General features: G+C 32.5%; 5 protein-coding genes across 10 annotated transcripts; 1 reads left to right on the forward strand and 4 right to left on the reverse strand.

The window, feature by feature from the left end:
- Positions 1-3,898: 3,898 nt before the first annotated feature.
- On the reverse strand, positions 3,899-9,222 carry LOC140814746 (protein RAE1). The gene is made up of 11 exons (XM_073173830.1): positions 9,025-9,222; positions 8,772-8,858; positions 8,314-8,391; positions 8,039-8,232; positions 7,570-7,711; positions 7,179-7,259; positions 6,790-6,918; positions 4,851-4,928; positions 4,674-4,745; positions 4,292-4,372; positions 3,899-4,186 (listed from the first exon to the last, which is right to left on the reverse strand). Exons 1-11 carry the CDS (start codon positions 9,076-9,078, stop codon positions 4,136-4,138), a joined length of 1,047 nt encoding a protein of 348 aa, XP_073029931.1. The 5' UTR covers positions 9,079-9,222; the 3' UTR covers positions 3,899-4,135.
- Positions 9,223-15,163: 5,941 nt separating this feature from the next.
- On the forward strand, positions 15,164-17,985 carry LOC140814317 (aminotransferase ALD1, chloroplastic-like). The gene is made up of 10 exons (XM_073173260.1): positions 15,164-15,225; positions 15,320-15,348; positions 15,434-15,507; positions 15,712-15,828; positions 16,171-16,233; positions 16,399-16,503; positions 16,733-16,783; positions 16,874-17,194; positions 17,402-17,608; positions 17,692-17,985. Exons 1-10 carry the CDS (start codon positions 15,164-15,166, stop codon positions 17,983-17,985), a joined length of 1,323 nt encoding a protein of 440 aa, XP_073029361.1.
- Positions 17,986-31,123: 13,138 nt separating this feature from the next.
- On the reverse strand, positions 31,124-33,747 carry LOC140815299 (non-specific lipid transfer protein GPI-anchored 31-like). Of its 2 annotated transcripts, XM_073174422.1 has the most exons (3): positions 33,164-33,722; positions 33,003-33,029; positions 31,124-31,492 (listed from the first exon to the last, which is right to left on the reverse strand). In XM_073174422.1, the coding sequence occupies exons 1-3, from the start codon at positions 33,498-33,500 to the stop codon at positions 31,311-31,313; spliced, it is 546 nt and encodes a 181-aa protein (XP_073030523.1). In that variant the 5' UTR covers positions 33,501-33,722; the 3' UTR covers positions 31,124-31,310. The 2 variants fall into 2 exon arrangements, with proteins under 2 accessions (XP_073030523.1, XP_073030524.1); XM_073174423.1 differs by lacking the exon at positions 33,003-33,029 and having other exon boundaries at positions 33,164-33,747.
- Positions 33,748-41,395: 7,648 nt separating this feature from the next.
- On the reverse strand, positions 41,396-48,897 carry LOC140813843 (probable protein phosphatase 2C 62). 5 transcript variants are annotated; one of them, XM_073172602.1, is made up of 11 exons: positions 48,498-48,785; positions 47,467-47,913; positions 46,669-46,923; positions 46,055-46,587; positions 45,222-45,355; positions 44,767-44,833; positions 43,436-43,523; positions 43,106-43,275; positions 42,763-42,906; positions 42,288-42,416; positions 41,396-41,808 (listed from the first exon to the last, which is right to left on the reverse strand). In XM_073172602.1, the coding sequence occupies exons 1-11, from the start codon at positions 48,706-48,708 to the stop codon at positions 41,629-41,631; spliced, it is 2,358 nt and encodes a 785-aa protein (XP_073028703.1). In that variant the 5' UTR covers positions 48,709-48,785; the 3' UTR covers positions 41,396-41,628. The 5 variants fall into 5 exon arrangements, 4 of the variants coding, with proteins under 4 accessions (XP_073028703.1, XP_073028704.1, XP_073028702.1 ...); XM_073172603.1 differs by lacking the exon at positions 48,498-48,785 and adding an exon at positions 48,799-48,897 and having other exon boundaries at positions 46,055-46,923; XM_073172601.1 differs by having other exon boundaries at positions 46,055-46,923.
- A 4,170-nt stretch (positions 48,898-53,067) lies between these two features.
- Positions 53,068-59,176, reverse strand: LOC140814790 (uncharacterized). Its single transcript, XM_073173888.1, has 4 exons — positions 58,900-59,176; positions 58,761-58,821; positions 58,531-58,675; positions 53,068-53,518 (listed from the first exon to the last, which is right to left on the reverse strand). Exons 1-4 carry the CDS (start codon positions 59,135-59,137, stop codon positions 53,267-53,269), a joined length of 696 nt encoding a protein of 231 aa, XP_073029989.1. The 5' UTR covers positions 59,138-59,176; the 3' UTR covers positions 53,068-53,266.
- Between the last annotated feature and the right edge of the window lie 12,913 nt (positions 59,177-72,089).

The following is a 72,089-nucleotide window of genomic DNA, read 5'->3' on the forward strand; positions in this document are numbered from 1 at the left end:
TAGTCTCTGTTGCACGACGTGAAATTATCCCCATTAACATCGTGGTAAGATATAGGTCATTAGATGCTAAAAATTAAATGGGGGCTGGATCCACATAATCCAATTCTAATAACGTGATTGAAAGAACATTAGGTGTAGCATAAGGTCAAAACAACTTAGAGAAGGAAAACATGGCTTTTCTTGCAATTTTACAACATAAAAACTCATGTGAGATAGCTTAACGGATTAATTTCTTTATACAGATCTCCAATCTGACTTAGCTCATGAGAAAATATTAATTTTTATGTCAAAAATATTATTATTCATGATAATTATAGACTAGATCGATCTGTTTCGTATATATAAACTCGTGAGATTGCGTGAATGACTGACTCATTTCGCTAACTCATTTGCCTTGAGTTAAAATATAACTATGTAAGTGAATGTTTCATTTTTCTTATTATTTAAATATACTAGACATTTTAATTACTCCTTAATTAATCGTTTTTAAGGTGTTTTAATCCAGAAAAATTTCAAACTTTCATATAAAATTCCTAAATTCAAAACTTAGACTTTTTATATTATTTTAGCTCTTGTGAACCACGACTCGAACCCCGCGAGCCGTGTTTCGATTTATTTTTCCAAGAAGAAACCCTAAGTTCACGCCTGGAATGCCCCTCAAGCCATCTCCTATTTTTGTCGAGCCATGCTCGAACCATCATGAGCCAACCTTGAGCCAAGCCCCCTGTGGACCTTACTGGACCCTAAGCACCCAAGGACTCGACCCCTAACTCAGCTCGAACTTTATGTATATTTGTATATCTTTGGAACAAACCAAGTCTATAATAATTTTGAAAACATGTGTTTTCGAAAGTATGTAAAACTCTGAAATCAAATATCAGAACTTTTCCATTTTTCTCAATAAAAGAGATTGGTTATTATGGGATCCATATTTCGTACTTTTCTGATTATCTATTTATTACATGGGATCATCATTGAAGATTTAATTAAAAAGATGTCCCAATAATTAAATATATATTTGTTTATATAGATCGTTCTTATATATCCCGATGGGAAGGTAGCCAAAAAAGACAATAAAAGTTATAAATATTTGGAATTAAATGTGCCGTCTCGAATAATAAATTATTAAATTGATTATTATCATCCAGTAGTATTTGTAAATGCTTACAAGAGAGTGATTATGTACTCTTTTTTTTCACAAATTGCAAAATTTTATTAAGAAAAAATACAAAGTCGTTTTTTAAAAAACACTACATGTATATCCCGGAAAAAAAATTGTTTACATAAGTACTTATAAAACGTTTTTATAAAAAAAAAAAATCACAAAATTTTATAAAAAGTGTTTGGATAAATATTTTAAAAATAAAGCAAAAACTTGTGTGAGACGGTCTCACGAGTCGTATTTATAAGATGGATCTTTTATTTGAGTCATCTATGAAAAATATTACTTTTTATTGTGAATATGGGTAGAGTTGACCTGCCTCAAAGATTAAGATCCGTGAGACGGTCTCACATGATACCCACTCTAAAAGTAATATGTTTCTATTTTCATCGTTGTCTCTATTTTTTAAAAATAAAAAAACATACCTCAATTATTCTTTAAAAAATTATACTTGGAGAATAATTTTAAAAAAATATTTTTCAAAAAATCTATACAAATTTTTTTATCAAAACACATATTTTTAATTTTTTTTCACTTATAAAACAATAAAAATGGTTTTAAAGTACTGTCTAAACAGATGTAAAAATTAATTTTAGCAGTTTTCGGCGTAAAAAAATTATTGTCTATCGAGTTAATTTCTCTATTTGATTACTATAAATATTTACCTTCCATATTTAATAATCATACATAATTGGAATAAACTTTCATTAAACTACAAAGTTTAGGTAAATAATCGACGTATAATATAACAAACTTAAAATTTTTAAATTGTTTTAATAATTTCACATTTTCAAAAATTTAATGTTATAAGATTGTAATTAATTTATAATTGTTATCTAATTATGTTGAGCCAAACTAGATTCCGATCAAGCTTCTAATAAAAGGACATTTCGAGAATAATAAATTATGATAATTAAATGATAGTTACGTGATTAAGTAAAGCGCTTAACGTGATAATTATCTTAAATTGGCACTGACCCGACGGCAGCCGTGGCGCTGTTCCTACGCGGTTAGCTCTAAAAATGTTTCCTTATTTTCTCTGACTTTGTGTAGCACTGACTCAAGTGTCAGAGGGTTTTCGATGGGTAACTCCAACGTCTCTAAAGTTCTGTCTGTGACGTAGATGACGATTCACTGTCTTATTCTTCGAGTTCGAACGCATTCCGTATATGAACTAGTTGTTTTTTCACACTCTTGTTATAAAAAAAAATTATGTGCAACTAAAATAATTATTTTTAAAAACAAAAGCAGTTCAATATTTGAATAGATCATTAAAAAATTAATGAAACTGAAATAAAAGCTTAAAACTGAATTTTCAATATCTGGCATCTAGCTTCTGATTAAATAAAAATTCAAGTAAACACCATTTTTTTAATTAACAAAGACAATTTAACTGATTTTCTAGAAAAAAATTTCCCAAGTAAACATATATATGCCATATCACGCTAATAATTCGAGTTGGTACAATTTTTAGGCATAACAATTTGTAATAATTGATGATCATAATCTATAATCATTTGAAATTTATAATATGATTCTAACTTGGGATGAAAGGTTCAATGAATATTGTCACTTATTACCATAATTTTGTCGGAATTTAACATAACTTTGCTTGTACAACAAGATTAGGAGTTTCCAAGTATATACATAATTTTGTATAATGGATTCATTTCGTGACCCTATTCATATAATCTATTATTTGTTGTGATCGAATTCAGTTCGAGAGTTTTTCAAATACGTCAAATATTATTTGATTCATGTGCACGATTATCAAAATTGAGTCAAACTCGAACAAGTTGAATCTAAAAACAATTTTGTCAATCGCAATTTGTTCATGAACATTTATATTAACTCGAATCCAAATTAATTTGAGCCGAATATGATTTTTCAAAAAACTTCAAACCAAATTTCTTCATTCGGAGTACTTTGAAAACGTTGAGTATATCCAAGTATAGTTTTTTAAAAATAGTTGAGAGATGTTTTTAAAATTTTATGAAAATAAAAACATATTAATTTTTTAATTGTAAAAACAATTTTCACAAAAACTTTTGTAAAAACAGATATCTTACTTGAGTCATCAATTAAAAAAAGTTTTGATTTTTATACAGATACTTATTATTGTAAATATGAATAGAGTTGACTCGTTTCACAAAAGACCTACTAAAACATATTTATAGAATAGTAGTACAAATACATATTGGTTCTTAAAATAACTCTTAAAATATTTTATAAAATTTTTGTGTAAAACATTTTATAAATATTTGTCCAAATAGAATGGAACAATGACTTTTACACCAACAGTTTCAATCTGAATAAACTAAAAGCAAAGCTGTTGCATTTCCACTGTAATCTAGATCAGGCCATCATATTTGATAAAATTATTTAAAACTTTAAAAGAGTAAAATGGTTCTTTTATATATTATTATTTGGGAAAATAATGTTCTTTTATTTTGAAATGACAAAAAAAATGAAATATGCATGTTGGCAAAATAGATTATATAACTTAATTTTATTTATGAGAAAAAGAAATGTTAATATAAAGTATCGATTAAAAAATTGTTTTTAAATGTTAAAATACAATATTGTGAATTGGTTTATAATTTTAACATTATGTTAAAATGATAACAATTAAGAAGCTGAGTTTAACTTCACAAAAAAATAATTGCAGATACGAAAAATGAGAAAAAAAATACATTTTAAAATATAATAAAAAATGAGATGGTAATATTCGAAATGGACAAGGAATATATTTCTATAAACAGATACGACTTCGATAGTGTCAAAACGGGGGAAATTCAATCCCAAATATTCGATACAACTCCACTGGCCAGTTTAGCTTGCTTCCTAATAAGAACCATACTGATGGTTTTAGCTAACAATAACTGAACACCATACGCGACTTTGAAACCAAAAACCACTCCAGGCCAGAAACTGATCACTAACGTATGTCCATACGAAAAATCTGCCTATTCTTCACTTTCTACCGCCAGCTCCTGTTCGTGGTTTGCCTTTGACCTCGGCCTCCTGAAGGAGAATTCGAAGTTATAGTGACAAGGATTATCAGTGCAAAATCCATATGTCGATGAAGTTAATCCCGGAGAAAAACTAAATTAACTTTCTGGTGGTTACCTGAGGCATATGTAGATAAATATATGTTTTTGCTGTTGATGGGTTGTGATTTTCAGCACCCTTGCTCCAGTCATAACAAACCTAGTATATGTCCAACAAAAGTAGCACATTAATTGAATTCAATATCCTGATCATTTCATGATTCATACAAACACAAGCATATTTTGCGAACTCATGGCAATGGAAAGCTCAAAATATAGTGCTACTATGATTACGCTAAACATCTTAAAATTGGTGTGCTAAAACTCTTCATTGCAAACAGTATACAATAAGAAATTTTGACGAATATCTGTTTTTTCATTGTTATATGATTAAGAAACTTGTGAAAAAATTTACTGAATATGGCACCCAAGTAATACCGAATATGCATGTATGGACCTACCGAATATGCATATATGGAACCATCGTTGTTGAAAGTGCTGCAAGGAATGGGCTGATTGCATCTCTGCATAGCCTAAACAAATCAAGAAATTATGGAAGTAGTCAGATGTATGTTTATGTTAAAAGAAGATTGCAGTATAGAACATAATGACTATGATTACAGACGCCTCATATACACCTTAAGCCTCTGTTTGCTATCTTTGTCCCAGAAGTTGAACGCCCCATCTGATCCAGCAGTGGCAAATGTGTGATGAATCTGAGATTTGGCGGTTTTATCAGAAAAGTACCGTACACAGATAATAATATAGGAGCTTACAATACAAATGACAGTGAGGAAAAATTAGACCCTAATCCATACACCTGAAAACTCAGGTAAACAAACAATTTTTACATCTACAGTCCCTTGTCATGAGCCGCGAAGACGACGTGGGCCGAGAAGGGGCTGTGGACGACAATGTGGAGAAAGAGCCCAAGAATGGGGAAGACGAGCCCAAGAGGTATCAACGTTTCACACATGGGAAATTTAGGGTTAAAAGTTGAGGGGCAAGAAGATTTTTTCCTTAGTTAGCAAAGATAATTATTTCCTTGTTTTACTATTTCCTTGTTTTTGAGATTTCAGCATATCTTTTAAATTTGGTAGGATTTTTCTTTCAGTTGTGGGGGATTGCATCATTAGTATAAGTAGGGATTTGGGAGCAAGAGATGCTCATCGAAAAAATATTATCAATAAAAGTTTATTCTTCAAGATCGGGTGGTTCTCTTGTTCTCTCGAGCCCCAACTCTTCAACTAATCATAGGTCGTCAAGGGCGTAAATCAAAAAGACAGGAATTCTACTCCGAACGAAAAGATTTCACTGTCCAACGACCCATAACACGATCCCAAACGCAGGGCCAAATAGTTTATTTCACTTTTTTTTCTTACACATGTCTTTTTTTTAATTATTATTATTATATTTCACACTACTTTAACCAAAAATCAACCAAACTAATTTCGTTTCATGTATATAACATGTGTTATATTATTATTATTATTATTATTATTATTATTATTCTCAAATTTTAAAACTTAATATTTTATATTTAAAAATTACGTGAAATTTTTATTTGATAGTAAAATTTTTACGTTTGAGGTTTGAGATTTTTATTTTTATTATTTTTATTTTTGTGCTAGAATCATATAAATTGTAAAAAATCAATATTTTAAAATTTAATTATTATAAAAAATTCTATGTTCTACCCATTTATAAACGCTAATAAAATTATTGTAGCTATTTTTAAATGCTAGACATATATATTATTTAGTGACAGGGAGTAAATCTCCCGGAGTAGGATATAATTGGCCCAAACCCAGGCACGTAACATCCCTCCTAAAGCTAAAGTTTTCAAATGCTTGAGAAAAATAGATCACGTGATTTAATCTCACTGATGAATATAATATGAAGAACATTAGTTACGAATCAAGAAGTGTGAACAAATTAAGAAAAAAAAATTGACAAACAATTCAATTCCACAATACTTCCAAATTTAGCACATAAATTTTCTTGTCAAAAGTGCATCCAAAGAAAGTATTAGCCATAGATTTTTCTTTGTACATTGTCCTCTCATGCAGTGATTGGTGAAATGTTGAAAAGGAGCACACATATGTGAAAGGTCTTTCCCATTGTATAGAAGAATCAATTTACTTGGGTTACTTTCATGAATGGCTCTTTATTAAATTCATCACATAATAAATCCTTGCGCAAAAGGACGAGGATCAAATAGTTTAACTATCACTAAAATAGTTCGGAAATTTTGTGACCTGTATATGGATCGTTGAGATCAGTTTAAGTTGACAGATATGTGCATGTACTGAATTTCAGGTGACATAATACAGGTCATTGGGAGTTGGTAGACAGAGATAAAGCACAATATGATATCCTTCTCCAGATGGGTGATAAGCCAAGTAGCCCTTGTACAAGATATAGATATTTAGTGAAAAATTCTACACTACCAACCATTTAAGAACATCATTTATCCATTTATTTTAACAACAAAGTCGAAAAGGAAGGGAACAATCTATAAGGAAGTAAACATTGACAGACACATAAAGCACAGGGCACTTAAATAAAATATCTTACGGGGTGAAAATCCAGTGAGTTGACCGAGAAAACATCATTGCCATCTCTATGGCATTTGAAAGTAAAATTTTTACTTGACTGTGATTCATCCAGATGGTGTACACCAACTCTTCCTTCAATTGAGCCAACCTACAAAATAAATGCAAAATGTGACGAGAGCATAATAGCCATTACGGGAATAATCATTATCTCCATTTACAGGCAACAATCTCATATTAGTATCCAATGATTTCACGCAACTTTTCACCAATAATCATTAGTGTTATTAAGGCCATGGGTTGTAGAACACCCAAACCTAAAATTAAATACAATATATTCAACCGAAAAAAACGCCATATTCAAGAAAATGGTTGAGATCGCAAAAGGATATCTAGGACAAGGAAACTTACCAAGAAACCTTGCTGATCAGGGAAAGCAGCAACACACCTAGTCTGGTACTTCAGAGGTGATACAACTCTCTTGAACTCGGACTGTCATATTTCAGCAGCAATTAATGAAATTTACAAAACATGACACACCACCACAATACCGCGTTGACTATGATTTAAAAACAAAGACAGGTACAGACAAAAAAACACAAAAACAAAAGAACGCGTCATGACTTTCTTGACCGCACAATAGTATGATCATAGCAGCAGCTGATCCAAAAAAGTAAAGGCTTTATCGATGTGAACCAAAAAAGTAATTACATATCTTCATCGCTTATTTATGTACAGAGTTGTTGTCTCAGGAGACTGGTTGGAAAGACATCACATATCTCTTGAAGAAGAAGGAGAATACCTGCGGGTTCTGCAAATTGAAAACTATGAGATTTCTATCAGCAGTGCCAACCACCATAAGAGGATGTCTGACAGTAAGAGCATAACAGCGCTCCGGAAGTTGTTGGACCCAAGTTGGACTTTGCTGTCTCAGATCCCAGTACCTGAAAATGTATAGCACCATTACCAAGATTAAACCTCAGCTTTGAGATTGCATATCAGACCTGGCTAGAGTAGAAATAGGAAATAGTTTACACTGATATTAGGAATAAAGCGACAAATCACAAAACAAATCAAGATCTGATACCAGATAATTAAAATAAAATTTTGAATTGCCACATCAACTAAACAAGGAGAATTCTGCAATTTAAAAGGATAGATTACATATTAACATGAAAAAGAAATGATGCTCGCAATGAGAATCAAACACAGAGCACAAACAATAGAGCAACACAAGAATGCCAAATTATTTACAAACATAAGGAAACCACCTTAGAGTCTTGTCAAAACTTCCTGTGACTAAGAGATTCATCTCTGGGATCCAAGCCAGCTCCTTAACTGGAGCATCGTGCATGGCCACAGTGACAGGCTGCCCACCAGACAGTAATGGCCACATCTTCACTTGCTTGTCACAGCCCCCAGAAAACACAGTTGTCCCATCATCTTTCCATGCTGAACATAACACCTTTAGAAAATCACATGGTAAATTATGATGTATTAAAAAAAAGTCACCTAATCAGAGAATTTCATAAGTTGTAAAACTTACCGGATTATCATGTGACATTGCTGCCTTAGGAACGGAGTTGAGAGTGGTCCCCGTTTTCATTACCTCCCAGCATCGTACCTAAGAGAATTTGACATAGGATGTAACATGTTATCTCTGGCAGCAACCAAATTAATTAAAAACATTCGTTCCCAAACAGTCCACTTCAACACCAGTCACAAAGACTCTAAATCAAACATAGAAATATCATCCCGCGAAATAGATATCTACACGAGTAGGAATCAAATATCAATCCACCCACAAACAGAACTAAAATGACATATAACTGATCCGAGTCTGCACTAACGTAACCTTCAACCAAGTTTAAACAAACTTTCAAAAGTTTCTCTATTCCCAAAATCCTCTACCAACATTGTGTCAAATAAGGTTAAAAACAATGGTAACTAGCTACTAAAAACTTGAAAACAAGAACACCATACTACAGAAAACTATGATGATACCTGATTATCCCACGAAGTAGCAACAAGGAAATTAGCCTTAGGACTGAAACAGAGGCTTGACACCGAATCATTTGGAGATTGTACAACCTTCATGAAATCCCAAAAAATAGAATAAACAAATCAACCGATGCATAACATATATACTTGAAATTCAAATGCGGAAACAAGAATCGATGCTAGAAAGTCCCTTAACTATCAGTAATTCGATTTATTTACGAAAAAAATAGATAATACACTGCACAAAACCAGTTACCTCGGTTGAACGGTTGGGGTTTACGTTAGCTGATGCAGCGCCAAATGTAGCCATGAGCAAGTCTTCTTCAACCCTAATTTTAATCTTTAAATCTGCTAATTTGCAAGTATAATCCGAACTGGGAGATTACTATGAAACTGCGAAACAAATATTCAGAGATTTTATAGAGAAAAATATGAAAGTACAAAGCTTTGAGACAACGCTACTATGTAGGTAGAAGAAACCGAGTCGGAAAACGGTATCCTTATTGGGCTTATTTTCCTTGGATCATGGCCCGATAACTTCAGTTGTTAAAATAATAATCATTTGGGCTTTTCTGTAATTGGGCTAAATCTGCCCAATTGCCATTTCAGACAAGTTATTGTACAACTCGAAAAAATTATTTCTAAAACAATTTGATATTTAAAAAGCTAAGATAATTTTAAGTTTTATTTATTTATTTATTTCCATTACTATTTAAAAACCTAATAAATAATTAAGTATTTTTTTTAAAAAACTAAATGATTAAACTAACTGATATCTTTTATTTTGTTCTACAAAAATATATGGGTTTTTTTATTAAATTTTTAATATCGGACCCTTTTATTTTAATGATGCAGTTAAAAAATATTGATATTTTAAAATATCTAATAATTTTATATATTATATAAAGAATGTCTGTTTGGAAATATAAAAATCATATCCAAAGAGAATAATAACAAATAGGAAAAAAAGATGTAGATTACAAAAATAAAAATTATGTTTCTTGTAAGACGATCTCACAAATTATATATGTGAAATGAGTCGATCTTATTCATTTATGAAGAGATTTATAATATTTTTGACAAAAAAAATATTTTTCATAAATCGGATCGGGTAGGATAAGAAACCAGCTTCATAAAATTATATCGTGAGACTGTCTCACTTGAGTTTTCGTGAAAACAAAATGGGAGAGATGCAAGAAACAAACGATGGTGTGATTGATGAGCGGAACTTTGGAAATTAATTAATGGCATGCAAACCTCTGGGGAAATTCTTTAGAAAATGGCCTAATTGGACAAAAGGTTATATTTGAATTTTCTCATCAATTTCCCATCGTTTGAGGATGCAATTTCTCATACTTCTATTATCATGCATGATCTGGACAAATATATAACAACCACTAATATTTTTGAAAAATAATATTTTTATGTTTTTCCCAGCTTATAAAAATATTTTGCATATTTCAAGAAATCACATGAGAATATATATGCCTATCAAGAAACTAATTTTCGGAAAAAATTAAGAGTGGGTCTTCTCACGTGAGACCGTCTCACGGATCCTAATCTGTGAGACGAGTCAACCCTACCGATATTCACAATAAAAAGTAATACTCTTAGCATAAAAAGTAATATTTTTTCATGGATGACCCAAATAAAAGATCCATATCACAAAATACGACCCCGTGAGACCGTGTCACACAAGTTTTTGCCAAAAATTAAACCTTTAATACATTGAATTTTGTTTGAACATTTCAGGTTTGCAAACTTGATTTTGATGTTAACAAAAATTATTATTTTGTTTCTAACAAATTTATGTAGTGCGCTGAAAGCTGAAACTGATCAGATTCCAAACTGATCAGTTCCCGAAGTCAAAACTGAAGCTGTCGAGACGCCAATTGATTGTCAAAACTGAACCAGTCCAATTGATATATCAAAGAACAGTTCAGCTGAAAGGTAATTAAGCAGTAGACCTTCAGAAGCCTGGCCAGCTGATGAAGAGCTCAACTGATGAATAACCCCGCTGACAAAAGAGCTGATACAGTGAAATCAGTCCAAACTGATTTAACCAGACCAGTTCCGAAGCATCAGTTGTAACTGATCTGTTCGTATGTCACAACAATACTCTTTAATAGAATCCAGCTAAGCGCGAATATATAAGCTACAAGCTATAAACTACTTCACAGACGAATGTACAATAATGGACATTGCAGCAAAAGTGAAAAGAGAAAAGCTTCCAGAACTGTTGTCAGAGTGACAAGACATGTCCAAAGGAAGCACATGCAACATACATTATTATTGAGTTTTCATGTACGGTCAGCCGAGTGCCTACATATATACACCAGATCAAAGACCATTGAAAACAAGAAGAAGCGGAACTACAACTAAATACCGGTGTGTGAAGAAAACAGGGGGCACATTCACTTTATTTCAGCTTACTAGAAGCAATTAGTCCAGTTGTGTGAAAACACGTTCGTGTTGTACTGATTAGATTGGTTCTCACACATTCACACACAATCACTCACATATACAGGGAGTTGAGCTTATTATTAGCTGAATGAGTCTTCACACAAAGACATTAAAGATTATGTTTGTAGTCTTAACATAAAGACGTTAAACATCATGCAGATTGTAAAGTACTGCCTGCAATTTTGAGTGATAGGAGTTCTAGTCGGGTGCTGTAACAACAAATTCTAAAAAGTTTTTGAATTGTTAGTATTTTAAAAATATATATTCTTCTTTAGAGGATCCGAATATTAAATTTAATAAACTAAACATTATTAATGTACATATAAAACAAGCTTTTGACTGTTCTTTTTATTTATAATTGAACTAAAAGAAGAATTATTTTATACACATTATATTACATTTTATAAAGGAAAATTAATAACAACAAGCTATTAGCCTAAAATAAATTATCTTAAGACTCATTATATCAGAAAATATTTAAATTAAAATATTAGCAATATATTAATTTTAATATTTTGTGTATGTAATATACATAGTGAAATTGATTTTGAAACAACAACTATTTATCTCATAATTATGAATGATTTTTTTAATCATAGAATTATGAATAATTAATGATGTAATTTTGTGTAAGGTCAGTTGCATCACAAAAAAATGCATAATCACAACATTGGAACAATGTTTAAATCCGAAAAAATCGATATAAACATATAATCCCAAATATAAAATAATATTAACAAAAATAAAGATAATTTTTAAAAAAATCAAAATTCGAGCAACCATCCCGAGGGGTATTGACAGAATTCGTTCGAATGATGAAATGATAAAAGATGCATAATATATATATATAATATAATGATTTATAACTCTAATATTTTACGTAATAACTCGAGAGTCATGACAACTTACAACTACCGCCATTGAACGCAATTTAAGAAGTTTTTGTTTTGTGGATCTTAATTAGTTTTACATGTGATTTGACTCATTATATGTATATGTACAACGTGATACTGCTTTCTTAAAGCATGAAGATCGTAAGTCTCTTTTTTATATTATATTTTAGCAAGGTGGTCAAAACAAGCAGGTTTTATTCTAAATTTTCTTTGTGGGTCGTGTAAATTAGGAGCAGAGTTTTTTTTTTTTTTTTACCAAGTGTGATTATAGGGATGTCAATGGGTCCGGGTTTTACCCAGACCCGTAATAGATCCGTCCCGTTTGAGGTGGGTTTGGGTATACTAAATGGGTCATGGAGCGGGTCTCGCATCCAATTTTTCAGACTCGTCCGCTCCATATATGTTGATATAAATACTCTAGGATTTTAGTTTTATTCTCAAGGCTCAACCATAGACATCTTTGATTCTCTCATAGACTCTCACTTTCATTTCTTCAGCCACCATTAGAGGCTTGTTTGTTTCATAATTTAGTCATGTGATAAGAAGATTATTGTTTTGATTTGAAAAAAAATCAGATCTCACGGGTCTCGCTGGTCTACCCGGCCCCATTTTATATTCGGGGTGGGGCGGGTCCGAAGAATATTTAAGGACGGGTAATGAGTCAAAGTTTTCTTCATGGGACGAGTCTTGAGTTTAGTCATACCCGCCTCATACCCATCCCATTGACATCTCTAAGTGTGAACCCTTTTACTTGTGAAGATTTGGCCGGTCTTTGTTTGTTTTCTCTTTCAATATTTATAATAGGGAAAAACTAGAAGTCAATGCCTGATGTATTCATGGGCAGGTTCAGGGGCGGATCCAGAAATCAAAGTTGAGGTGGACTTGAACTTAATATAATATATATATATATATGTATATATATATATAAAATATGATATATTAATATGAAAATAATTAGCAAAATGACATTGGTATTTTTTTTTTAAAAAAATTATTGTTCCTAGAGAGACACGAGATTACATGTTTTGGACAAAGTTTTGTACAAAAGCCGTAGAGATACAAATGTATGACGTGAGAGAATTAAAAATGAAGTGGCCAATAACTTTAGCTTTTCTGTACCTGGTACAAAGAATTTGATATTATGAACACCTTCAATCTCGTGATATCTTTTCAAAAAAAAAAAAATTGAATTGACTCGAATCTCTATAAATCCTTGTAAAAAAAAATTGGACTGAGCTACAGCCTATGACGGGCCAAGCATAGATCCGTCCTTGGGCAGGTTCAAATATGTAATAATATTCCATTGTGGTATGTACAGTATGTTCTGGCGATTTGATGTAATTTTTTAGTAGTGGGATTTGTATTTTAATAAAAATTACAGAAAGATTTCGATTTCTTTAATTTAAAAAAAATCATCCATTCGTGTCATTTTCAGGGATTGCATTATTTGTTTGGGACTTTTCACCTGCCTTAAGTCAATATTGACAAAGAAAGCCATTGGCTTTTTTGCTTATTTTTCTGAGGGACAGAATATTTTAATTGAAGAAAAGATAATGTGTGTTCTTGTTTAGCTGCTTGTTTTAGCTCTGACCTTGACGATAATTAGGCATTCAGTGATATCTGTTGGGGAAAATAAATTTTTGTTTGTTCAATTTTCATATGTTATGTCAAAAATTGAACCAAAATAATCGAAAAATTAGCATATATACATATTTATGCATGCTTAATTACCAAAGTTTAGACCTTTCTTTTATTATTCTTAGTATTTTGATCCGGAAAACTTTGTGTGGAAAAACATGTCATCTTTAATATGTTTGTCTATATACAGAACCTGGACTAATCAAGAATCCACTTGTCTTCGTCTTTTCTCTATCTGTAAAGGAATGGAAGACAAAGACAGACACACAATTCCTTGACATTTAAAAAAATGGAGGGTTCACTTTCGTGTGTATTCTATTGTTGTATTTGCATCAAATGTAGATGATACCACTTGCATCTCTTCTCCTGGAAACGTATCACGAATTACGACATTGTTGTGCAGTAGATTCTCAAGTGTTTCACTCTCCTGTGATATTTCTTTACGAATAAAAGGATATGGTTTGGTATAATATTGTCTGATAATTGTAATTATACGTTCCCGTGTGAAAGGTTTTAAAAAAATTCTTAAAGGGTATCTCTTCAAATGATACAGTTGTTTGATAAGTGTTATTTTTAATGGGTTGTCGGAGACTGAATTGTATGAGAATAAGAAAATAGGAATAACGTAAGTAGTATATATCAATGTGACGACACCATACTACATCAGATGTCACCAAATTGCGTGTGGTCTTAGGAATTTGTTTGAGGCTTTGAAAGGTTCTTTTGTCTTGGTCTTGTTAAGATACGGAGCTCTTGGGGTTGAGTTAAGTTCAAGTCCATATCTTAACATGGTATCAGAGCCCAGGTTCCACCGATTGTTCCACATCGGTTGGTTAAATAACCTTGGAGTTGTATATATGGCTTGGACAATCCTCCCCCCTTGAGCTAGCTTTTGGGGTTGAGTTAGGTCCAAGTCCATATCTTAATTCTTAACATGTCTACATTTTGCAAATTGCACCGATACCCTTGAAAATATCGTTTGGTATGAAAGACATTTATTTCATCCAACGTTTTATTCAATTTCTACGAAGAGTTTTTTTACAAATCATTATGTTATCGATGTATATTCATTTATGATTCCTATATCATACGTTCTTCACCATCTCAAACGGCATATGACTGTTATCAAGAGAAGAGACCGTGGATTGTGATGGATTGTGAGAACGACCTGATTTTACAAGTTTACACATCTATTGGGTCAACATATCATAGTTGTTGGGCTTCGAACGTGTCCACAAAGACATCATGCATGTATGTATGCAAGTTGACAGTGACACAAAAATTCATTAAGCTGATTTGTAAGAGTATAAATATCGCCTTCTCGTGCATTAATATTTGACTATAACATATTTAGACACTAAATTTAGAGCGTCAAAATAGTTAAAAGTTACGAGGAAAAACATGTACAAGGCTTCGTCTATCAGTTCAATGCCTTGTAAAACATTTTTCCAGCCTAAATGTTGGTAATGTGTTAGACTGAGCACCAATTTTTGCATGGTTTTATTCACCACTTTTCTCTGTAATAATGCTCTCGTGTTAACTGGTTTTTTCACGCAGTATCGAAACAGATCAAGATAATGAGAAACGTACGTACATCAACAAATTTTTGTGGGATAAGTTCGAAGATTTCATTGGCTTTAAGCCTTTAAAAGTTTTGACTTGTTCATGCAGTTAACTTTTATCATACTAAAGTTGTTCGTAATCCAAAGTTGGAAAGGCTTCAATACAACTATTTGTTTCCTGAGGTTGGTGGCTCTTTATTATCCATCTACAATATAAATTCACTTGCTCGTAACGAGAAGTTCGCCTTAGCAATAAAACCATGCTGTAATTGAACATGATTATATTGATTTACTGAGGAAATTCATTCTTCAGTACCTTTCTGTCACCCGCCCTTTTTTCGTCATCAACCATCAAATTATCACATGAAAATCTCTCATTTATTACAGATTTCTGCACGCAAACTTCAGCACACAAAGAAGTATCCAAATGCAAGAGTTATCAGCCTTGGTATCGGTGACACCACGGAGCCATTACCAGATGTTGTAGCTTCAAGCATGGCTAATGTAAGTTTAAGAAAATTCGGATATTGAAGTTTTCTTTTACATGTCCTAAAATATATTTTCATTAGCTAACAAGAACAGACCAGAATAATTAACATATCAGTCATGATTCGAAATGTTCGAGTTGAATAGATTATGTGGTCCATCTTGAACTAGGACTTGTATGAATGAACACAAAAAAAAAAAAATGGAATTCCAGAGTCATAAATCAGACAAAGACTTTGAAATCCCATGCGCCTGACAAGTTCATAGAATCACAAATTTATGAGTCATTCTTTTTGGTTTTCATGTTCTACTGTATAGCATATAAAATTTGCTTCTGATATTCTATATTGCAGTATGCAGTATGCACACAACCTTTCGACACCTGCAGGTTATAGAGGGTATGGAGCTGAACAAGGTAGCAAGGTAAAAAGTGTTCTGAACATCACCTTTGCATGTGACATTATGGCATTGGTTTTGTAAATTTTACATTAAATCCTGACATTTTTCGACTGAAGTAAATGTTTAAAACGCCCTTTATATTTATATAGTCGTGTAGGGTTTGTGTCCTTTCAAATTTCGGTGTCTCAGGAACTTAGAAAAGCCATAGCAGAAACATTTTACAAGAAATTGGGCATAAAGGACAAAGAAGTCTTTGTATCAGACGGCGCACAATGTGATATATCTCGCCTGCAGGTACATATCATATATACATCACAAGGGATTAGAGGTGTATCATTTCCATTGTTTATTGAAAGCATAGTAAACAGACAAGGTGTGTGCTTTATTCGATGGCCGAGCCTTGACTCGTGTTTCGGCCTATAAGGCTACGTGTGCCTTGAGGCTAGAGATCACACCATTATGGACTTCTAATAACTGTGCTTGAAACAGGTAGCTAGTTATTTATGGTTGTGTTTTCTTGTAGCTGCTCTTTGGATCCAACATGTCCATAGCGGTTCAAGATCCGATTTTTCCGGTGATTCTAGCTCTTTTTCACAACATCTTGATTTTGCATAAAGATAATGCTACAATTGGTTCCTTAAAGTTTCTTCCCTGATGAAAACAGGCTTACATAGACTCAAGTGTCATAATTGGACAGACAGGTGATGTGGATACTGAATCAGGGAGATACCAGAATATCAAGTACATGAAATGTAGCCCTCAGAATGGTTTCTTCCCCACCCTATCAGAAACTGAACGAACGGATGTCATATTCTTCTGCTCTCCCAACAACCCAACCGGCCATGCGGCTACTCGGGAGCAACTAGAACAACTGGTGCGATTCGCGCAGGATAATGGATCAATTATCGTATATGACTCAGCTTATGCTGTTTATGTCACCGATGGAAGACCTCGATCCATATACGAAATCTCTGGTGCCGAAAAGGTAAACACATCCCCCCAATCAAAATATTGCTAATTCATGTCAGATCGAAACTTTTTGTCTTCTTCAAAGGAAATTGAAAAGAGATGCACTACACATACATTACTTATTTGGTTCTGCAGTCCTAAAATAGCACTGTAAAATCATAATCTTAAATGATATCAAATTAAATCTGGTCCTAAAGTATGTTATTCGATATATAAAAATCAGGTTGCTATCGAAATCTCATCGTTTTCCAAGATAGCCGGATTCACTGGTGTTCGTCTCGGTTGGACAGTGGTGCCTGAGGAGCTCTTGTACTTGAATGGCTTTCCTGTCATAAATGATTTTAACCGTATCGTATGCACTTGCTTCAATGGTGCCTCCAGGATAGCTCAGGCTGGTGGCCTTGCTAGTTTGTCCTCCGAAGGCTTCAAGGTAAGTTTTCGACACGAAACATGACAGTTTCCACATGCTTACTGATCCATGATTTGCAACATTGTCCCCCAAACTTCCTGCAGGGTGTGCTGTCTCTTGTTGATCACTACAAACAGAATGCAGAGATACTGTTGGAAACATTTGAATCCCTCGGATTAAAGGCTTACGGGGGAGTAAACGCCCCGTATCTTTGGGTTCACTTTCCGGGGTCGAATTCTTGGGATGTTTTCAATGAAATTCTCGAGAAAACACACATAATAACGGTTCCAGGGACAGGATTTGGCCCAGCAGGCAAAGAGTTTATCAGAGTCACTGCATTTGGTCACAAGGAAGACATCATAGAAGCTTCAAAAAGGCTTACAAGTCTTCTGTCCTAGGCAGAAGAGATCCATGATACTTCTCCCTTACCAAAGATCAATGCGAATAAATCATAATTAAAAAAAATGATCAATATGTTGTGAAAAAGTAAAAATTTATGGTAAAAAGTAAAAATCTCAAACTCTCAAAATTTACCAAACTACACACTTTATAATATTTTTCTCTCTATTCAATTGTGATTTTCTTCACAAATGAGAGATCTATTTATAGAGTTTCATTACACATAATCCAAAAATAAAATACATCATTACCTACATCATCACACACAAATTTCTAACTTTACAACTCTTATTTTCAACATTCAAATATTCAACTATTACTTTTTCAATATTCAAATATATTATTTCAACACTCCCCCTTGTGATGATGATCATGATACGATGATGTCTTCATTACTGTTTTGTACTGCCTCGTTAAAAACCTTACTTGGAAAAACCCATTGGGATAAAAATCATAGTAAGGGAAAAAGAGTGCAGTCACGTAAACTCCCCCTGATGTTGACATGAACAATTCTTCACAAATTTCGTAGATTGCGCATCCCAATATTATATTTGTGCTTTCTGAATATTGACGTAGGAAGTGCCTTTGTGAAGAGATCTGATGAGTTTTCACTTGATTGAATGTGACGAACATCAATACATTTATTCTTCTCAAGCTCCTTGGTGAATGCGAAGAACTTAGGAGGAATATGTTTAGTTCTATCGCTTTTTATGTATCCTTCTTTCATTTGAGCAACACATGCAGCATTATCTTCATATAGTATCACAGGCTTCTCATCGAATGATAATCCGCATGAAATTTGGATATGTTGGGTCATTGATTTTAACCACACACATTCACGACTTGCTTCATGTAGTGCAATAATCTCGGCATGATTTGATGAAGTTGTTACGAGCGTTTGTTTCTGTGAACGCCAAGATATTGCAGTGCCTCCACGAGTAAATACATATCCAGTTTGGGAACGTGCCTTGTGTGGATCAGATAAGTATCCAGCATCGGCATAACCAATTATGCTTGAATTAGCATCTTTTGAATACAAAAGTCCCAAGTCTGTCGTTCCTCGTAGATAACGGAATATATGTTTAATTCCGTTCCAGTGTCTCTTTGTTGGATATGAGCTAAATCTTGCCAACAGATTCACGGCAAAAGATATATCAGGCCTTGTACAATTTGTAAGGTACATAAGGGCACCGATGACACTTAGATATGGTACTTCTGGACCAATAATATCTTCATCATCTTCACATGGACGGAATGGATCATTTTCTATGTTTAATGATCTAACAACCATTGGAGTACTTAAAGGATTTGCTTTATCCATATTAAAACGTTTAAGGATCTTTTCTGTATAATTTGTCTGGTGAACAAACATTCCACATTCTTTTTGTTCAATTTGTAAACCCAGACAATACTTGGTTTTTCCAAGATCCTTCATTTCAAATTCTTCCTTCAAGTATAACACAACTTCTTGAATTTCCTTATTCGTTCGATGTTTAAATCATCAACATATACAACAATAATTACGCATCCGGATGTTGTTTTCTTAATGAAAACACAAGGGCATATTGAATTATTTACATATCCCTTTTTTATCAAGTGATCACTTAGTCGATTATACCACATTCGACCTGATTGCTTTAACCCATATAATGATCTTTGTAATTTCACAGAATAACATTCTCTGGGTTTTGAACTTTGTGCTTCAGGCATCTTAATTCCTTCAGGGATTTTCATATATATATTACTATCAAGTGATCCATATAAGTAAGCTGTAACAACATCCATAAGACGCATTTCTAAATTTTCAGATACCGCCAAATTAATCAAATACCGAAACGTAATTGCATCCATCACAGGAGAATACATTTCTTCATAATCAATTCCAGGCCTTTGAGAAAAACCTTGTGCAACAAGTCGAGCTTTATATCTTACTATTTCATTTTTCTCATTTCGCTTTCGAATAAAAACCCATTTGTATCCAACAGGTTTTACACCTTCAGGTGTAAGGACTATAGGTCCAAAAACATTACGTTTATTTAGCGAATCTAATTCAACCTGGACGGCATCTTTTCATTTTATCCAATCCTGCCGATTTTTACATTCACCAAAAGATTTTGGTTCATGATCTTCGTTATCATTTATGATGTCGATTGCCACATTATAAGAAAATATATCATCAATTTCATCTATATCTTTTCGGTTCCATATTTTTCCAGTATTAATGTAATTGATAGAGATTTCATGATTCTCGTCAGTTTGTGGTTCTGACAGAACATTTTTATCATCATGTGTTTCTTCAGGAACACCATTCTCTATTTTATGATCATCATGTGTTTCTTCAGAAACATCATTCTTTATTTTGTGATCATCGTGTTTCTCTATGGATTTTCTTTTTCGAGGATTTTTATCCTTGGAACCGACTGGCCTTCCACGCTTCAGGCGTTTAATGACATCATGAGTATCTTCCATTTGTTTCTTTGGAATTTCAATTCGAGCAGGGGCATTTGCAGCATGTATATATGATTTAGTTACACCTTTTGTGTCTGCAAATGCATCTGGTATTTGATTTGCTATTCTTTGCAAGTGTACAATTTGTTGTACATCTTTTTCACATTGTTTTGTTCTTGGATCCAGATGTAACAATGATGATACATACCATGTAATTTCCTTTTCGGTATGTTTCTGTTCTCCCCCTAACATTGGGAAGATTTCCTCATTAAAATGACAATCAGCAAAACGTGCTGTGAACACGTCGCCTGTCTGAGGTTCAAGATATCGAATGATTGATGGACTATCATAACCGATATAAATTCCAACCTTTCTTTGAGGTCCCATTTTCTTTCGTTGTGGTGGTGCAATATGCACATACACCATACATCCAAAAATTCTCAGATGAGAAATGTCTGGTTCTTTACCAAATGCAAGCTGCAATGGGGAGTATTTATGATATGCACTTGGTCTGATGCGAATTAATGAAGCAGCATGTAAAATTGCATGTCCCCATATAGAAATAGGGAGCTTTGTTTTCATAATCATTGGTCTAGCAATCATTTGCAGACGTTTAATCAATGATTCAGCCAATCCATTCTGTGTATGTACATGAGCAACATGATGCTCAACAATGATTCCCATAGACATACAATAATCATTGAAAGTCTGGGAAGTAAATTCACCAGCATTATCAAGTCTAATTTTCTTGATTGTATAATCGGGAAACTGATTCCTCAATTTTATTATTTGAGCAAGTAATCTTGCAAATGCAACATTTCGAGTTGACAATAAGCATACATGTGACCATCTACTGGAGGCATCAATCAATACCATAAAGTATCTGAATGGTCCACATGGTGGATGGATTGGTCCACAAATATCACCCTGAATACGTTCAAGAAACATTGGTGATTCAGTTTGGATTTTGACTGGTGATGGTCTTATAATAAGTTTTCCAAGAGAACATGCTTTACATTGAAACTTATTATTCTGAAAAATCTTCTGGTCTTTCAGTGAATGACCATGTGTATTTTCTATAATTCTTCGCATCATTGTTGAACCAGGATGTCCCAATCGATCATGCCAATTGGTTAATATCGAAGAATTATCAACTACCATGTTTGATTCAATGGGACTTATATGTGTATAATGCAATCCAGTAGGGAGCATTAGTAGTTTTTCAATCACATATTTCTTTCCTGATTTATATGTGATAAGACACATATATTTCTCATTCCCTTCATTCATTGTTTGAGTATCATACCCATGGGAATATATATCATTAAAACTCAACAAATTTCTTTTCGATTGTGGTGAATATAAAGCATCATTGATCAAAAATTTTGTACCATTAGGTAACAAAAATTGTGCTTTACCACATCCTTTAATCAAGTCTACAGGACCTGATATTGTATTCACCGTTGTTTTTGTTGGTTTTAGTTCCAAGAAATATCTTTTATCTCGGAGGATAGTGTGCGTTGTACCACTATCGGGTATGCAAACTTCAGCTTTGCTCATAGCATTTTCCATATTTGAACTTCAAAAAAATATGCAATGAAATAAAATTACTGAAAATACATATGTAAATATAACACATATCATAATTGTACAATAAAACATTATTACATGAATACATGAAAAATAAATTATTGTACATTTATATTCTACCATTAAATTGTTCATTTTCAGAGAAATCATTGAGAAAATCTGTAGCATCAAAATTGTTCATTTCTATCCCACCAACATATTGATCATTTCCAGAGAAATCATTCATAAAATCACCAGCATCAAAATGAGTTGAATCACTCAAATGGTCACTGCGTTCAGTGAAGTTGGTCTCCTTTTCTTTCCCCTTTAATGATTCTTTATAAAGTTTACAAAGGTGCTCAGGGGCTCGACAAACTTTGGACCAATGTCCTGGAGTACTACATCTGTAACAAGAACTTTCATATCTTTTTGAGTGATTCTCATTAATACTCGTATTCTCATGATGCCTTTTCTGTGGATGATTTGAGACGCTCTTTTGAGATGAGTTATAAAAATAACTATCTCTATTATTTTCAAAACCACGGCCTCGACCAAGACCACGGCCAATTCCACGTCCACGTCCACGTCCACGACCTCGACCTCGACCTCGACCTCGACCAAAATCTTGTCTATGAATTTGATTTTGGTTCCGAGGTTTAAATTCATTTTTACTTACATCATTTACTTCGGGAAATGCTGTTGATCCAGTGGGTCGGGACTGATGATTTCTCATTAATAGCTCATTGTTCTTTTCCGCCACAAGAAGACATGCGATGAGCTCAGAATATCTCGCAAATCCACGTACTCTATATTGTTGCTGTAGAGTAATATTTGATGCATGAAATGTGGAAAGTGTTTTTTCAAGCATCTCAGATTCTGTGACCTCATGTCCACGAAATTTTAATTGCGAGATTATTCTATACATCGCCGAATTGTAATCACTGACTTTTTTAAAATCTTGGAATCTCAGTGTATTCCATTCATCCCGGGCGGTCGGAAGTATAACTTCCCTTATATGTTCAAATCTTTTTTTTAATCCCTTCCACAAAGCCATGGGATTTTTTTCAGTCAGATATTCACATTTCAATCCATCGTCGAGATGTCGACGCAAAAATATCACGGCTCTTGCCTTTTCTTGTGACGTGCATATGCCATTTTCTTTAATGGTCTCGCTTAGACCCAATGACTCAATATGCATTTCTACATCTAAAGTCCATGGCATATAATTCTTTCCCGTGATGTCGAGCGCAATAAATTCGAGCTTTGTTAAATTTGACATGGTGGTACTAAAAAAAATTACGATGCATTTTATTAGTTAATAAATATTGCAATACAAAGTAACGGATAAACAACAAGTACAAGTATTTGTAAAAATAAAGAAAACGCACGAGGAGGATATTCTCCGATAAATACAAGACTCGTGAGTATGATAACCAAAATAATTAAAAATATCCTTGAGAAAGCCATCTTCTTTTTTCTTCGAAAAATTTGATGATGAATAATTTTTAGAGAAGAAGAGAAAGTTGGAGTGATTGAATGTGTTTGTGAGATGATATTTATAGGGCAAAAACTAGCCGTTTGTTACCGTTTATGACCGTTGGTGTACAAAAAATAAATGTATGTATTTGTATAATTTTATGGTAATAATATGATGTATATAATATTAGACATGTTTAAATAATTATGTATATCATATCATAATATTATAATGAGTGTCATAATTTATTTGTTTAAAAACCTTATAGGCTTTTATACTTGTCGTATCCCTTACCGGGAGTGTGGGATGTCGTCTTAACATCCTCCCAGGATTTATAACAAGTTTATGAAAAATTATTTTTATTATTTCTAATAATAACATTATATTGTATATTAAATAAATACACAATAAATAAATAACAGTAAAATAAATATAATTACTTTTGTTACCTTTTTCTTCTGTTTGGAGCTTGGAAAAGTATGTAGGACTTTTAGAGCTTCGTGCTGATAACGTGTTGTGAAAAAGTAAAAATTTATGGTAAAAAGTAAAAATCTCAAACTCTCAAAATTTACCAAACTACACACTTTATAATATTTTTCTCTCTACTCAATTGTGATTTTATTCACAAATGAGAGATCTATTTATAGAGTTTCATTACACATAATCCAAAAATAAAATACATCATTACCTACATCATCACACACAAATTTCTAACTTTACAACTCTTATTTTCAACATTCAAATATTCAACTATTACTTTTTCAATATTCAAATATATTATTTCAACACAATATTATTTGCACCCCATTTCTATTATTCATACTCTACTCTATATATATCTACTATCTGCTATCTACTATCTATCTACTATCTACTATCTACTATAAATATATGAGTTTGAATTGTGAATTTACTTGGTTACCCTTTCCCAACTATTACTTAATTAATGTCTTATTTATTTATTTATTTAGGTGACTTTTCAATTTTCTTAATTACCTAATTTGTTTAATTAATACATTAACTTAATTTTTTAAACTTCAAGTTACATGAACATATAAACTTTTGGTTAGCGGTTCAGACTTAATTTTTTAAACTTTAAGTTAAATAAATTTTTGGTTAGCGATTCGGACTTAATTTTTTAAAATTCAAATTAAAAAAACATATATGTTTTATAGCTAAAAATAGTTCAAACTTTATTTTTTAAACTTCAATTTAAATGAACATATAAATATATGGTTATCATTTTTTTAACCGACAATATATTTTTTATTTTTTTAATATATTTTCTATTTTTTTAAAACCTCAAGTTATATGTTTTATAACTAAAAATAGTTCAAACTATATTTTTAAAAATACAATTTTGAGATATATTTTTTATGTTTTATACCCAAAAATGGTTCAGACTTAATTTTTTAAACTTCAAGCTATTTGAACATATAAATTTTTGGTTAGCGGTTCAGACTTAATTTTTTAAACTTCAAATTAACTAAACATATATGTTTTATAACCAAAAATAGTTCAGACTTTATTTTTTAAACTTCAAGTTAGATGAACATATAAATTTGTCGTTAGTATTTTTTAAACCTACAATATATTTCTATTTTTTTAACAAAAAATGACTCATATTAATATGTTTAACTTAAAGTTAATTAAAATATATAAATATGTCATTTTATACCATTCATATTTATCTATAATACGCATCCATATATTTTTGGTTATCTAATTTTTTATTTACATATGGTTTCAATCTATAAATTTAGTTTAAATAAATTTGTAGATGTTTTGTATTTGAATAATTGATATATTTTACTATGCATTATTTCACATTAAAAAGTGGACTATTATTAATATTTTTTAAATCTACAATATATTTTCTACGTTTTATAACAAAAAATGATAAGAACTTAATTTTTTAAACTTCAAGTTACATGAACATATATAAATTTTTTGTTAGCGGTTCACACTTAATTTTTCAAACTTCAAATTAAATAAACATATATGTTTTATAACCAAAAATAATTTAAAATGTATTTATTAAACTTCAAGCTAAATAAACATATAAATTTGTGGTTAGTATTTTTTAAACTATAATATATTTTCTATTTTTTAACAAAAAATGATTCATACTTAATTAACTTTTTTAGCTTAAAGTTAAATGAATATATAAATATGTCATTATCTCAATTATATTTATCTATAACACTCATCCATACATTTTTGATGATCTAATATTTGATTTGCATATGGTTTCAATATATAAATTTAGCTTAAATAAATATTTGTAGATGTTTGTGCTTTCTTGTATTTGAAATAATTGTGAGGTCATCACGATGTGGATAATTTTAGTTCTTTATTTTTTGTAATAATAATAATAATGATTGTAATTTCACCGATTTATTAAAATGAACATACTCATATAATATTGCTCTAACATTTGTTGATTTGATTTATTTATATATGATTAATGTATGTTCTTAATATTTTTAAATCTAAGTTAAATGAACATATAAATTTTTAGTTAGAGGTTCAGACTTAATTTTTAAACTTCAAGTTAAATAAAGTTAATTTATTTAATTTATATATTGATACATAATTTGCATAATTATTTTCCCCATTATTAGTTAATAATTGATATATTTTTAATATAATTTAGTTTATTTATTTATTTAATTGATACATAACTATGCATTATTTCAAATAAAAAGTTGAATACTATTAATATTTCTTACATATTTTTTTATTATGCATTCTTTCACATGAAAAAGTGGACTACTATTAATATTTTTTAAACATACATTATATTTTCTATGTTTCATAAAAAAAAAATAGTTCGAACTTAATTTTTTAAACTTCAAGCCAAATAAACATATACGTTTTATAAGCAAAAATGGTTCGAACTGTATTTTTTAAACTTCAAGTTAAATGAACATATATATTTTTGGTTAGTGGTTCAGAGAATAAAATATAAATCAAACAAAGAGAAGAATTTTGTTTTCTATTATATATTTTATTTATTCAGCAATGAGCCTTTTATAGGCAAATACAAATATGGAAAGAACCATAAAAATAGCAACAGTATTTGACCTCTAAACCATGAAATTACAAATATGCTAAGATAATTATTTTCTGTAATACTTTGTTAACAATAAACAATGACTAACAGACTTTATTTGACAAGACATATAACTAAGTACTTCGACAAACCTTTGACAATTCAATAATCTCTCTCTTAAACCGATAAGGTCAACATCGGCTTAATAAGAACATCATCCCTCCAATTTGTTTTTTAGTATGCTAATACCAAGTAGCTCACTTAGTTTATGAAATGCAGGCAGTTTCAAGGACTTGGTAAACATGTCAGCTACTTGGTTTTCACTTCTGCAATAGATGAGTTTAATTGTTTCATTCTTTGTGTGGTCATGCACCTTCTTCGAAAGGTACTGGATCACAATATGAAAATAGAGCAAAATGAACAAATTATTCTTCAATTTGGTTATTACCAGTTACTTCATAATTTGTCATCCATGTTGCTTTTCTTCTAAATCGTTGAGATCTTTGTTCATTTTCTGTTTCATTGACTGAAATATGTTGATTGATTATTGATTGTTGCTTGTACTCTACAGATTATGCATTCTCCAAAGGATGCTGCATTTCTTCTCCATTTTCTCCATCAAAATCAGCTTGAATTGGTTATCTAACAGTATTTTCATCAACGAAAAACTACTGAACGTCATGAATATTTTTGGCATTGTTGCAGTTATTAAATAACAAAAAGACACTTGGTTATTGTATGTTGTTGAATTAGTTGAGTATAATTTGACATAGTATATTGATAAAATAATGAATTCTTTCAAAAGCATTGCTTAAGAATTGATATGTGCATTAACCGATATTCGAACAGTCGTTTATTAATTATTTTAATTTAAATTGTGTTTGTTTCATCATTTTATTTTAATTTCAATTTAGTTAATTAATTTATTCAAGTTTTTGTTCAAGTTAATTAAAGAATTATTTTTAATGTATATTTGTAATATATCAAGTTTTGTCACGATATCTGTATTTGTTATTAAAACTTTACATGTACACATAAATAACAAACAAAATTATATAACGAAAAGTAAATTATTTAAAATAAACATGTGAAAACATGTAAATTTCATATATGTAATTAATATGAATTTATAAATATACTTTTCATTTTTATTTATTATATCAACTAATTTTATCTTAAATAAAATCGTTTTCACGTGCAACGCACGTGCACTTTTCTAGTATATATATATATATATATATATATATATATATATATATATATATATATATATATATATGACTCATACAAGACTATATTTTTAAATTTTTTAAAAAAATTTACTTATTAAATAGAGTTTTTTTAATGAATACTCACTATTTGAAGTGGTAAAAACATTAGCATTTCCTACAGGTACGAAAGCCAATTTTATAATTAAATAAATAATGATGATTTTAAAATAATATTATGATTTAATATTTCAAAACCATCATGATATAAAATAGCAAATTAATTTTCTACGAATATTAAATCAAGAAAAATTAGATTGAGAAGAAAGTATAAGGACCGAAAAAGAACGACTTTCTAAAATTCCTTAATTTTTGTGGAAAGTGACTAAATAAAGTTTTATGATCCCAACATAAAAATCAAACATTATCAAATTTCTTGATTAGACTCGGAATTATAACAATATAAAGTTGAATCAAGTCAGATTAATTGTGATGTTCTCTTTTATTGGAATATGGTGTTTTTCTTATGTCCTAAACTTATGTCCTTTGTGTTTGGGTTAATGATATCATAAATGTTTTGCATGCACTACAAATCCAATGAACATTATTCACCCAATATGTGAGTGATTATTATTATTTTTTTTTTGAAAAATAAACATTCATTATATTAAGTAGGTAAATCCCGATTTACAATACAAGAAAGCCAAGATGGAATATTTCCATCTAGCCAAATTTCATCAGAAAAGTTATTGAAAGCTCTATGAGCAAGAAAATGTGCCACATTATTGGCCGAACGATGCATGTGTTTGATCGACACAAAATGATTATCTCGGAACATAGAATTAGCTTCAATAGCCAAGACACCCAAAGGGCCAGAGTCCAGGTCAGGATTGAGAACTACTCGAATCGCCTCCTTTGAGTCAGAATAGATACAAACAGAAAAAACTCCCACCTGGAGACAAAGATCCATACCACAACGAATAGCAAAAATTTCAGCTGCAAGGACACTACCCGGATTACATATGATAAGAGCATGGGCACCTATTGTCACTCCTCGTGAGTCTCTAATTATCGCTCCAACACTGAATTTGTTACGCCTGGTATCAAATCCCGCATCCACATCTAGTCGAAATAAGTTAGGGAGAGGCGGCTTCCATAAATGGTCTGCTGAGATTTGTGGAACAATCACTGATACATCACACTTTAATCTAGAGTTGCGAACCGAATCTAGAAATGCATAAACCCAATCCACTCTAAATTTCATGCTCTTACCCTCGGCATCGTGCTTACGAATACAAGTTTCACGCCAGATCGCCCAGCAAAGTGTCACAAACAATTCGAATTCCTCCTGGTTAAATCTCTTTGACACATATAAAGCACAATCAAGAAAGGAAGCATCACGATGTTTTTTCAGACAGTACCAAAATGAAGTATTTTTCCAAACATCCTTAATAGCCAAACAAAAAAGAAGACAATGGCTAGTAGTTGCATAATGAAAATTGCACAGCGAGCATGATGCATGAGTTGGAATATGATGAGAGAGTAAATTAACCTCAGTCGGAATAATGTCTCTGGAAGCTTTCCACATAAATATACGAACTTTCGGTGGTAATCTGAGTTTCCAAATCTTCTTCCACCAATTGCCAAGAGGCTGCCGAGTATTAAAAGGTGGAGTTTCCCAGCTTCCAGTCTCCAAATGATACCCATCTTTAACTGAATATTTTCCATTCTTGCTCCCAGACCAAAATCTTATATCATCACAGCCCTGTCTGTTAAGCGGAATATTGAGGATATCATCAATCTCATGTATAGGAAAGCATTGCCTCACCATAAACTCGTTCCATGTCCCCGTTCCAGAAATAAAGTGCGACACTCGAAGTTGATTGTCTCTAGAATGATGTAAACTGCTATGAAAGGATGTAATCGTTGGGATCCAAGGGTCTGCAAATGCCCGAATACTCTGACCATTCCCTACTCGCCAACACAATCCCCTCTGAATAATATCTCTACTCCACAACATCGATCGCCAAACATATGATGGATTTGAGCCCATTCCTGCCTGCATAATATCTGAATTTTTAAAATACCTACCTTTGAGAACTCGGGCCACCAAAGAATTGGGTGACTGAATAACTCTCCAAATTTGTTTTGCTAACAAGGACTTGTTGAAAGCTACCAAACTTCGAAAGCCCATACCTCCCACACTCTTGGGTTTACATAAATTTTTCCAATTCATCCAATGCATGCCCTTATTACCACTAGCATCTTTCCACCAAAATCGTGCACAAATTTGTTCCACTGCCTTACAAATAGAAACTGGTATTTTGAAGCATGACATCGCATAGGAAGGAATAGCTTGCAAAATTGATTTTATAAGCACCTCTCTTCCTCCCGTAGAAAAAAATCGATTGCTCCAGGATTTAATTTTTTGCTCAACCCGTTCTCTCAAATAGGTAAGTTATAATTTTTTTTAGTACAATAGTAACCATTGGATTCATCATGAGAGTAATATCTTCGAAGTAAATTGAATTATATTATGGTTTTTATGATTATTAAACTCCTATAAAAGTTTCATTGGAGTGTTTCTGATGTGGTATTTCAAGTGTTTTGATCCAACGTTTTTTTTCCTTCTGTTTTGGATTTGAACCTTTATGTTGTATTTAAATTGATGAATTTAAAATCTACTGATTTCACAATTGTTGATTCGTTTAGATAGATAAAATTCAAGTAAATAAGTCTATATAAAATTATGTCATTTCAACAAATTTAACAAAAATAATTAGATAACTATTTATAGAACTGAAAATAAATATAAGAGTGAAATATGACTAAGAAAAATATACTAATCAATTTGAATAACCATTTTTTTTTATTAATGATTAACGATATCATGAAAAATATTGATAATTAAAACAATCAATTTCAAATAATATAAATAAATAACTATTTTTTTACATACATGCAAGTATATATTATAATTAATTTTAATGATATCTATGAAAATAATAAAATTGTAAAATAAAATATTCATTTTAATGAATTGACGCTATATTGATATGAATTACAAACATTTTATAAACATAGACAAATTTCTCTTTATTTATAGTTCAATAAACATATCTAATTTATAGTTTTGTAGAAAAAACGAATCTTTAATTTTTGTTATCATATTTCATTAATTGGCCAAATAAAGACAAGATTTTATGATTACAAACAAAATGTGCTACACTTGCTAGTTTATTATATAAAAAACATCCAAAGGCAATTGTTGTCAGAAACAAAAAAAGGCTGGTGCCATTTTCATGAAACAAGAGATGGAAACATGGTTTAAAATAAGAGATAAAACGAGGCCAAATGAGGCCATTACGGACAAAAGAACCGAAGGAAAACTAAAACATCCACACAAGTCTATAATATAATCATGCAAACAAGTAGTAGCTCAAGCTGGTGTAAATTGTCTCCAAAGTCCAGTCATAGAACATGGAGCAACTCCAGCTGATTAATAGTAACTATGGAAACGATCTACTCCGACACGCCTCTCGTCTCTAAAACAGGACCATGGTATGCTCAAAATACAGCGAAAGAGGCAGTAAAAACCACGGCCCCAAACACAAAGATCTCAGTAGAGGGTAAATATGAAGACGAGCCCGAGTTTTGAGGAGCTGGTGCAGGAGAAATTGCATTAACTCCTATGCTCGTGGCAGGTGCCCCGGCAACCGAACTAGGAGATATGGCCAAAGGGGAAAGAGCTGTAGCAGAACAATGCAGTATATCATGTTAAAAGGATGAGACGGAATATCTTGACCGGTAAAGAACTAAGTAAGGATGGTGGTATAACACCTTCAAATCGTATACATTAGAAACAATCAAATATTAGTAGAAACCAGTCATCGTTCACGCGCATTATCTACATCCATATTATGGATCGCATCCAGCTTGCTGATAAAGAAAACTATATAAGATCATTACCATCTTGAAGTGTATTTAACTTAACGACCGACCGACGTGGTAAAATATCTGCAAAACATAACATGGACAAGCATAGTTGTTGGCCGCGGGACAAACTTCTAATGACATGTCTTTGCACCAAAACAGTCGACAATTCCCACAATCAAATTTTATGACCAACCAAAGTTCTTCCCAACCAAATCCACACCAGCCTAAATAAGTCCTCAGAACCAAGCATTGGTAATGAATGAGTTGCCATCAACTGTCCCTACTTTTATGATTTCAATCCAAAATCATCATAAAGAGCACAAAAAAAGAACAAAAACAAAAACAAAAAGAACACATGACAGGACTTGGATCCTCTGTTGTGGCTGAAAACGCGTTGTGCACTTTTTACATGAGATCATCTCGTTTCCTCTAACAATTTTTCAATTTTATCTGACTGAAGTCCGTCAGATGATCAACTGATCATCTCGTATTTTCAGCCACAGCAGAAGATCCAAATCCCATATGGCAAGCAGCACTGGTAATAAAACAAAAAGAACACATGGCAAGCAGCAGCGATAATAAATGCCACAATCCACATCCATACAATCAAATGAATACTGAGACATAGAATTCTAAGAAGCATATAAAAACTATATGAAATGACAAAAATCATCCAAAAGAAACTGGAATACCGAAGATTAATAACCCCAGACGACTAGCCACATAAACATTACTCATCATTGCTCAAAAAAATTTCTTTATGTGGGATCATGGGTTAGGCCCCACGTGTTTGGACCATCATGATGATGGTTGTATTCTAGTGTGGGTAATAATTTAAGACATTTGAAAATGGTGATAAAATCGGTCATTCAATGCAATATATCATATCCAAAATTGAATGCAATAAATCAACGGATAGGTTCAATTGGAGGGCAAACATCAATTTAAAGTTCAGATTTGGTCCGAGGCAGACTTTGGGGTGAGCCCACATAATTTTTTCAAGACAGATAATCAGAATCGTATTGCAGATATGAAAATATTAATTTTTAAATGAAGTGAGATTCTTATGATATAATAATCTTCAGTCTGCAACTTTCGATTAAAAACTACCGAACCACATTTATATTATAAAAAGATTTCATTAGAATTAGACGGGAAAAATTAAAATTTAAAAAGATCTGAAAGTAAACAGTGAAATCTCAAGCATACAAAACATGAAGATGGTATATATATATATATATATATATATATATATATATATATATATATATATATATATATATATATATATATATTTGACAAAAGGATCAGATCTGATTTTACCTGGAGCTGCACCAGAGCCAATGCTTACTGGAGAAAGGGAAAAACAAACAAAATCAAACCTTTATTAATTTCGAGAAAAAACAATTTATGTAGCAAAGCCCCACCGCAAAAACAAGCCAAAAAAACCCCCAAATCCAGTCAAAATCGACGATGAAACTTACAGCCACAGTTGCTGATAGAAGGAGCAGAAACACTGCACGCAGCGGGCAGAGTCGCGGCCTTGCTGACATTCAGCTTCACCCCCAACTGCGCACTGTTCCTAAACGTCTCACAGAGACACTCCGCCTTAGTCTTGAGCACATTTTTCAGCCCGGAACAGCATTGGCCCTCAGGCTTCGTCAGCTTGCTGCCCTCCGTCACGAAAGACAGACAGTCCACCATGGTCAGAACCAAAGTCGAACAGTCCACCGCCGGGGCCGGTGCCAACTGCGAACTAGCGGCGGTGAAGAAAGCCAGAAGCATGCAGAAAAAGAAAGGCACCCTCAAACAAACTGCCATTTTCTTGATTCTTGAAAATGGGTAGGAAATCGAGGGGAGGGGGTTGTATATACAGCAAGGTGGTGGCAGTTATGGAAAATCCAAGATGTTGCGGGGGTGTGATGGGAATGACAGGCGGGACAGGTGGAGAGGAAAGCGGTGGGTGTGATGTCTGTGTGTCAAAAATGGTGCTTTGAAATTTGGGAGTCAGAGGAACCGAAAATGGCAGTGGTGTGTAGGGGTAATAAATTATTGGATTTATTGCTCTTTATGGCTACGTGCTATATTTAGGAGTAAGAGAGATCAATTCCACCATTAATGCAAAATGCCTAACTTTCAAAAACGAACCATTCACTGACCAACGAATCGTTGGAGCTCTATCCAACATTCCGTTAATAAGTTTTGTGGTTGCTTCACTCAAATTGAAAACTTGTATCAAGGTTATAGTAAAAAATTATAAAGACTGTTACAATAGTTTCCAACATCGTTGAGGTTTGCGAATGAGTGAGTTTTCAATTTTTTCATCATCCGACGAAGCTTCAAATGAAAAGAGACTTACAATTGTTTTTAACTCATCGTCAAACGAAAGTTACGTTGAAACTCAAAATTACGAATAAAACATGACATTACCGGTAAAAAAACTTATATTTGTGTATGCTCAATGATATAGATAGGTGTTGATGATATTGGCCACTGATCGGTAATGATGTCACGCAGGCTACTTTGTTTATTCTCAATGAGCAGAAAGATATTTTTGACTGGAATGCCGCACTTATTACGCTTATCCCAAAAATTCAAGATCCGATGTCATTAAAGGTTTTTCGACCTATCAGCATGTGCAATACATGTTATAAAATCATGTCTCGAGCAATCACAAATAGATTTAGGCCTATCTTGGATAAGGTTATTGATTATTTCCAAAGTGTGTTCATTCCCGGTAGACTTATTCTTGATAATGTTATTGTGGGCTTTGAATGCATACATTGGATTCGCTCCAACCGAAAGGGTAAGACAATCTTTGCATCTCTCAAACTGAATATGAGTAAAGCTTATGATAGGGTTGAATGGCTTTTCTTGCAGAATATGATGATTAAATGGGGTTTGCAGAACAATGGGTCAAGCTAATCATGAGATGTGTGACTAGGGGTGGGCATAGTTTGGTTAAAATCAAAATAACCGACCAGACCGAAAAATTTTGTTTAAATGGTTCGATTTTCTCGGTTTTTCGACCGGTTATAGTTTCAAAATTAAAGAAATTCGGTTTTTTAGTTCGGTTTACAGTTTTGATCCCTAGAAAACCGAAATAACCGAACCGACAATATTATATTTATCTATAGAGCTTTTGTATAATGAGCTAATAAATGGGCTTTAGTCATTTGAGAACTCCAAAATTGGTATATTCTTTTATTGAGAGATCTATTGTTTGAAATTGTATTTCAAATTTTTATTGAAGCTTAGATTGTTAAGTCATAAGTGTATTGTAATCATATATATCCTACTCATCTACTCTCATTGTTTCTTTTATATGTGTTTCATCCATCAAGCATGAAGTGATGTATAATTTTATTTCTTAACAAAATATTATAAAACCGTATGTAACTGCCATATAAACCAAACTGTACTACAAAAAAATCAGACCGAACCGTAATAATGGTTTGGTTTTGGACCAGATATATTCAAAACCGAAAACCAAAAAACCAAACCGTTATATAGAAAAATCGGGCCGAAGCAACCGACCCCACCCCTATGTGTGACTTCTGTGAATTACTCTTTTCATATCAATCATTCTATATTTGGTACGCTCAAACCATCCAGAGGGTTGAGACAAAGGGATTCACTCTCTCCATATTTATTTGTGTTATGTGCTCAAGGATTGTCACACCTTTTCGCTAAGGCTGTGGAACGAAATTTGATCCGGGGAGTTAAAATTGCAAATACTTGTCCTGTAATCTCTCATTTATTTTTTGCAGATGATAGTCTGATATTCTTCAAGGCGGCTCGTGAGGACAGTATACAAGTTTGAAACTGTCTTGATCTTTATGAGAAAGCTTCCGGTCAAGTGGTAAATTTCGACAAATCTGCTATTACTTTATTCCAAGCACCTGTCCACACACAATAACTGATATTATGGATCTTATGGATGTACCGATGGTGCACGACATGAAATTTATTTGGGACTACCGACATTCTCAGTGCGCAGTAAACATTTACAATTTGGTTATTTGCGAGAACGGGTTGAGCAAAAAATTAATCCTGGAACAATCGATTTTTCTCTACGGGGGAAGGGAGGTGCTTATAAAATCAATTTGCAAGCTTTTCCATCCTATGCAATGTCATGCTTCAAAATACCGGTTTCAATTTGCAAGGCTGTGGAACAACTTTGTGCAAGATTTTGGTGGAAAGATGCTAGTGGTAACAAGGGTATGCATTAGATGAATTGGAAAAAATTATGTAAACCCAAGAGTGTAGGAGGTATGGGCTTTCAAAGCTTGGTAGCTTTCAAAAAATCTCTGTTAGCAAAACAATATGGAGAATCATTCATTCACCCAACTCTTTGTTGGCCCAATTTCTCAAAGGCAGGTTTTTTAAAAGTTCAGATATTATGCAAGCAGGAGTGGACTCAAATCCATCATATGTTTGGAGATCTATGTTGTGGAGTAGCGAAAGTATTCAAAGAAGGTTGTGTTGGCGAGTAGGGAATGGACAGAGTATTCGGGCTTTTGTAGACCCTTGGATCCCGACGGTTCCATCTTTTCATAGCAGTATACATCCTTCTACAGAAAATCACATCCGAGTGTCACACTTTATTTCAGGAGCGGGGACATGGAACGAGTCTTTGTTTAGGCATTGCTTCCCTGTACATGAGATTGATACAATCCTCAATATTCCGCTGCACCGACAGGTCTGTGATGATATACGATTTTGGTCTGGGAGCAAAAATGGTAAATATTCGGTTAAAGATGGTTACCACTTGGAGAGTGAAAGCACGGACACCCCGCCTTTTATCTCTCGGCAGCCTCTTGGCACTTGGTGGCGAAAGATTTGGAAACTCAGATTACCACCGAAAGTTCGTATTTTTATGTGGAAAGCTTCAATAGACATTATTCCGACTGAGGTTAATTCGCTTTCTCATCATATTCCAACTCTTGGGACTTGCTCGCTTTGCAATTTTCATTATGCATCTACTAGTCATTGTCTTCTTTTCTGTTTGGCTATTAAGGTGTTTGGAAAAATACTCCTTTTTCGTATTGTCTGAAAAAACATCGTGATGATTCATTTCTTGATTGTGCTTTATATGTGTCAAAGAGATTTAACCAAGATGAATTCGAATTGTTTGGGATCTTTTGTTGGGCAATTTGGGGGGGGGGGGGGGGGGTGGGGGAACTTGTTTGCGTAAGCATGAAGCCGAGGGTAAGAGCATGCAATTTAGAGTGGATTGGGTTTATGCATTTCTAGATTCGGTTCGTTATTCTAGACTAAAGTGTGCTGTCTCATTATGTACTTCACAAATCTCAGCAGATCATTTATAGGAAACCGCCTAGCCCTAACTTATTTCAGCTAGATGTTGATGCGGGGTTCAATACCAAGCGTAATAAATTTAGTGTGGGAGCGATAATTAGAGATTCACGGGGAGTAACTAGAGGTGCACATGCTCTTATCATCTGTGATCCTGGTAGTGTCCTTGCAGCTGAAATCCTGGCTATTCGTTGTGGTATAGATCTTTGTCTACATGTGGGTGTTTCTTCTGTTTATTTATTCTGACTCCAAGGAGGCGGTTCGTGTAGTTCTCAACCTAGATTTAGACAGTGGTCTTTATGGTGCATTGGCTCTTGAAGTTAATTCTATGTTTCCAGTGAATCATTTTGTGTCGATCAAGCATATACATCGTTCGGCCAATACCATGACACACTTTCTTGCTCAAGAGCATTCAATAGCTCTTCTAATTTACTTTGGCAAGATGAAAATATTTCATCTTGGCTTTCTTGTATTGTAACTCGTGATTTACCGACTTGATGTTATGAATGTTTACTTTTTTTTAAAAAAAAGATATTGTAATATGGTTTTATAATAAAAATATATAAGGATTGGAGAAAAATAAGTGTGAGAGGAATATAGTCGTTTTAAAAATAAAACTATTATAAATATAATTAAAAAATATGTAGGAAAAAGAAAAAAATAACAAAATATAAATATATGACAAGCTTTAGGGAAGCCGATGATATATGTATTGGAAAATGAATATCCAAATATAAAAAGTAGTTTTTTTTTACCCTAAATTATACATTTTGAATGAGGGAGTTCACACCAAGATATATGCCCATGCTTTATATAAACGAAACACGAACATACTACATATACATGTTTGTTTATCAGTTTGTTTGTTTTTTTCAGTAAATTAACAAAATTATTGGAACAAAAAAAAATTTAATTTAATTTCTTATTTTCTTTAGTACTTAATATATTGTGTTATTTTATGACTTAATTAATAAATATATAATAAGAAAAAAGATAAAAAAAATATATTATATAAGAAAACTGAAATAAATATTTGTGACAACTGAAAAAACATATGAAACATGTATAATTATACAAAAAAAAAATTATTATCCTTCAAAATTGTATTGCACAACACTGTTTTTCTTCATTTTTTTCTTCAGAAAACTGCGATTAAAAATAATAATCATAAATCTCACCGTATACATGGTGCGTGATTTATTTTGTCAAGAACCGCATAGAACCATCTCCCTTAAACATCAGGTCATAGTACATGGCCTAGGACTATAATAATTTGTAAACAGCATGCTCAATTAAAGAATTCGTCATTCATTCTGTCTCAATTCTTGTTCCAAAAATCTCAAATTTTTCTTAAATATTCTTCAAATCAGTCTTGTATTTGTTAGAGTATTTATTTATTTTACTACAAATATTTTATTAGGAGTTTGGAAGTAAAAAAAATTAGAGCATAGTGCAAATGTCATTTTTTGTGAGTGTCTTGATGTTTTCAATCATTAACTTAGTTTTGAATCTTGATTATTAATGTTTTATCTAATTTTATTTTTGCATGATTTGTGCTATATTTTATTTTTGAAAGATACTATATTATTATTGTTTTGAATCAATTTGAATATATATATTCTAATATTTTGCATTCTACTTGATCATTCAAAAAAAAAAAAAAAATCACAAATCGACCGCAACTGTCCGAAAACCATGATAGTAATTCTACGTGTAAAACCTTAATTTTTTTTAGATGCTAACCAACCACATATGGAGATACGGTGAGATTTATTTTTAAAAAAAAAAACCCCCACAAAGCCGCACTGTTATTACACCGGTATATAATTGAGAGTAATATTGAAAATTACCAAAAACAAATATGTTAGATGAAATATCTAAATGTATGATATATGTCGATTTGATCCATACATGTAATAAAAATGATAATTTTACACAGAAAATAATATTTTCATAGGTTGGGTCGGACGAGAAACTCGTATCACAAAATTAACTTGTGAGACATAACAGTTTTTATGATATTAAATAATCGATAAATTAATTATCTTTAATATTATAGATTAAATTCACGATTTGTAAATAATATATATAATCAACTGAGATCGCATATATATTTTACTAATCCAATGAAATATTACAGTAACATGTTATAAAAAAATCCTGAACAAATCACTTTAAACAATTATTCGATGTTTTTTGGTATGTTAAAAAATTAAATACAAATACATAAATATATATAAGATAACAAATCTATTTAAACATTTATATCATAATAAAAAGATTTTGATTTAATATAAACTACGGATCGTGACACATGCGAAGCATATGATGGCAAAAATGAAAAAGAAGTAATTTTTTTAAAAAAAAATTAAAATTATCAATATTTTAAACTAAAACGATGATAGAGAGAGTAAATAATATTTTTGAAATGATTAAAAAACTTTATTAAATCACAAATCAGTTACTTTAGTGGATATAACTTTAATTAATAAAAAATAAATATAAATCAAATAAATAATGTTTGAATTATAATAATAAATTTTCTGAATGACGTTTCAAATTAAATATTTTATAACATACGCAAATTAAATTAATGACAACCTAATTATTTGTGCAAGTTGGAGTAATTTTCGCCAGATTAAACGTGCACTAATGACTTTTAAATATTTAAATTAAATAAAGCCATTCTGGTTTTCTTCTAATTAAAGTATTTTCATTTTTAATTCAGTCCATTTATACAATATAGTTTTTGCTACTCGATAATATAATTTATTTATAAAGAATAAAATAGTATATTTTCATTTGGATTAGAAACAAGGAAAGTAGATTTGCTATCTACACAATATGCTAGAAAACTATGGTAATGCCACACCACAATGTTGTATAATATTTTGAGAGTGAGTATCATGTGAGACCGTCTTACAAATATTAATCTGTGAGACGGGTCAACCCTACCCATATTCACAATAAAAAGTAGTACTTTTGGCATAAAAAGTAATACTTTTTCACGGATGACCCAAATAAGAGATCCGTCTCATAAATACGACCCGTGAGATCGTCTTACACCAGTTTTTACCTAATATTTTTCGTTCAAAGATTTTTCCACACAAACTCGTTTTTTTTACGACATTTCTCCATCTCATTTCTGGGTAAAGGAATTAAAAAAACAACACATTTGTTTCTTTGTTTTTGAATGATTATAACACCATTTAAAAGTGCAGGAACTAAAAAAAAGAAACTTTTCAGAGGCTTCTTGTAAAAAGTTTATTTAGGAGTTACCTATGGGGACTGTGAAGGAGACGACGTGTGAAAGAAAATCGAGGGAGTAGAAGAATCAGATGTGAAGTATGAACATGGAAGAAGAAGAAAATTTCATGCTGAAGGCAAAGAGTAAGGTGTTAATTCGGGTGGGTTGGGTCGGGTTGAGTAATAATACTATTCAAAAATTGCTCAACCCCTGAACCTGAGCTAACCCGAACCTCAACCCAAATCAATCTGATCAACCCGATTTTGAATTTTTTTAAAAAATAAAATTCAAAAAAATTAATATTTTAATTTAAACACGTAATAACAAAATCTCCCTCATATATATGATTTAAATTTGAAAATCTAATTGTAGAAAAATAAAATAAATTTACTAAATCAAATAAACAATTGTTTAAAAAAATAAAAAAAAATTCAAATAAATATTAAATTATGAAAATTTATTATATAAATATACAATAAATATTTTGTCAGACTTACAATATATAAAAATGTAGGCAATATTTATTAATTATATTTTAAAAAAAAATTAAATTTTCAGGTCAACTCGAGTCAACCCGGGTTGATCCGAACCCAAATCAACCCAACCCAACCCGATCATTTTTTTTCGGGTCCGAACCCGAAAACCCCAAACACAAACTTGATTTTTTTCGGGTTGAACCGTGTCGAGTTGGTGTGTCGTGTCTGATTTTGACATCCCTAGCCAAGAGTTAGGAGGGAAAGGAAAGGGATTGTGTTTTACTGTGAGGTTAATGAGGGATAATTTTGTCATATAAAAATAATTGGAAAGTAGTGGAAAGGAATGGAATAGTGATTCCCACGTAGTAGGAATGGAATGGCAGCAGTCACATGGAATTGGGAATCAGCATTTCCATGACCGTTCCCATGTCTGTATCAAACACAAAAATGAAATGGCCTATTCTATTATTTTCACCCCATTCCTGCATATCAGTCATGTCCTTAAAGGTACACAAATGAGAGTTGAAAAGAGTGACATTTAGGATGGTTGGTACTTGCTAACCTTCATTTTGGCACAAACATGGTGATGCAGTGAGAAAGTTTGAGCTTAATTTTAGCATTGTCCAAATAAATTGGGCTAAAAACTTTTAGTTACTTGAATCGATTTGATTATCATATCATCAATTCACCATATATATTTATATACATGCAAAACAAAAGAAAATTACATTTTCTAAACATAACTTACAAAAATAAACCAGTTGTTGGATTATGCAGCAGCCGATAATATACACATCAAAATGTATAATTCAAATAAGAATCACCAAGTGGTTGACAGAACTGGGAACATTGAAAATGCTCACCACATTCACAAGGGGCAGAGAATGGAGGAGGACAAGGAGAACTGAAATCAGAAAGTTTTTGAACTGGATTGCCTTTGAACCACGGATACGATCACAGTTACATCATCAAGCTTGCCACCAGTGTACCCTGCATATCCAGCTGCCTGTGCATTATCCGCAAACGGACTTCTGGCCGTTACAGACTTACCCACCTCTTGTGCCTTGGCTGCCAATGCTTCCGCAATTTCCTAAAAACAAGAACTGGTCCGGATGAAGGCGACATCAAGATTGGAAAATCTCAACATAACAAATAAACTCACATACACTAAGGGCTAATGGGACGTGTGTTTCTGTTTTCAGGAAATGTTTTCATTTAATTTATTTTGACACGATATGAAATCTAGAGTAGAAAACATGTTCTTCAGAAAATATAACCCAAACATAAACGTATTCATTCCCTAATTCAATCTCTGAAAATATATTTCCAAAAACGTCTGTAAAACCAGAGACATATCCAAACGTTACTAAAGCTTTTTCCCATGTGTTTTGTGCACGAAGGAGAATTTTTGCATAATGGGAAAAATATTTCAAGTATATTTGAGAATTTTTGCAATGACAAGTTTGGGTGCTCCTCTATCTACAAAATACCATAATTCAATATTCTGGGTCTATTCTGTGTCAACAGTCAGTAAAGAAGCTCCAGAAAATCAACAAAAATTAATAGAACCTTCGGTTTGCAATCTGCAGCAAGGTACTTTGAAACTTCTGATGTGATCTCTTGATCATACAAATTGTCAAGAAGTCCATCAGATGCCAAGATAATCACATCCTCCTCCTCTAAATCAATCCTGTAGAACTGAATCGATACAAAGATTGTAACCAAAGGCTAATGAATGATTTATGAAAATTATATGAGTTATTTCTGAATTTAGCTGTCCTACTCCACTCAATTGAGTTCATTACGAGTGATTTTAAGGTTGTCTATTTAGCGCTAATTGTTCTTGTTTCTGAGAGAAATGACAGGGCTGCATTCATCACATATCCATATTGTTTTTAAATAATCAAAGATTCCTGCCCCATGAATCAAGGCAGGAAGCTACGAGCAGCTCCGAAAAGTGATGCTTATTTTAAAATTAGCTTTCAACTACATCAACACCATGAGAAAGTCAGCATTTTTTTGGAATTATTTTGTAAAGCCATACCTCCGCAAGATTAGAGGGATCATCACCTCTTTCAATCTGTAGCGGGAAATGAAATACATGAAGCATAGGTGAAGATCTTTTGTAAACGGATCCATGCCGAAGGATAATAAATCCAGAGTCTCCAATATTAGCCACTTGAAGAACCTGTTGACATTTGATGCTCATTCAACAACTTACAAACTTTCATATAAAAGAAGAATCAAATTGACAAAGGAAACTTGAGTCTGAGGGAATCATTCACCTCGACATGTTTAAAATTCCCTATCATACTTCAATCCATTCACCAAAACCAGTATTGATGGTTAAAAGCTACCAGATATCACAAGCTCTGAATTGCCTATACCTGACCAACTAATTGAGCAAGCAAAACAGTTGAGGATCCAGGAGATTGAGTTTCACCAACACTGAGTTTAAGAAGTTCGGTAGGGTTGCATATTGAATCACTGTTGCAATCCAACGCAAGCTTTTCACAATTTTTCATGAGTTCTTGAGCATAAACTCCAGGATTTGTCCCTAAATAGAGATGTAAAAAATGGTCATTTAAGATTTTTAGATAGTACTGGCCATGAGATTGATAAACATAGATAGCAATTTTCAATGCTATCTTTTATTTTTCTATTTTACATGTAAGAGTGGTCATAGGAATAGCAGGAAATGATGTAACGGAACAAACCTTCAAATGACCACTGACCAACTCCATCAGCTACACCTAGCCATGTTTGACCAGTGACAAAATATGCATCCTCTCCACCTGTCAACACCTGGAATTTATTATTTTGGCAAATTACTCACCTAGATATGGTGATGCTAAATCTATAACAAAATTTAGCACATTTTCAAAAAGAATGGAACAAGTTATTGACAGACTGTTTAAGGTTAATACTTGGGCTTTTTACCTGTTTACACTAAATATTTTAATAATTTAATAAAATAAAGTAAAAAAAGTGAGTTCTTAATCTGAGAGGCGTGACTTACATAATTTTTTTTTAAATGCAAGTCATGCCCAATGAGATGACGTGATTTGCATAATTTTTTTTTTTTAAAAAAAAGCAAGTCACGCCAATTGAATAGGCGTGACTTGCTTAATTTTTTTTTAAAAATAAAAGCTGGACGCTTTGATGGAGGAACCATCTCATGTGAAAGACTGATGATCATGCATCTTTCTTTAAATTATTATGTGTTTTTTATTATTATTGTTTAAGGAGATCTTCAAATTATTAATAGATAGAAAAATTACTTGATTATATTTTATTTAATATGTTAAGCTAACTCAAGTTAACTTTTTTATTTAGATTGTCAATATTTGTGTTTTGATTTTTTCATGTCGGTAAAATTTCAATATAAAAATTTAAATCTAGGTATGTATATAAACTTTTATTATTAAAATAACTTGGTATTTTCAAAACTCGTAGATTGTGAAAATATTATTTTTAGTGTATTTATTATTTTTTACTTATAGTAATGCTTTATATGATAATTGTTTTGATAATTGATATTGTTGTTTTTTCAGAAATTATTGTGATAGATAATAATAACAATATATTATTCTTGTTATTTTTTAACCTCTTCTTTGTAAAAGAAAAGAAAGATGCATGCATATGTCAATAATTAATATGACTGTAGTGGGTCGTCAGTCTTTCACATGGGATGGTTCCTCCATCAAAAGATTCCAGCTTTTATTTTAAAAAAAAATTAAGCAAGTCAATTGGCGTAATTTGCTTTTTTTAAAAAAAAATTAAGCAAGTCACGACATGCCCAATGAATTGGCGTGACTTGCTTTAAAAAAAAATTATGAAAGACACGCCATCTCATTGGGCGTGACTTGCATTTTAAAAAAATTATGTAAGCCACGCCTCTTGATACATTAGATTAAGAAACTCATTTTTTTTACTTTATTTTATTAAAATATTTACTGTGAACAGTTAAAAAGCCCACTACATGAATGTGGCTCCACTTGTAATGGAACACCTAAAGATCACTTTAAGAAGAACAATCATGAGATACCTTTGAAGGATGTGGCAATAAAGCAGCACCAGATGATAGAACAAAGTCTGTCATTTGGATTTCCTGGCTGTTAAGAACAGATGTATCGTATCAGGCTCTGATTCACATTTGACTAAGAATCACAATTATCAAAACAAAATATAACCCTCTTGTGATATTAACATACATAAAATTTAAAGAATTCAATATCCTTGTACTTCTTATTGAATCATGATATGGGAATTAAGGTATCAGAAGCATAAAACAGCAAATGTAGTATATTTCAGTCAAATTTGCAGGAACTTCAGTGATTAGGAAACAGCGAATGACTATATATAATTCCATAATCCACATTATACTAATGTAATGACTGATTTTAATGCAGATTGATTGTATGTCATCAAGGCACTAGATTCAAGAGATTGATTGCATAGAGTGCAGATTAACGCAGCAAATAGTTAGAGTGAGTGAGAAACCTTTTGATAGAAACTTCTGTGGGTTCCATCTCCATCACTTGATTTCCTGATGATTCCACTATGTTACCATTCACATTATCATCGTCTTCAGTGCTTTCTGATACCAGAATTGACTTTTGTGGTATGTCGGCCAGCTGTAAATGATATATGAATTAAAAACATAGCTTAACCATATGAAGTGAGCCTATGTCATTCGGTTCTCTCAAAACTGAAGCTCCTGGGAAAACTTCATGGTGAAAACAGAGGGTCAAAGGAACATTATCGTTACTAATGTATTCTGATATTCTGACTACGGCAATTAGTGACAGATTTGATCAATAAATCTCTGACACAAAGGTATTCCAATCATCACATTATTATACAGACAACATGAACAAAATTTTAGATACCTCGATTCATCTTCTCACACTTAAACCCATCTAAAAGCATAAAATGTGGCAGTTTAAGCAACATATCTGAATTGGTCTTTGCTTTTGCCAAGTGTAGCGCCAAAGAAGGTGTAGGTTTGAGGTTTTCAAATACGAAATAGGTCTGACGAGTGACATTCTATTGCGTCACGGTGAATGTTGCTAATCCTCACTTGCAACTCATGAAATTCCTCATTTGATAACTGATAAAATTTCCTCATTTGAAAACTTATAAACTTTAGCACACAGCAGAATGAGATTTAAATTACTTATGAAAGTTAGAATTTCTGGTTCCTGGTTTGTATGGTGAAATTTATGTTTTATTTTAATATTAGAGTCACATGTTTATATCCATGCTTGAACCATATGAGACACCAGTAAATTGGTGTTGGTGCCTTGTGATCAGTCTTAAATGATATAACTAACCAATTTTAGGCTCTCAGCTTTGTCAGTATCCCTGTATTCTTCCCCATCGCCACTGACTGATTCCTCATCATTTGTCTGTCCAGTTTCCAACTTAGGAGACATGGGCATTAATTGGATTATGCCACTTTCACTTTCATCTTCTGCAATTTCGTTATGTAACTCATTTCTTTCTAAAGAAGTCTGAGCCTCCGCATCTACAGACAACCGTAAAACTGCTTCCATCCCAGGAGCCACAGTCAGAATGTTATTAATGTCATCTCCAATTTTAGAATCTGCGAACAACTCTGTTGAAACAACAGTGTCTATACTATCCTGAAAAGCATCCTTTTCAGATTCCGTTAATGTATCGGGACTTAGAGAAATCGTCTGCAACATGGTTACATCAACAATGTTATTTTCTGGAGTTTCCACTGCGGCAATACTATTCTCTATTTTTGAACTATTTGCAAGCATAGGCACACTCATCAGACTTGAGCTATCTTTCTTTACATTGAAGCATTCCTCATCTTTTCCATCATTCTCGACATCATTACCTGGAGTAGAAGAATTTTTCAGTTCTACCTTTGAAACTATAGTGGGCAATTCAAATTCAGTTGCGTCTATGGACTTCTCACCCAAGTCATTCTTTTTCTCAGAAATACTTAAATTTTTGCCATCAAAATCCATAGAAGTTGATTCATTAGTCACCTCAGCCAAGCTAGAGTCTCTCACACCTCCATCATAATCACCATTCAAGTCTGTCACCATGTTGTCTTCCTCTGTACCTTCCTCTTCAATGTCCTTTTCAACCTTTGATTCCTCCAGTTGCGCATTTGAGGCAGACTCGCTAAGGTCCCCAAATCGAAATATAAGACTACCATCAGAATGCTCTGCCAACACAATCATCCAAGAAAAGCTTAAAGATTACAAATAACTCCAATTTCCAAATTCACACACAACGACGACTTGAAAAACATGAGGTATAAATATTCAACCATTTCCTAGGTCAATTAACCAACTTTATTATGAGTCATCCACAAAATTAATTGTATAAACTACCAGTCAATTCATCCTTCTTTGAGTATAATACATTCTTATGGAGATATCCAAAAATAAATTGTGTCAACTACAAGAGGATACAACTAAAACTGGGAGTGTATCCAGGTGACCAGGACCATTCTCCTCCTCCTCCAGATGAAAAAAATTTCAAAAATTACTAGTAATTTTTATTGTTTATAACCCCAAAATTAAATTCAGACTCTATCACTAACTCCAACCCCAAGAGGCCAAGTGTAACAGCCGACAACGATCCATCTCTAGATGCACAAGATTCTCCAAGTTTAAATGTTTCTTGGCAAAAATAAGAACAAGAAAATGGGTACCGAGAACAAAAGGAAATCAGTAAGAAGGTTAATGAAGGGCATTGAGCATACCATGAGTCGAAATTACATCAAAATCTGGAGACGCGCTCTTCATACTTGAATTCTCTTGCTCGTCATTCAAATATTCCTGTGTGTCTCCAGTGTCCTCCATATCAATACTTTGAGTAGAAGAATCCTTCAGGTCTACATTTGAAGCTGTAGTGGGAAACTCAAATTCAGTTGCGCCTTTCATCAACTTCTCATCCAAGTCATTCTCTTTCTCACCAATACTAATATTTTTGCTATCAACAACTACGGAATTTGATTCATCAGTCGCCTCTGCCAAGCTAGAGTCCTTTACACATCCACCCTTATCACCATTCAAGACATTCACCACAAGGTCATCATTTATACCTCCCTTTTCAATCTCCTTTTCAACATTTGGCTCCTCCATATGAACACTTGAGGCAGCCTCACCAGGTTCCCCAAACTGAAATACTAGACTACCGTCAGAATGCTCTGCCAACAAAATCATCCGAAAAATCCATGAGATTACAAACAATACCAATTTCCAAATATTCACAAACTACCACCACAAAAATGGGAGTTTTACATTTTCAAACTTGTTCTTTATTCAAAGAAGGCCTAAGAAGGTTACAAATAATTCCAGTTCCAAATACAACCATCCCCCACCAAAAAGGAGCTTTTCATTTTCAAACCTTTTTGTTTTGTCAAGTAACTGACAGCGCAACGGAATTGTTCAGAAATAAATTGTACAAGCAACCACCAGAGTATACAATTCTAACCAAGGGTGTATACAGTTGGACAAGTCTGTTCGCCTTCTCCAAATGAAAAGATTCAAACTTTACTGGAAAATATTTCTTCAGATGCAAATAGCCTTAACCCCTCAGTTAAACTCTGGTTCACTTCTAACATCTAACTCCAATCTCAAAAAGTAAATCGGAAAGGGTTCAATCACTAGCATCACTAGCATGTACAAGAAGCTACAATTTCAAACATATCTTGAGAAAAATAAAACCAAGAGAATGAAATCGATGAAAGGAAATAAGTATGTGAACTATTATGAGAGGCATTGAGCATACCATGAGTTGAAACTACATCAATAGAAGAAGGTGTTGGGGCAGAGGGACGAGATATCAGCTTGAGATGAAATGTCCTGTTTATTCTATGGATTCTTGAACTGGGCGAGTAAACATGTGTAGAAGATAAATGCTTTGAAGATAACAATACATGCAATTTGTAGCTGGTGTGGAGAGGTCGAAAATCTAAGAAACTGCGGAAAAGATCCGCCATTACTACCGACGATTAAAGGGTTGTCGCTGATGATGTGATAATCTAATATTACAACAACAAAAAAAATTGTGGTATCTAAAAATTGTTTACCCGTTTTCCATTTGTGAGGATAGAAACAGGAGAGCATGCTGACTGGTGAGACTTTGTTGTGTTTGGATGTGTGTGACAATTGAGATGAAAAATCAACTTCATTTAAATATAGAGAATTATGCCTTCTCGTAGAGTTACAGTCGAGTATCATATCGATAAAAAAAAAATTAAAATGTTCAAGTTCGAGCACGAATCAAGTATTAATTTTGAAACTCGAAATCGACTCGATAACGTATCGAGTTACTCGAGCTCGAACTAGAAAAACTTGATTTCGATTTTATTTTAATTTTAAGGGAAAACATCTTAGATGGCTGCACACGAGATTTCTAAAACGTCATTTCTAAAAAATGAGAAATATATCATGAATATTGAAATATGTGTAGTGCAATAAATGATAACTTCAATTATTGCTTGCATTGATTATATTAATCAATTTAGTTCAAATTTGAATTTAATTTATTTTTATATTAATTCAAATATAATTTATGTATTATATGTTTTTTTGTTTTTTATTTAAATTGAAACGAATCTCTATTGAAAACGTAAACTGCATTAAAATTTCTGCATTGATTATATCAATCAATTTAATTTATGCAGAGTTTTTGAAAAAAAAAATTCAGTCAAAAATGTCATTTCAAAAAAAAAAGATATATCATGAATATTAACATATGTGTACTACAATAAATTAACACTAATTTTTAATAAAATAAATGATCATTGAATATTGACATGTATGTACTACATTAAATTACTGTCAACAAACATGTATATTACCCTCATAATCAGAAATGTTTAACACACAATGGATGCAATTCGAGATTTCCATAATTTAAAAGAGTTAATATATGATATAATTCTGTCAAAAGCGTCCAATGTATACTTTTTGTCCTTTAGATGTCTTATTTGAATTTTAAATTATAAATAATACAATATTGCATATTATATTAGAAACCAATTTTATTCTATTTATCTTGCTAAATTTATCTACTCCAAAATTGAATTATGAAATGACTCATTTTTTCAGCACTATACATGAGTTGAATCCTTCCAAGATGTACTGTTCGTTTAAATTTAAATTTGTTCGTTGTTATAAACTATCTACATATGGAAACAACAAGAACAATGAGACATTAAGTTTGAAATTTTTCTTTCATGATCGAGAAGTAAAAAATATTATTCTATTATTTATACAAAATTTTAATTATTACATATTACTAATGTGATAATTTTTCTTCTATATTAAAAAGTTTGCGGATACATGATAGTATACAATGTCCCGTGATGGAAATGATTATACCAATTCTAAAGAAAGTACGCATCCTATTATAAAATACTTTATAAAATTTATTGACATTGTTTTGGAATACACATAGTAAATGTTAATAAAATAACTTTTCTAATTTATACATAATTTACTTATGATTACATGTTTCATTTTTCTTTTGAAATAATAGGCTGTTGTGTATATTATGAAGTGATTTTGTAGATAAAATCACAATTCATTTGGATAAAGATATTGATTAAAAATTATTGTTATCATTCAAATATGTCAAACATGTGTCATGCCCCAAAATTTTTGTGAGTGTGGATTTAGGCGAAATTACTGATTTTTTTAAAAAGTATTCACATTAATTTTATTGAATGTGCTTTAAAAATATGTTTTTTATCACGTGTTAAAAAATAATAATATACAGCTTTTCAAAAATTAAAGAATTAAATATGTATTAAGAGTGGTTGTCGATATCAATATACGTACTAAACATGATAAGCATCATCTCATTGCATTATATTAACACAATCTAAAATTTTGATATATGATAGTGATTATTAGCCAAAAAAATTAATCGACAAGCGTTGTATTTACAAAATATTTTTAAAATTAGCGAAAATATAGTTTTTGTTTATATTTTTATAATTATATTATTTTTTTCAAATTAAATATTTATTAATTTTCACTAATTTTTAATAATATCATCCCATACATCGCACATGTTAAATACTAGTATGTATATTCTTGTAAGGTTCTTTACAACTCATTTCACTAACTTCTCCTTCATTGCCTTTGATTGAAGCCGATGCCCCTAGGGCTGGACATCCGGGTATATACCATATATCCAACCCGATCGGGTATATTCTCCATTGGGTCATGTTATAGGATTTTTTCCTGCTCGATGTCTGATTGGGTACCCGCATAAATTTATTTTTCTAAAAAAAAATATTACTACACAATAACTATAAATTAATTAAATGAACTAGAGATGACACCAGAGTAGGTCTGAGACGGGTTTGGCCAATCTCAAGACCCGTCCAACCAAGGAAAAATTGGACCAAGAACCGGCCGGCATCAAAACTCGGTGGGTCCGGGTTGGACCCGGAAAATATGAATATTTTTTTAGCATGATACACATATTTTTCAGGCTCAAAATAAACTAGATGCTAGGAAATATTGTAAAACTAGCCATTATGCACACACATTACGTATATATCATCGTAAGATTTGAACAAGATTTTATGATAATTTTAGCAAGATATATGCTTTATTAGACTTTTATTAAAAGATAAAAACTTGTGTGAGACGGTCTCACGAGTCGAATTTGTGAGACAGATCTCTTATTTGGGTCATCCATGAAAAAATGTTATTTTTTATGCTTAGAGTATTACTTTCTAGTGTGAATATGGGTAGGGTTGACCCTTCTCACAGATTAGTATCCGTGAGACGGTCTCACATTAGACCCACTCTTATTATTATTATTATTATAAATCTTATAATTAATAATTTTAATAATGATCATCATGTATAAAGAGTGCATAGCAACAGTACGATGTTCCCAAATCCCACTATTTTCGGCTTCAATAGCTTCTCGTTCAATGGTTCTCTCCATCTCAAGCTTCAATCATTTTCCCATCATCTGCTCAAACTATGACAGTTTTTCTATGGATGGGGAAGAAAGAAACGTGTAATAGACTGACAGTAGGGGTAAGCATCATTTTCCTTCGTTAATCGTATGTAATAGGAAAGGTAATTTAGTCCAAACATTAAATGGAGCATGACAATTTTTCTAAGGTGTTTAGCCATTTATTAAATAGTAAGGACAATGGATTCCACCAAGTAGTTTTTAGAAAAGAGGCTACTAATAAGTAATAAATAATTTAATAAATTTTGCCTTATATATATGTATATAAATTAATAATAAGCAGATTATAGGATGTCATATATTTGTCTTGATGATTTAGTTAATTCATTAAATGGAAAAAACGGTTGAAAAACTATGAAAATAATTAAATAATATTTATCTAAGGTTAAAACATATTTAAAATATTAAGAGTGGGTCTCATTTGAGACCGTCTCACGGATCAAAATCTGTGAGACGGGTCAACCCTACCCATATTCACAATAAAAAATAATACTTTTTCATGGGTGACCCAAATAAGAGATCCGTCTCATAGATACGACCCGTGAGACCGTCTCACACAAGTTTTTGCCAAATATTAAATATATTATTAGTAATGTATTACTATCTATTAAGAATCTCTATAATAGAGGCAAAAAAATTGGTCTGTTTTTTATTTTCTAATTTTGCCCTTATTTTATATCACAATTACATTTTTGTTTTTATTTTTTTTAATTTCAAAAAACATTTTTTTTATTTTTTTTTAAATTACAACTATTCAAATAGCACTTTAGTCCCTCAATAATTTGTCAAATATCACTTTAGTCTATAGATAATTATAAAAAAAACTGTACACACACCGCGTGTGCAAAGTAGCTAGTACATGTTAGGACCAACAGAATACGGATATCTCCACACTTAACCCTTATGGTTTTACTTTTGGAACCACCCAAAAGACCTCATACCGATGGAGATATCATTCTATCTTTATAAACCCATTATCTTTCTCTAGATCTTCCAAAGTGGGACTTTGGTTGCATCCCAACAATATATATAAAGGGACGAGACCGATAAAATCCGGGACCATTTATAGACTCATTGACTAGGTCTAGACCAACCTCGCTACCAGTTACTTTTATTTATTTTTTTTTAAAAAAAGAAACTTTTTAAATATTTTGGTTGAAAAGTATATAAATATATATAAGTTCATATTTAAATATATTACCAGTTATCCCCTATCATCCCGATATCATGACTACCCGAACCCAAAAAGTAACTACAATTGATCTGATATTTGAATGAAAAGTTAGTACTGCAACTTGAGAAAATAGTACGAGCCGTATCAAAGCTCTGGCAAGAATCGTAGAGGATCGATAAACAAAGACATTGCTGTCATGAATCTGCTAAACGAAGCTACAACCACGATTTTGTTTCGGGTTATTTGTCTGCTGCACCTAATCTATATTTCATGCATTTGACTCTTATTTATATTAATAAGTGTAAAAATTATAATACTCTGTGACTGACAGATGAACGTCAAATACATAAAGTAACCAAAATTAATTTATTTGCTTCAGTCACTCGCTCCCCATAGCCATCAAGAATTCGCCTTCACAAACAACTTCACCTCCCACATATGCTTTTCCTTCCATCTTTGCTATTCCAAAACGTTTTTGCAACTTCACAACGTTCATTCTCATCACCATTGTGTCTCCTGCGATTACCGGCTTCCTGAATCTTACTTTATCAACTCCAGCAAAGAAAAATGTGTCCCGTGATCCTTCAAATTCGGGTTGTAGCAACGCCAATCCACCAACCTGAGCCATTGCCTGAACTCGACAGTAACAAAAAAACCAAGTTACTATGGTAATGGTAGGAGCTGAACCTCATCTTTGAATTTTGTAAAATGGAATTAAAATTAAGGTTTGAATGAAAACTTGTTTTACAGTGTCTTTTGATTCTCTACATTCTGGAGTTAATTTGAACTTTTGAATCTCTACATTTTTTAATGACTTTTAGTGTGCCTTTTTTGAGCCTATAAATAAGTGTGTCCATGTTCTCAATCCATACGCACACACTACTCCACTTAAACATTGTCTTGCATTTCATATTGCTAGATTTTCAATATTTGATTTATGTTGAATTTTGGTGATCAAGTAAATGTATGATTTGAGTTTGCCGAAGTTGTGAATTGAGCTCAATTCACTACGATTCAAACATTGTATCCTAAAAATTAGATGTCTGTATTGATCCTCAAGCACCTCGTGGAGATCGGACAAATTTATTTTTTCTAAGGTTAAAATATACTTTGTTATAGCCTTCAGTTTGTTTGTTACGTTATTTTTTTTTTCATACAAATCAGTTTTGTTGGTTATACTTCTGGTTTTGTTTTATTATACGTTGCAACATATTTGTCTGATAGTTTTTTGTTTGTCTATATATTAATTCAACAATTTTTATAGTTAAAAGTTCATATGAATTATGGAAAGAATGAACTCCTTCTTACGAGTACTTGCGAGTGGGGTGTATTGCCTTGGTAGCAGTGCCCACACCGAAGAAGGTAAAGATAAGACCAAAAACTATTTGACTAAATTTTTATTAGATATGTACAAAACAATCACGCTTATCATTTTCTTATACATGAATCTCAAATATATCATATTCACAAAAATACGATAATGGAATCAAGAAATGTTTCGTTCTTTGATAAAATGGAAAAAGAACAGTAAATTCATAATGAGGTCGAACCCAGACATAGCAAGAGAGCTAGGGTAGAAAAATAATTTGGTCCGGATTTTATTACATTCATCAAGGAAAGTGAACCTCAAAGCTTCAAAAAATTAGTTGATTCATCTGAGAAACCTCAATGGAAAAAGACTATCAGTTCTGAAATAGAATTCATTTTACAGAACCATAAATAAGAATTAGTGAATCTTCCTCTGAGAATAAAACCACCAGGTTGCAAATGGATTTTCAAACGAAAAATGAAATCAAATGGAACTATAGATAAATATAAAACCAGATTGGTAATCAAAACTTATCGTCAACATGAATGACTTGATCACTTTGACACTTATTCTCCTGTAATGAGAATAATCTTTATTTGTGTGATACTTGGGATTGTCGTCTTGCAAAATCTTGAAGTATACCAAATGGATTTAAAGATAAATTTTTTAAATAGAAATTTAACAGAGGAAATTTACATGGAACAACATGATTATTTTCTGTGTCTTGGCAAGGAAACAAGATTTGTAAACTGGTAAAGTCTTTATATAACTTAAACAAAAGCATCAAAGCAATGACACGAAATTTTTATTAAGTCATGATAGGAAGTGAAAATGTATATACGTAAAGGACACTGGAAATGGTTGTCATTTTTTGTCTTTACGGAGATGATATGCTTATCATCGCAAGTAATGATAAGATAATTAAATCCACTATGAAAGTTTTGAATTCAAGATTCAACATGAAAGATATGAGCCTAGTCGATGTAATACTTGAAATTAAATCTCCAAGAGCTTAACATTGGAAAACAATTATCAGATTAAACTTGTGACCATGTACTGCACTATATCAGATATCTCGTTGTTATTAAAGGATAGTGATCCAAAATGGATATGTGACATGAAAGACTCAAAGTCTACAAGATGATTTGTATTCTCTTTTGGAGGTTTAACAATTGCGTAGAAATCTTCTAAGCAGACAGTAATAGCAGGATCCACGATAAAATATGAGTTTATAGCTCTTGAAAAATGTGTTGAAGATGATGAATGACGACGTCAATTCTTAGAAGATGTTCCAGGATGGGCTAAAACTATGCCAGCTATATGTATACATTGTGATGGTCAATCAACGATTGAATTGACATAAAGCAATATGTACAATGATAAGTCTAGACACATTACCATTAGATAACTACTCTCAACTAGAGTTATCTATGTTGACTATATAAAGTCAAATGATAATATAACGAATACGCTAACCAAATGGTTGAACAAAAAGTTGGTTATGATATCATCAAGGGGAATGTGATTTAGGCCTACTCAATAAATTGGGCGACGAAAAACCCAACTTATACATGTAAAACCTACAATTTTTTTTTTAAAACTTGATATATCATTTTTGCACTTAAGTTGTGTAATGCCCAGAAATTTAATCCTAGTAATCTATAATTATTGATATATAATGTGATATGATTATGAGAGGATTAATCGGGACACGAAAAGGAGACTACATGTGAAATTCGGAAAACTTAGGCAGAAAGAGTGGCGCCCGAGCGGTAGTTTATGACCGCTCGAGCGCCAGTGGATAGCAAGGAAAATGTTCGGGCAGAATGTGTGGCGCCCGGGCGGTAGTTTTTAACCGCCCGAGCGCCAAAGTGTGATACGCCGAGCGTTGGACAGAAGATGTCGCGCTCGAGCGGTAATTTATTACCGCCCGAGCGCGAGCCATGCAAAAGAAAAACTTGACATTTGGGTGGCTGCATGTACGTGGGTATATATATATATATATATATATATATATATATATATATATATATATGTATACAAACAATTGAACTCCTCAGAAACGAGAGAGTAGAATCGAGAAAAGTCTCTGAGAAGTTGTGAAAAATCCTTACGCCTTTTTATTTCAATCCGTCCGTCAGATTTTGAATCTGAGTACAGTACCGAGTTCCTATCAACGTAGGCTACAACTTGACGTAAGTTTTGCTACGTTTTGATATGCTTTGAAATTATGATGTTGTCAGAATTGAATAGAATTCATATATGATGTTCTTGTCATGTTAGACATCATAAAATCGAAGTCAGAGTAAGAAACAGACTGATTATGTAATTGTTATGATTTTTGGAATCGATTTGACTGAGAACTCATATCAGATATGTATGGTTATTGAGATTATGACTGGTATCGACATTAATTATAAGTTCTGGTATTATATCGGTGATGTTTGGACTGACGGGGTTATCGAGACTGTATTGTTATACCGTTGAAACATCAGTTGATTGATATTGATCAGATTCAGTAGTGATTTCGATTATATCGTGATATCGTCGATATGGATTAGATTGTGTCTTGACTTGACATTGATCAGATTATATGTTGATTTGAGTATTGATCAGAACAGGTATTGAATTGAGTTGTTTATTGATATTATATCTGTTCGGTATTGTTATTACCAGATTGAGAATGGACCGAGATAGAGTCGAGAATTCTTCTTCTTCTTCTTCTGAGCGAGGAGATAAAGGTATAAATTAATGTTGAGTTGGGATTGCACAACTCGAGTGAGGTTTGACTCGAGTTTCCCTAAATCACATACTTTACTTATTGCATTGATATTTGCATTGAGTTGATTGATATACTTGTTCTCTTGAATTATAGATAACAGGTGTTAGACGAGTAATCTTGTGACAGAAGTGCCTGATAGTGGTAGGATTACCACGGGCACATTGCACGATGTCATGAGATATTGTATTGGCGGAAGTGCCATAGTCTGTCACTGGATAATTGGCTATCGATGTGGATAGAATTATAGCTCCTTCTATTACTGGTGATCAGTACTGTATCGATGTGGATAGGATTATAACTTCTTCTATTACTGTTGATCGATGTTATATCGATGTGGATAGAATCGGAGTTTCTTCTATTACTGGTGATCGATACTATACTGATGTGGATAGAAACAGAGCTTCTTCTATTACTGGTGATCGATACTATATCGACGTGGATAGAACTTGAGTCTTTTCTATTACTGTTGGTCGATATGGAATGCCAATGTCTGGAAACCGGGATCCCTGGGCTAGGATTGAGTCTAGTTTAAAACGTGGAGTCACGAGTCTGAGTGACAATTATATTGATTTATATTTATTGATGTTGATTATGTTCCTGAATATGGTTCATGTTCCTTGCTGTTCCTGATATTGGTACAGGTTTAGAATAGGAGTTATTCTTGACATTGATTATGTTCCTGATTAGGGTACATGTTTAGAATATGATTTATTCTTGTTATTATTTCATGTCATGATTTTGATATGGGATATGATTTTCTGTTATATGCTTTTATATTGTTTATATGATTGCATGTATACATGATTTATACTGGGATATTTATATCTCACCGGAGTTATCCGGCTTTTGTCTTGTTTGTATATGTGCATGACAACAGGTGAGACATGATAAGGGTCAGGAAGAGAACGAGGCTGGACTAGATAGCGTGGAGATCCGGGCTTCAGAAGCAACTTAGGATTCAGTACTGATATGTAATTGAACCTAGTTGGATTATATGTTATGTTTAATATGTAATTTGAATTTAATTACATTACGTTTTCGCTGTGTATTTTAGAAAAAAAAATTTAGACCCTGTTTATACTAATTGATTAATTAGTCATAATTATGATTTAGAACGTGATTAACGTCCGGGTCCCCACAAGTTGTATTGAGTTTATCCAAGATCTTTTATATCCAGAATATTATTTAAAATTGTGTAAGATAATTAAACCTATATTTTGATTTTTGAATTAAATAAATAGGTCAAGACCCAACACTTTAAATAAGGAGATATTATATATAAGCATGTATATTTCGAAATTTGTGGGATGTAATTTCGAAATTTTGGAATAAAATACAAGATAAAGATATAAGATATGATATAATATTGGTATACATAAAAATCAAGAAAAAAGAGATATCAAGCAAGATGATAAAACAAAATTAGATTTTCGAAATTTTCATGTGTATATATATAATTTTCAAAAATAGAGGTAGATCGGAAAGAAGATAAAAGTTTACGTGATAAAGAAATGCACATGTGTGTGTGTATATATATATATGCATTGCTCACCTCAACCATTAGCACGCCCGGCATGATTGGCCTATCCGGAAAATGACCAGGGAAGAAATCATCATTTATCGTAACATTCTTGATTGCCACAGCAGACACACCTGGAGTATACTCAACCACTCTATCCACCAATAAAAACGGATATCTACGATGCAATCGAAGAAACCCAAATGAAAATCCGTATAAAATTTATACATTTGTGAATCAAGAATGTTAGAAACTTCATTCACCTATGAGGCAAAATTTCTCGAATCTTATTGATGTCCATCACCGTAGGGAACGCCGGATACCCTGAAAGAGAGAACAAAAGAATAAACAAAACCGAAACAGAACCCCAATATCTGCCCCCTACAGATCAAGATTCCATACTCAATTCAATCGGGGTTTCCTCAGAGGAGCTTCCATCGTCTGAGGAATTTGAATGGACGATAAAAAATTTATGGGCCCTCATGGTTTGCCCCGAAACGACATGCGATCTGGAGAAACAATGAGATTGATTTACAGAAACAGACAATGGAGTAGCATTACAGGTATTTTTCTTGGGAATTGGTGACTGTGAAGAACTGAGATTGGAGAACAGAGATTGAGATAAAACTGCGGAAGCCATTGTCAATTGTTTAAGCGTGAATGCCAAGACTGAGGTGAAAGTAGAACGCTGAGCTATAATATAAACTATGGCTATACCATAATCAATTTTAACCTGAATTACGTTAACTAATCAAATTAGGTTTTGAGTGAGTTAATTTCAAAACATACCCTTTAATTCTAAATATTAATTAAAATTTGTCATTTTTTAAAATGGCTTACAACTCACAACTACTTTCAGTGCGTACTGAGTAAATTTTGAACTAACGTAATAACTTGCCAACAATGTTAATCATGTCAACTTTGCAAACCATGTTAATCAGGTCAACCGCACTGAGCAAACTTTGTGCGATAAGCTCGTCTGATAAGATGTTGGTAGGAGAAATCGAACTTCTGATCATTGACTAAATACTATAATTTTTACGTTCTTTATTTTATTTATATTAATAAAAATATATAGTTTATAATAGTTCGACAAACTATTATAACATAATTATACATTAATTCATACTAAAAAAATATTTATATATTAAAACATATAATGTTTGTAAGACTGAGCGATTGCAGTTTTACCAAAAGCTATAGCTAGTAGTAATTGTGCAACTCAAATCTTTTAAACCGTACATCAGCTCAAGCACCACGATTCGATCGTTCTACCAAACAAGGACAATTATTGCACCCAAAAATGTTAAAATAAATTAATATATTAAAAATTAAATAAAAACTACATCATTCATAATAAATTAATCATATTCAAATTATTTTTTAAAGCATCTAAATTATTTGGGAATTGTTTCTCTAGGATTAAAGTTGATATATCGATATATATAATTTGAAATATCGAAAAGAAAAGTGTGATTTTGTACTACAATTGAAATAAATATACTATACTTCAGAAATAAAATCAATTTTTTAAAAAATCAGCTCATGGAGAATTTCATATTTATCATAAACTTAAATTTTTGTAATTGTTCAAAAAATTTCAGAATAGTGGAAAATTATAGATTTTTTTTTAAAAAAAAGAAAACCGATAGCTACCCTATAAGCTAGACTTTGTTGATAAATTGATGATACCAAATACTTAAAAAGTTATATTTCAGCACTATATTGTTAAAGATCAAAAATATATTTTCTAATGATGAAGAAAATAATCTTTTCTCTCTGTAAAAAAATGTGAAAATTCGTTCAAAAAATTCTGAAGTTTATATCCATCAAAACAACATTTAAAAAAAAATTTCAAATAAATTTTTGATGAATTTTTTTATTTAACAGAATATATATTGAATTTTTAATTAAAAAAATAATATATTCTTGCATGCCGATAACCAATAAGAACCAACATATAACTTAGAAATTTAATTATTCTAGTCCCTAAAAAGGAGGGTGTTGTTGGGATTAATAAATTAGACAAGACTATATTGTTAAATGTTTAATTAATAAGGTTATTTTTAAAAATAGCTTTTTGAGAAGGACTAGACTAAGTTAAATTGAAACGGTGGCGGCAAAAACTATGTAAAATTCAAGAGATGACATGGTTTTTTAGGACCAAATGTTTAGTGTTTTATTAGAAACTATATATGTAGTAAGAGTATAATTCAAATCTTTTAAATCATACAGTATGACCCTTGCAATCTCAACAATCTCTCATAATTAATAATTGCACTCTTTGCAATAATTGAGAATCAAACATGTGAAATTGACTCTTGTAAGACCGAGCATTTGTTTTTTTACCAAAAGTTATAATTTGTGCTAATTGTAAAACTCAAATCTTTTATATTGTACATCAACTCCAACTACAGTTTGATCATTCTCCGATCAGCAATAATTGTTGCACCAGCATGTTTTTTATGCACTTTTCTTTTTCTTTTCTACACAGGTTTGTTATGCACTTGGAAGCTGGAAATAGTGTATCCGAGGTGAGATCGGATTGGAAGAAGAGTAGATTTTTCTGACACGAATCTTTATTTGTGAGACATGTCAACCCTACCGGTATATATTCACAATAAAAAGTAATATTCTTAGCACAAGTTTTTGCCATGGAAGAAAGCGGTGGAGAAACATGAAACTGCGAATATATATATATAAATGATTATGCATTATTCAAACATATAAAGATCAAATTAAGAATTCATTTAGAATGGATCAAATAAAAATATAATATCGGTACACAAATTTCCGAAAAATAGCCAAATTGATCAAATAAAAAATTATTCAACGATGAGATATATAAGTTTGTCAGATTTTTTCCCACCCTATTTTTAAAAAAATCATTTTTTTTCCCGTAGAAAGATGACAGAAATTAGTGCTCGATTAATGCTACAAATGATTTAACACACGCAGTTTATCAGATAATGGAATAGATTAGGTCTGTTGGTTTCAAAATAATAATAAATAATAAAGATTAGGTCTGCTTCGGCGGTATTAGACGAAACAATAAATTCTATTGTAGAATCCTATTAGTAGCTATTTTATCAACTCATAATATTTAACTCTCGGATTTTTGTATTCGCCTCTCCTGTAGTGTCATTGACATTTATCTGTATGAGTGAGTCTCATGTGAGACCGTCTCACGGATCATAATCTGTGAGACGGGTCAATCCTACCCATATTCATAATAAAAATTAATACTCTTAGCATAAAAAGTAATAATTTTTCATGGGTAACCCAAATAAGAGATATGTCTCACAAATACGACCCGTGAGACAGTCTCACACAAGTTTTTTTGTCTATCTTGTATTGTGTGGTGTAAAAATTTTAATTTACATGAAAAATAAGTGTAGAATACATCAAGTACATGGAGAATACAAGAAACTCATTAACAAGACCATAACTAAATAAGATGGCAAAAACTTGTGTGAGACGGTCTCACGGATCTTATTTGTGAGACGGATCTCTTATTTGGGTCATCCATGCAAAAGTATCACTTTTTATGCTAAGAGTATTACTTTTTATTGTGAATATGGGTAGGGTTGACCCGTCTCACAGATTATGATCCGTGAGACGGTCTCACATGAGAGTCACTCAAATAAGATTTAGGCGTTATGGGATTAATAGATTTTCAAATCCATGATTTTAAAATGTTAGATTTTTTTAGATAGACAAAATTTAGTAAATTGATATCTACGATATTTTTCTCTACCATCTCATTCCTAAAATCGAAGAATTTACATTCCAATGTTGTGTTCATGTTATTTTTGTTAGAATACGAAAATATATATTGTCGATTCGAGTTATACTTGTCACAACATCATTTGTGTTGACTACCTCAGATCTCCGTAGGGTCGTATACTACCAAGGCTGATTAGATTCAATTGGTCAACTCCTTCTTGAAGAGAGATAAACTCAAGGTATCATCTACCATGATTTTTGCAGCATAGGTCCGGAGATAGTTGAATTTGGAAGTGTACTCAGCTACTGACATGTCTAGATTTTGAGTATGATTTTCAAACTCGCTAAACTTTTGTAATTGAGTTTCAGCCAGATAATAATGTTTCAAAAATATTCCTCGAAACTGTGGTCACGTGATTGGTCCGGCTACTGACATGGCTGGTGAAACTATTTCCGACCATTTGCTTGCTTTTTTTTATGCCAAGAATGGGGTCACCACATTTAACTTAAGTCCTTTTAGAACTTCGAGCAATCGGAGCTAAATCTCAATATTCTTGAGCCATATTTGTCTCACTTCTTGATAAAGATTGCCATCGAAATTTGGGACTATATTGTTCTGCAGAGATTCATAACAGTATTTGATTCCATTCAACGACAGAGGTGGTGGTGGCTGTTTGGCGTTAGGGTTGGTGAAACCTTGTGGTTTTGTTGCCACTATAATGGCTATGACCGTCAAATCTGCTTGACTAAGGACAAACATTGGTGGTGGTGTGGTGGTGGTCCATCCTCATTGTTGTTGTTATTCATGTTGCGATTGGCGTATCACTGGTCTCGGTTGTTTTGGAGAGGTATTTCGTCCATCTCTTACAAGTATACAGGGGCGGAGGTATATTAGGGGCTGGGTTGGGCTCCAGCCCCATCTAATTTTAAAAAAATAAAATTAAATAATGTTTATTTTAAAAATTTTATTGATTAGTCCCAAAACTTAATTTTTTTTTTCACTTGTCTCACACCTCATCTCTATTATTTTCTCTCAAACTTTTACAATTTTCATTATTTCAAATGGTCATAACTTCATCATCGATCGTTATTTTTCAAAATCGATTGTAGATTCGGAAAACCCACGGCATAAGCTTTCTTTTAATACCAAAAGTTTGAAGTTTCTTTGTCGTCTTCAAATCAGCCGTCGCCAATCGGTCTTCGTTTTCACCGAAAATCATGAGTAAATCTTACTGTCAGACTTTCTACAGTTCGTTCTTGTTGTTATTAGTTAGATTTCGAATTTTAAAGGTAATTTTCGATTTTAAGTGTTTCGAAATTTGAGTATTTTGGTTTTTTTGAATTCTGATAATTGATATATATTAAATTGTTGATTGTAAGTACTATATTTGAGCCGATTGATGATATTTATAATTTTTTGGAATTTATTTGAGTATTATTTTGAATTTCCAAATTTTATATTGGGGATTGTCGATTTTTAATGTTGATTATTTATTATTTGGATGTTTAGATGCTATAGAAAATATCAATGCGAATTTTGTAGGAATTTTTGAAAAATTCAGAATTATGTAAATATGATTTTCGAACTTATAAGGCTGTAAAATTTTATATTTAAATATATTACGCCTTAAGATTGTCAAATGTTAACTTCGCAATTGTTTTGGAATAATTATAATTGTACGAGGTTTATTGGATTAAAGTAACAATTATTTAGTGTTGGTAATGTTGATTTGATTCAGTTAGCCATAATAAGTTAAACTAAAGTGACATTTTATGTTGTAGACGGCGCCAATGAGAAAAGAAACTCAAGAATGAAGAAAAGGAAAACCATCGACATCGAACGAGATTTGTTTGAAAAAATTGATAACGATTTAATAATTAATGAGTTTTATTCTAAAAAGAATCGAAAAGCACAATTTCAGTAGTGTTTTAACTCAATGTTTTTGAATGTATTAAATATTAAATACACTTGTTCTATGTTTTCATGAAGTCAATGTTTACAATATTTTTATTTTAAATTTTTATTTAATTATTTATTTTATTAAATACTATATGGGACGGAGCCAGCTCCAGGTAATTTTTAATCCTGACTCCGCCCCTGCAAGTATACCAGTTTCTTAGATGTTTGCAAAATAGATAGAGATATATAAAATAATATTGGCTCAAACGTGAAATAAATCAATGAATAATTCAAATAAACTTTTATTGATTTCAAATAAAAATTAAAGCTTACAAGTCAAAGTTGGATGATGCTAACATAAAGAAAATGGATTGCAAATACTTATTAAAATAGCCGCGATGCTAGAGGTCTAATCTAGTCCTATAAAATATCTGCATCTCCTACGACTTCGTCTTCTATAGGATCCCCCTAGAGGTCTTTGTAACGAACCGTATTCTACACTACTTAAAATTTGCGGAAGAATTAAAAATTTTCTTAAATAAAATCATTCATACGGTCGTCACTCAACATTCATAAAAATAAATCTCACCATCATCCGTCACCAATAAAATTTTGCTAAAATAAACTGTCTCAAAACGTCTCACGTTCAAATCAAAACATCAGAGTAATTTAAAAATTTGCATAAACATAAACTTGCGGTCCTCGGGTTTAGCCTGCCACTCAGCCCAAGCCTGCCCCTTGGTCATCACCTCCTGCCTCCTCAACATAGTCACCTGCATCGATCAAGTCTAGTGAGTCTAAAGACTCAACACGTATAAACTGGAATAACGAGTACTACATAATAAGGTCGCATGCAATTTTAAAATAGGACATACATAATTTGAAACTTGAACTTGCGCATTAAAACTTGGACATACGTACATACATACTTCGACGTGCCATAACTTAAACTTTCATAAACATACTGCATACGTAAACATACATAACTTCATCATTTTGCGTAGAGGATGTTTCAAAGCAAGTGACCCATAACGTAAAAGAGCCTGATCAGACTATACCACAGTACTGGGCTGACAGGGACGTATCCACTGCCGCATACATAAGATCCCTGTTCATAATTTAACAGGCCAGTTGATCCACGTTCATAATTTAACGCTTCACAACCACGATCTAACCCGTTCATAATTTAACGGGCGGATTGGTCCCCGTTCATAATTTAACGCTTTCCAATCCTAACATAATTTGGTCACAAGACATTTAGCATACCTCGAAAACTTAAAATATTTTATTGCACGTCATACATACTTACTTGGCGTTGAGGGATTCGTTGGACTTCGATCGGGGCCGTTGCTGCAACATACTAACATAAACTTGTATGCTCAACTCACATAACTTAACGTAGAAATCATACTTACTCCCGAGTTCGATCATTTCTTAGGACGTTCTAAAATTTCCCATGACTCGATCATGAAAACATCATATTAAACCTTAACTTAAAACCTCAACCCAATTCCTAAGTGAATGAAAGAATGTATCCCAAAAATAGGAGGACACGGACCCCGTGTCTGGGTCCTGGCTTGGGTCCGTGTAGACACTGTATGGGGTGTGTGTAGAAAAGCAAGGGCACGGACCCCGTCTAAAGGTCCGGGTCAGGGTCCGTGTAGATACTGTAAAAGGAGTACTCGGAAAGGGGAGAGGCACGGACCCCGTGCTTGGGTCCGTGTGAGGGTCCGTGTACACTCGGGTCCTAGACATTGCTGAGGGAACAAAGGCACGGACCCCGTGCGGGGGTCCGGGTAAGGGTCCGTGTGCCTACGTATTTCTGAACCTGCGAGGAAAAACTTACACAATACTTAGTCTCCTAATTAACACATAATGGCACAAGATTCCACAACTCGAGACTATCCCAGGACACCATAGCAGTGAACTAAACTCGTGTAATTGCCCCAACGTGACGACGTTCACCCTACAACTCATACGAACCAAAATACGGTCTTTGACATCAACTTGATTCCTACAACATTTGATTCAACTAGATGCCCAATGACCCGAAGCGAACCATTAGTGATCGACCCAACAACATAAGCAAGTACCTACACGCAGCAACAATCACCGGTCGAGCCCCCAACGAAGCCTGCAACATGAAACTTCAAGAAACGTATCAATAACATAATTTTCTGAAAATTTCAGTTTGCGCAGTCGCACGGAAAATATCATAACTCACTCATTTTTCATCCAAAAATTTCGAATCATATATCAAATCGAATGTATCGAAAAGTTACACGTTTTTGCCGTTGAAAGTTTTCCCAAAATATGAACAGAAAAATCGCAGTTTTGACATGAACAGTAAAAACGAGTTTTAGATCTAAAAATTTTCCTTCGCAATTGATCCGATTCATGATCCGCTCAAACTACTATCACGATACATAACTTTTACGCTAAAAAAATCAACGCAACGCATAATATGACTTGATCGACACAGCAAGAACAGAATATACGTGCATCACATAAACATAAATAATTTAAAATAATGCATTTAAATAAATCATGCATCGCCAAAACTCACTTAAAATTAATTTAAATGATTTAATAGTTAAATGAATGCATGGGTTATACGTGTATTAAATTTGGGCACTACAGTCTTACTCAGGATCTTCCCACTAAAGTGAATTCAGTCTTTAAGGTTATTAATGATGACATCTTTGTTAGTGATATATGGATGGCAACTGAGGCGCGGGTACGAGGAGTTGTTATTTCATGGAATAAGACAAGTGGAAATGCTCATAATACCTCAAAATGGTGACAATAAAAACAATAATTGAAAAATAGTATTAAAAAAAATAATAGAGAGTTCAATAATTTCAGCACTTCTAAAGGTCGAATGGGATGGTCCGGGAAATTTTCCAAAAATAAAAAGTTTGAAGATTTGATATAAATGGAAAGCCTATGTCATGTGGTTTACGGAACGGCCGGTGCAATAGAATTTCGAGTTTCTTACGCAAAGTTACGAGTCATACTAAAATTTTCAAAAATGGTACAAATGCGATTTCGTGGTCTAAACGATGAATTTCGCGATTTCAATGATGACGTCACAATGCAAGGAACTTCTCGTATCAATTCGAATCAGATTAGTGCTTGAAACATAATTTTTAGACTTGTACGAAATGAAGGAACATGCTCGATCGAGTTTGAAAACCAGAACTGATATGATCGATTGAAGGATAATCGTTGAACTCCAATAGCTCGGTTCTCAAAATATTAAATATCGAGAACTTAAATCGAGTTTGATTTTCAGACCAAGCGGAAGATCCTCAAAATAATCCATTGTAAAAACCATTAAATATTTTGAAAAACATTTAAAAGATATGCAACATGAATGTGTACACCTTTTGATTGAAACATTTTATCAAACATTTGGTATCCAATATTTTGGTATTTGAAGAACACATAAAATGTTTCAATAACGAATCTTAAAATAATACTAATAAAAATTAAATGCGATAAAGAAATAGAAACAAATTTGTTTTCTACAAGAAGACTTTGATCAGTACGCACTTGTACAAACTCATTTCAACTTAGGATTTATATATTGCCTAAACTCATCATACTCGACTATATAACACAACCTCATCATAATCTACATAATGTATCCTCACACTTAGCTAAATTCTTTGTGTATGTTGCACATGCTTTGAATAGTGAATTCCCTTCAAAACTTGAATTTGATCTTCAAATTATTGTATTTATGGCATCCAAAAATGATATAAATGTTAGATACAAGAATAAGACTATTAATAATTTTTTTATATTGTTTTTGACATTGAAACAATCGTTCGTGATTTTGGACACTTTCCTCGTCTTTTGCTGATTTTGGGCTCTATTAGATGTAGCAGCTACTGGATGTCTTCTATTTACAACAACTACTGGTTTTCAATAGTCATATATGCTGTTTGGGCTCTGATACATTTCGGAGTCTACTGCATTTTAGCACTCGTGATTTCAGCACTATCAGTTTCAGTAGCCATGTTTCTTGATTATAACTCTTGGTCATTTGACATTTGGGCAAAGTGATGAACATAAAGTTGTAGTCATTTTTTTTTATCTTTCCATATAATTAAGAATCACTCAATTTAGAGTTATGACATAAGAGATATACTCGAAACACTCAATTGTGCCAGAAATTCTACTATATTGAATTTGAGTGAAGTCTGCTGAATATGATTTGTAGCATTTTGAGTTGGATGTATACTGTTTTGGTGGCTGATCATTTGAATTATCGGGCTATGAGATATTTTCAAAACACTTTAGCTCGCAAAAAACTAAGGTGTGCTGGAATTTTTCAGCAACGTCTCACTTCCAAATTGAACAAGCAACTACACACTTGAGTAAATATGTTAGAAACACAATAAGAAATTTTGTTATCATCAAATCAAGATTCATTTCAAAACCCAACAAGAACATAGAAACATCATACATGTATATAATTTTTAAAACATAAGCCCATTTACCACTATTTTATTGAATTAAAACGTGAAAGGTTTGTTGTTGGACTGCTCGAACAAACTGCTCAACTACTTCAAAATAGAATGCTGCTCAAATCACTTCGAAAACGGACAGAAAGTTGCTTAGTAATGCTGCTACAGAGCTTAAAAAACTGGCAGAACCTTGCTCTAAATTTGAGTAGAATGTTGCTCGAATTTTGCTACTGAAATGCTTCGAAAATCAGAGGTTTCCTGCTTGTGAAGGTGTGATTTGTCCCCTCGGCTAGCTAGTGTAGAGGTGATAAATATGAATGCATTAATCCATTATTAATTGAGGCCAAAAAGTGGAAGCTGGGTATGTTCAATTTTATTTTCGACTACTTTCTTCGTATTTGGAATTAAAAATAACTATAATCATATATTGTTTTATTTTTACAAAAATCATTTTCATTTATTATCAGAACATGATATTATATTTTAATTTGAGTTCAATGGAATATTGATACTTGAGGAAAGTAGAAAATAAATTTTTGTCCATAATTTATCTCATTTTAAGTTTTAATTTGTTAAATATTCAAAGTTTGATAACAACTTTATTATTTTAGCTTTTAGTCATGTTTCACCGAGTGTCGTTGTGATATAAAGAAGAGTTACATGAAGTCGAAAAATACTAATTTACCTTACGTCATGACAAAAACTTGATTAAAATAACTGAAAATTAAAAATCGGTGTTGGGAACCGAAAAACTTGATGAGTTAATTAATATTCTAAAATTCGAAATAAAATCTATTGGATTTATTGTATACTAGTAAATTTCGATTTGACTATGTTGCACTTTGAAGTCGGTATAAATTTATTTAAGATTCTTGTAATAATTGAAATTTTATATAATATGATTATAAAGTCTTACACGTTTTCTACCTACTTTCTACGCTTTAAGAAATATGAAGATTCTGATTGTGACATTCTATACGGTCAATTGGATATTCTAATGATGAACTTCATAATATACATAGACAAATATTCATGTGAGACGATTTCACGTGTCATATTTTGTGAGACAGATCTCTTATTTGAGTCATCTATGAAAAAATATTATTTTTTATTGTGAATATCGGTAAAGTTGACTCGTTTCACATATAAAGATTTGTGAGACCATCTCACAAGAAACATATTGATCATATACATCGCACTGAATATTAAGTAAACACGTACGAGTACTTCAAAATATATAATAGGTATAGCTATTTTGCATGTAAGATTAATTTTATTATTAATGATATTATATTTTCTACTATGCATATGTTATTCTTCTGTATGTGTTTGTTTGTAAACTTTCTGTAGAAATATGTGACATATTCTAGTTCCCTTATCTTAGGAATTCCCGATAGTATATTTAAGTTTTAAACTCTTGATAGTATCAAGGGTTGTTAGAGTTGTTATTTTGTTTCCTTGATTATAGTTTGTTAGTTTTTTCTTCTCTTGTATTTAAACTCTGATTGATGAATAATAAGAACAAGCCTCAAGGCATATTTTGTCTCAGATTTCTTTTTGGTATCAGAGCCCGGGTTTCACCGTTATGTGTTGGACTGCCTATAATTAGGCCACCCGTTCTGCCCACAATTGGGTCATTTGTAAACTCCACGCTCCAGATGTTCATTCCTGGGCGTGAGAGGGGTGTGTTAAATGTCCCACATCGGTTAGATAATTAACCTTTGAGTGGCATATATTGGCTTGGACAATCCTCCCCCCTTGAGCTAGCTTTTGGGGTTGAGTTAGGTCCAAGTTCTAATCTTAACATGGTATCAGAGCGATGACAAAATATGGAAACAACTATGGCTTCGCCTCGACTTCATCTGATCCTTCTACAAACTCCCAACCAAACACAGATCACTTCTCTACCCAAGTCACGAGTCACAAACTCAATGGACAAAATTATTTGCAGTGGTCTCAATCTGTCTTAATGTTCATTTGTGGTAAAAGCAAGGATGATTATATCACAGGTGCCACTACTGCTCCGAAGGAAGATGATTCTGCATTCAAAACGTGGAAAGCCAACAATAATATGGTCATGTCATGGCTTGTCAACTCCATGACTCCTGAAATTGGTGAGAATTTTCTGCTATATGCCACTGCTGCCGAGATTTGGGAAGCAGCCAAAGTAACCTTCTCCAGTTCTGAAAACACTTCCGAAGTGTTTGAAACTGAGAGCCTCCTCTATGAGCTAAGGCAAGGTGATCTCTCTGTCACTCAATATTTTAGCTCCCTCACGAGACATTGGCAGAAAATAGATCTCATCGACACTCAAAAGTGGACTTGTCCTGAAGATGGTAAACTCTATAGACAATCGTTGAAACCAAGCGTGTCTTTAAGTTCTTGTCTGGACTCAACAAAGAACTGGATGAGGCCCGTGGACGTGTCATAAGCATCAAGCCATTACCCTCACTCAGAGAGGTATTCTCTGTTATTCGACATGAAGAGAGTCGAAGGAAAATTATGATGTGTGATTCCACAACTCCTGTCTCAGATGCTTCTCAACCACACTATTTAGCAAGGATCAGTTAGAACTTCTCCAGAGTTTAATCAACCAGTCACATCAAATTCAAGCTCCTCTGGCTCCGTCCTCTTCAACTACTGGAGGTGCTAATGTTGCTCAGAGAGGTAACATATCTCAGGCTGTTCACACCAGATCAAATTATTCATCCTCATGGATAGTTGATTCTGGAGCCTCTGATCATATGACTGGTAACCAGAGTCTATTTTCAGCATACTCACCTTGTGATAAGACAATTACAGTTAGTATAGCTGATGGTTCTAAGTCAGACGTTGTGGGTATTGGGACCGTGAATATCTCTCCTACATTACAACTTAAATCTGTATTTTTTGTTCCAAAATTGGACTGTAATTTACTGTCTGTTCATAAACTAAATACAGATTTAAAATGTCTCACTCAATTCACGGCAAACTCATGTGTTTTTCAGGACTTGGACTCGGGGAAGATGATTGGCAGTGCTGAACTTCAAGAAGGATTATATCTTCTCAAACTCCCTGATCTACCACCAGTTCCAACTTCAAACTTGGCATCTAGTTTTAGTTCAATTTCTGGTAATAATGATCAAGAAATTATGATGCTTCATTGTAGACTTGGTCACCCTAATTTTGTGTATCTCGCACGATTATTTCCATCATTATTTTTGAATAAAAATGCCAAGTTAATGCACTGTGATATTTGCCAACTCTCGAAGCATACACGTAATGTTTATCCCCCTAAACCATACAAGGCTACTCATCCTTTTTCTATGATCCATAGTGATATTTGGGGTCCATCTAGAGTACCTAATGTAACTAATACCAAATGGTTCTTACTCTTTGTGGATGATCACACTCGGTTAAGTTGGGTATTTTTAATGAAAGCCAAATCAGAAACTAGCAAAATATTTAAACAATTCCATGCCATGATTCAAAATCAATTCAATACCAATATC

Source organism: Primulina eburnea, chromosome 15 (assembly GCF_022965805.1).
Source record: "Primulina eburnea isolate SZY01 chromosome 15, ASM2296580v1, whole genome shotgun sequence".
NCBI lineage: Eukaryota > Viridiplantae > Streptophyta > Magnoliopsida > Lamiales > Gesneriaceae > Primulina > Primulina eburnea.

Bases quoted from the DNA above. Each gene is read 5' to 3' on its own strand.
- LOC140815299 (XM_073174422.1), bottom strand. From the start codon at position 33,500: ATGGCAGTTTGTTTGAGGGTGCCTTTCTTTTTCTGCATGCTTCTGGCT. The intron at 33,030-33,163 runs GTAAGTTTCATC...CCCTTTCTCCAG, and splicing joins TTCTATCAGCAACTGTGGCT to TAAGCATTGGCTCTGGTGCA. The intron at 31,493-33,002 runs GTAAAATCAGAT...GTTCTGCTACAG, and splicing joins TGGCTCTGGTGCAGCTCCAG to CTCTTTCCCCTTTGGCCATA.
- LOC140814746 (XM_073173830.1), bottom strand. From the start codon at position 9,078: ATGGCTACATTTGGCGCTGCATCAGCTAACGTAAACCCCAACCGTTCA. The intron at 8,859-9,024 runs GTAACTGGTTTT...GATTTCATGAAG, and splicing joins ACCCCAACCGTTCAACCGAG to GTTGTACAATCTCCAAATGA. The intron at 8,233-8,313 runs GTAAGTTTTACA...GATTTTCTAAAG, and splicing joins CAATGTCACATGATAATCCG to GTGTTATGTTCAGCATGGAA.
- LOC140813843 (XM_073172601.1), bottom strand. From the start codon at position 48,708: ATGGCGGATCTTTTCCGCAGTTTCTTAGATTTTCGACCTCTCCACACC. The intron at 44,834-45,221 runs GTTTCTCACTCA...TGTTCTTAACAG, and splicing joins ACAGAAGTTTCTATCAAAAG to CCAGGAAATCCAAATGACAG. The intron at 42,417-42,762 runs GTATGGCTTTAC...GTATCGATTCAG, and splicing joins ATCCCTCTAATCTTGCGGAG to TTCTACAGGATTGATTTAGA.
- LOC140814790 (XM_073173888.1), bottom strand. From the start codon at position 59,137: ATGGCTTCCGCAGTTTTATCTCAATCTCTGTTCTCCAATCTCAGTTCT. The intron at 58,676-58,760 runs GTGAATGAAGTT...ATTGCATCGTAG, and splicing joins CGAGAAATTTTGCCTCATAG to ATATCCGTTTTTATTGGTGG. The intron at 53,519-58,530 runs GTGAGCAATGCA...TGTCGAGTTCAG, and splicing joins CGGGCGTGCTAATGGTTGAG to GCAATGGCTCAGGTTGGTGG.
- LOC140814317 (XM_073173260.1), top strand. From the start codon at position 15,164: ATGTACAAGGCTTCGTCTATCAGTTCAATGCCTTGTAAAACATTTTTC. The intron at 15,508-15,711 runs GTTGGTGGCTCT...CATTTATTACAG, and splicing joins ACAACTATTTGTTTCCTGAG to ATTTCTGCACGCAAACTTCA. The intron at 16,784-16,873 runs GTGATTCTAGCT...TGATGAAAACAG, and splicing joins TTCAAGATCCGATTTTTCCG to GCTTACATAGACTCAAGTGT.